We start from the raw sequence: 53,772 nt of genomic DNA, 5'->3' as shown, positions 1-53,772 counted from the left end.
AAGTGCTGTGGGCTGTAACACCTCCTTGCTCCCCGCTTCCAACTATCCTTTCTTGATTGACGGTCAGCTGGAAGCTGAACCCTGTTTCCAAATCTCTAGACACAATTTGTATGCACAGGAGTTGTGGAAGCAGGGTCCAACTTCCAGCGAGGATTCATTACAGCCCTCTGACCAGAGAAGAGTTGCATTTTTGTACATTATATAAGCACTGATGGATATATGAAAGAGACCGTACATTTCATTGCCCCAACAGTTTGGAACCTGTATTGCAGCTGGCAGATTCTCTTTAAAGCGGCACTATCAGCAGTTCTTCCTAGAGAACCTGCTGATTTGCCGCAGTAGCAGAGGACCTCAGTAGTAGGTTGCCAATAATTACATTTCTCAGCTCCCTCGCACTGTTTATTAAATCGTTAATTGATCTTATACAAATTACTTAACCCCTTAAGGACGGGGCCCATTTTCGTTTTTGCGTTTTCGGGTTTTCCTCCTTGTGTTTTAAAAGGCCATAGCACTTGCATTTTTCCACCTAGAAACCCATATGAGCCCTTATTTTTTGCATCACTAATTGTACTTTGCAATGACAGGCTGAATTTTTGCATTAAGTACGCTGCAAAACCAGAAAAAATTCAAAGTGTGGTGAAATTGAAAAAAAAAAAACGCATTTCTTTTATTTGGGGGAACTGTGTTTTTACGCCATTCGCCCTGGGGTAAAACTGGCTTGTTATGCATGTTCCTCAAGTCGTTACGATTAAAACGATATATAACATGTATAACTTTATATTGTATCTGATGGCCTATAAAAAATTCAAACCATTGTTAACCAATATACGTTCCTTAAAATCGCTCCATTCCCAGGCTTATAACGCATTTATCCTTTGGTCTATGGGGCTGTGTCAGGTGTCATTTTTTGCGCCATGATGTGTTCTTTCTATCGGTACCTTGATTGCGCATATACGACTTTTTGATCGCTTTTTATTACATTTTTGTACATTTTTGGATACACATCTGGATTTGATGCGACCAAAAATGCGCAATTTTGCACTTTGGGCTTTTTTTTCGCTGACGCCATTTACCCTGCGAGATCAGGAATGTGATTAATTAATAGTTCGGGTGATTACGCACGCGGCGATACTAAACATGTTTATTTATTTGTTTACTTTTATTTAAAACCTGGGAAAAGGGGGGTGATTCAGACTTTTATTGGGGGAGGGGGCTTTTTACTATAAACAACACTTTTTTTTTTTTTTTTTTTACACTTATACTAGAAGCCCCCCTGGGGGACTTCTAGTATAAGTATACTGATCTCTCATTGAGATCTCTGCAGCATAGATATGGTGCAGAGATCAATGAGATAGGCACTCGTTTACTTCCGGCTGCTGCAGCCGGAAGTAAACGAGTGCCGAGCCGGGAACGGCGCCATCTTGGACGAGTCCCCGGCCGGCATCAGTAACGGAGATCGCGATCTCCCCCACTAGACACCAGGGAAAGGTTGCCTCCGGTAATCGGAGGCAGCTGTAAACTTTGACAGCTGCCTCCGATTAGCTAATTAGCGGGCACGGGCTACACGCGTCACCCGGCACCGCGGCGCTTTAAAGTGCTAATGAGTACATATGACGTACCGGTACGTTACATGTCCTTAAGAGGTTAAAGTGTCACTGTCGTTAAAATTTTTATTGCAGAAATCAATAGTACAGACGATTTTAAGAAACTTTGTAATTGGGTTTATTAACCGGAAAATGCATTTTTATCATGAAAAAGCAGTTTGAAGCTCTCCCCCCTGTCTTCATGGGGAGAAAGTGAAGGCAGCAAAACAGGACAACAACGAGTTAATTTACATTCACATCAGGGCTCTCTCCTGTGACAGTCAGCCCCCACCTCTCCAACCACTAATTAGGGCTCTGAATAGCTCCCCTGCTGAGCAATCCTTTGTTCTCAGTTCTCAGCTGCAGCTAATCTCCCTCCTTCCCCCTCCCCCCTCCCCTCTTCAAAGACCAGACAGGATCCTACTGATGAAAAAACAGTCGAGATTTTCTGATTCTGAGGAGTGGATGACAGAAAGGAGAGGAGGGGGGACCTGGGAAAAGGCTTTTTACATGCAGATAATGGCAGATTTGGCTAATAAACCCAATTACAAAGTTTCTTAAAATCGCCTGGACTATTGATTTCTGCAAAAAATTTTTAACGACAGTGACATTTTAAGAGCATTTGAGGCGTTGCTTGGAGGCGCCGAGCCCGTCCCCTTCCCTTTCGCCCACTATTCATATTCATATATGCTTAGTGGGCTCTATGTACGGCGCAGGGAAGCTGTCCATAGATGGCCTCCCACTAGGGGCGGGCCTTCCCGCCTCTAGTGCTTCAGAACGGGCCGGTGCTTGGTAATAGACTGGAACCAGGCCTTGGTTCAAAAAAAGCACCATTCTATTAATGTGCTACACTTAAAGCTACTACCTGATGCTACATTTGCTTGAAAATAATTTTTTAATCCATATTTTTTTTTTCCAAAACTTTTTGGGAAGTAGGTTTTTTTTTATGGTGTCTGCTAAAATTTATAACTACTTTATATATATAAATAAGCACCCAATTCCTAGAAACATGCAAATTTGGATCAGCATAGGATACATGGTTAGATCATTAGGGATAGGTTGGTGATGATGGCACCTTTACCAGATAGCAGCTAACCAACTTCCAGGACAATGGACTGAACTTGTTCAAAACCAACATGCTTTATCCTCCTCACCACAGCATCTGCCTATGTTAGACATTCAGAAGGTCCCCCATACATAGACATCTGTGATATAAATTAGACGTGGTAAGTGGACGTCTTATTATAGATTTTGAATTGAGCACAGTACTGTCAAGTTACATCTCTGATCCCAACAGTATTATTATGTGTATAGGAAGCTTTACATAAATATTTTATTGTAAGGCCAAGATCAAACAGGAGCACACTACATCAGTACCCTTGGTAATCTATAGGAGTTAAGTTAATATATTGAGTAAGGTTAGAAATTCAGAAGTGGTTGTTATTAGGGAAGCTGCTGTAGTAGAGGGGTCATGTATAATTTCATATGTTTAGTATTCCAGTATTCTGACTGCAGGTTAGAATAAGATCAATAAGATTGTATTGTGTTTCTGTTCTTCCTGGTTGAGCAGTTCCCAGAATGCAATGCTTTCCCTAAGCTGTTCATCACAGTCCACAGTTTTTTCTGCACCCGCTTCTAGCCGGTCAGAGATGGGGAATCACTCAGGGGATTGGGGGATCCAGCCAAGCCTCCTGTGACATCAAGCCCTGCCGCCTGTCTGCATCATCAGCCTGATCTCAGCAAACACACACAATGTGAGACAGGCATGGAAGATTTTTCTCCTAAGGTAGGAGAGCAGTGGGAGCAGGAGACAGTGTGGATTGGCACAGAGGCCATTTTTCTTCACTTCCTGGATTTCTATCAGCTACCAGTGTGGCAGAACCAAACAGGTAAGGTAATACATTGTATAGACACATCTAAATAACTTTTAATGTACTTTTAATAGAAAACAAATTTTTATTATGGGGAGTTCCTCTTTAACTGTCTGGGCATGATGGGAATTGTGATTTTGCAATAGCTGGAGGGCCGCAGTTTGGAGACCCATGCCCTAGGGAGTTCTGGAAAATGTGGATATAGTTATAGGTGAATCAACTACCATTGCAGAATCACTGTGCAGACACAGTAATACATTATGTAGAGCCATCTATATAATTTCAATGTATTTTTGACTATAAAATAATTTTCCTCATTTCCCCTTTAAGCTATCCAGTGTGACTAAAATGTGAAGTTTTACTAAAGTTATTATGCAGTTAGGAAAATTACTGTTCATAAACTCTATGTTTGGAAAAGCCTTGAGTGTTATCAGGTGTTAGGCTTATGCTTGTTAATACTGATGCTTTGGTATGTATGGGAGCTTATTAAACCCTATGGCTATGTTCACACAATGTTTTTCGGCTCAGTTTAAAATTATGTCCGTTATTTTGAATGTAAAATAACAGACGTCATTTAGCAGCCTGGCCCTCCCTTAGTGCAATGACTGGTGTTTGCACATTATTTTAGTTTGGGGTTACTAATTGGACTTTGGGTGTGGCTTGATTAAAAAGTCCATTGAATTTAATAGTAAAAAAAACAGAGAAAGAACGGTGGAAAAAGAAAAACTGTGTGAACAACAAATAAAACGACAAACGGCAAAATGGCCGTTATCCAATGCATTGTGCCCATTGGGCGTCCGACTTCCCATTGACTTCAAAGCATTGCCATTGCAGTCAGTTAAATCGCGGCAAAAACTGACGTTTTTTAAAATATCAAAATCGTCCACCTTTTCCTTATTTTTGACGTTGTGTGAACATAGCCCATCAAAGGAAGAATCAGTTAGGCTTCATATCAGTTTTACACCGATAGTCATAAGATACAGCAATATTAGGAGTATGGCAATGTATTATTACCCACAGTAATAAAATGCTTTAAAAAAAAATGTGTTCAAAAAAGCTAAGAATCAAAATAGTTTTAATTATTATGGAACGAACTTTAAAGAGTAATGAAAAGTGTGTGTAACTGGTATTCCTGAATCCATAATAAAGCCTTTCTAGAACTAATACAATAGCCCAGATTTACTAAGATTGTCAGGTGTTTAAAACTGAGACACAGAATGGTTTCAGTTTCTCGTCCCACTAGATTTATAATGTGTTGGATTGCTCTTTGTGAATTGGACTGGTTATTTGTATGTAACGCCTACCTGCTCCATTTTGCACCATACTACATCAATCACGTCACTAATCTTTAAAGTTGGGCAGCTAATGTAAAGAGGATACACCAAAATTGAAGGAAAACCCTTAGGGTCCATTTACACAGCAAGATTATCTGCCAAAGATTCGAAGTAAAACCCAGAAATGGATTTGAAAAGAGGAGAAGTCTCAGGCTTTCCTTTATGACCTGATTTGTGTTTATAGTCCGTTTCTGGCTTTGGCAGATAATCTTTGGCAGATAATCTGTCCGATAACCTTTCTGTGTAAATGGACCCTTAGCAAATATGTTGGGACATCTGTTTCTCAGCTGCTTTAGGGTGCCTTCACACCTACCGACTCGCAGCGTTAATAACGCTGCAAGTCGGCTAGGTTTTGGCAGATCACTGTCAGTACATACACGCAGCGGTCTGAACGACCGCTGTGTGTATGTAAATCTGCCGGCTGCTTAACCCCTTCTGATGCCGGCCGGCGGCCTCCCGCTCAGCTCTGTATAGATTACCTCCTCGCTCCACGGGGTCCCGGCGTCCTGCTCTCGCGCCCGGCCAATCAGTGTTTTGCCCTGCCGCAGCCACTGATTGGCCGGGCGGGAGAGCAGGACGCCGGGACCCCGTGGAGCGAGGAGGTAATCTATACAGAGCTGAGCGGGAGGCGGCCGTCATCAGAAGGGGTTAAGCAGCCGGCAAATTTACATACACGCAGCGGTCGTTCAGACCGCTGCGTGTATGTACTGACAGTGATCTGCCAGGACCTAGCCGACTTGCAGCGTTATTAACGCTGCGAGTCGGTAGGTGTGAAGGCACCCTTAGTGAATACCATAAGCATGCCAGAATAGCAGTTTTTTTTTCCTTTGCTCATTTCACCACCCAAACAAAGAATAAAAAGCCAATGAAGTGTTAGTGGTCTTGGAGTACACTAACAGAATTTTTAAGCAGTTTCATTTGACAGAAAAACATAAAAAGGTATAGATTTTGTAACAACATACAGAATAACGTTATCACATTATTTAGAGGGCACTGTGCACACCATAAAATAAATCTAAAATACAATAGCAGAGTTTCTGCCCCCAAAAATTAATAAAAGTTACTGAATGCAGTACATGCACCCTAATGTTGCGATTAAAATCATGCCTAATAATTTAGCTGAGCAACATGCAGCTACAGCTTCTAATCTGGCAGCAGCTGGATCACAATACAGCAATGTGGATCCCACTGAAGTCTGGTGAGCAGAGAAAAAGCTGAGTATTCACAGTCAGTATTCATGAAGCGTGTAATAAATAGCCTCTATGGGATTATGCCTGTCACAATTCTCAAGTCTGGAAGGGTAAAGGTGCTTTCACACGTACCGGATCCGCAGCCGATTTCACGCTGCATATTCGAAGCGAAATCCGCTGTGGATCCAGTGCCATTCATCCCTATGACATCCCACTGTATGTGTGTTAACCCCCCGCAGCCCGCGCCGAGAGCATACATTACCTCCTCCGTGCCGCGGCTGCATGTGAGGCTCCCTGTGTCAGACTGAAAATAAAACAACATTTCTTGCATCACATTTAGTAGCTATTAAGTATGGGAAGACTAGAAGAAATTACAAATCTATATAACTTACTGACACCAGTTGATTTTAAAGAAAAAGATTTTCGCTGGACAACCCCCATTTTGTGTGTGCACTTGGTAGTCCTTAATATTCATAAGCTGCTTCTCCTTGCTCACTGACTGTATACAGGCAGACAACTGTCAATCAGTGGAAGGGGGTGGTGCTGTGCTCTGCGTCTTGACCATTATCTAAATTGCTTAATGAAACAATGTAAATAAAACAATGGCCCAGATTTATCAAGCTTGATTTTATTACATTTTGTCCCAAACAAGTTTGAAGTTTGTTGCAGTATGGTGCATCTTTGTTAAAGAAAAAAAAAAAAGTTTTCGACCCCTTAAGAGTGCTTGACCTAAATTGCGATGCCCCAAACACAGTCTGGCATAAAAATGAGACAGCTCTGAAACTGATACTAGACAGTCTAACTAGCCAGCGAGATTGGGGCTCATTTGCAGAGCTTTTACAAGGCTTGATCATCTGTGCTGCCAGGCTGCATGAATGATCGCTGGATATTATTTTTGGCCTATTGTCTTTATCATAGTTGGCCGCACATTCCTGTTTATAAGGAAAGATGTGCAGCCAACTAGTGATGATTTAAATGCCCGCACAAAAGATGCAGTCAGCCACTGAATAAGCATCGGCTGGTCCTTTTCCACAAGCCAATTATCAGCATTGAGTGCTCCTGTCCACCAATAATTCCTTTAAGTGCTGTAAACATCCACTTATTTATCCATTTTTGGGATGTCTCTGGGGTAAATAAATTTTACAGAAAGTTACTTTGTTTCTAGGCTACATTAGTGAACAGCTTTAATTACTTCCACACACATAGGCTATGTTCACACAAAGTAAAAAAAGAGAAAAGGTGTCCGCTTTTTCTTTTTAAAATGACGCCTTTTTAAAATGGCATTTTCATTGACCCTAATGGAATGCATTGAAGTCAATAGAATGATGGCTGCCCAATACACACAGTGTATTAATTAATAGACATTGGGTAGACGTTTTGGTTTTATTTGGTTATATTACTATTATTGGTAGGGGGTGTCCATCTTGCTCCCGCAGTTTTAACAGCATTTAGAGATATGCTTTACAGCCAAGTCCCATAGACATAGTCTGGAGAAGCCCCTTTTCATTTGTATGGGAGAGGTTTCTAGGCATGCACTATGTGCAGAGTTTATTCCATAGTGAAAGGAAGGCTAAGCTGTGAACCACAGCTATTGTGTATAGGTTATTTCCTGATTACACATTGACTTTAGAAACATTGTAAAATAGATGGGAATTGATGCAAGTTTCTAGTATATACCAAATATGCTTCCCTGTACCAGTGCTAGTATAGATGCTTCTGCACAAAGAATAGTACTTATACAGCTCCACTGCTTCCCCTGTAGGTGGGAGGGTAAAAATCAGAGCATGGCGTGTGTTTTAGAATGGCACCCAGTCCCGTTTGCTGCCCATGGTCTAGTTTTTATGGTACATTTTACAATCTTAAGATCAACGCTCACAAAAACAGTATTGTCTATTGTAACATTTAAGTTGTACATCCACATATGAGTGCAAAACAATACCTCACTTTATGCCATTGCTTCAAGAATCCCTTAAAAAATTTTGAACATACCAGATAAAAGTAAAATATGGCATACTGGTGACTACTTAGCAGAAATATATGGATTGTTATTTACCCAGTTCCTTACTGTACAGTTTTCTTTTGTAAGAACAAGATTATACTGTTCCATGAACAGAATATCAGTAGGGACATCTTTTCGTGTAAAATTTGTATTGAGTTTCTTCATAGTAACGCTCCGGTAATGGAGCTCTTCTCCAGTTGGTAACCATTGGCTCTGCTCCTTTTCATCATCCTTGTAGGTGAGGTCGGAAGTCTCCTTTTTCCCTGTGCCATCCAACAATCTCTGCGAGTAGTAATCCTTTAATGTGGGGTCATTGTGCTGCAGAGATTTGACTTTTTCAATAAATGTCTTTACTTTAGTCGAAAACGTTTCCTCTGTTATGTCCTCCATTGTGGTTGAGGAGCCCTGCAGTCTCGTTCGACCATTATTCAACAAGAAACTTGTAGATTTTGGCCTTCTTTTCACTAGACTTTCATTACTTTGTGAAAATTTAATGTCACTTTCTGGTCTTTTAGCTTTAGATCGAAGAAACTCTTTGACATTTGTCTTTTGTTTGCCAAAGCCTATAGACTCACTTTCTTCAAAAAATGTGACTTGTGCCCGTTGGTTCACAGATTTTCGTCTTGTTGGCGCAGAATAAAACCTTTGAGGAGTATTGGGATTTCCCTTCCTAATGGTATGACCATAAGTGGCATCAGTTCCGTAGATGTTACCACTCTCTGACATCCTCGAATTTGGTCTACATGGTGCAGATACTGCTCTTGGTAGCTTCCCATTTTGAAGTATAGCCCTTACAGCTTTGTCCGTGTCATCATTAACTGTGGTATTAAAACTGGAGAATGTTGTATGTGCCAGGTGTTTCATGAGATCTGTGTTTCCTATCAGCCTGGCATATGCCAACTCTGATCTTCTAAGCTTTAATGTAAAGTGATTATATAAAAGTTTCTGGTCAAGTGTCCGTGAATCAGCTGCTTGCTTCTTCATCACATCCAGTGTGAGGATTTTCTTCTTCAGAAGGTTTTCTTCTTTTGAGTTGAAGGATATAGTGAGTGGAGATTTCTCTGCTTCTTTTAATTTCTTCTCTGCCATTTTTTTTATCAAGGGGCTGAAGGAGATGGTCCTTCTTCTCAATGCCAGTACTTGCTGAGAACTTGCGGTGCGGTGTAGTTTTGTTGTTGTAGTTGTTGTTAGGGAAGTTAAGACAGGAGCTGATCCGGCTCCAGGTGATTGTTTTGAACCTGAATTCCCAGGACTTATAGCCACAATACAGCAGAGCTTGCAATTCAGCTGCTATTTTTGTAACACCTTTCGGAACAATGGTCAGGCATGCGGTCAGGCAGGAAGTACACAATGTTGTTGGCAACCACCTGACCACTAATAGGCTTGCCATGTCAAGAAATAAAATATGTTGTCAAGAAATGTTCATTAAACTACCAGCATATTTGTTTAACACACACATTAGCTAGATAGTATGTTTGTATAGTAATAATAAACACAAGGACACTATATGACTATATGTTTGTATAGTCATATAAAACATAAGGACACCTACTGTTCAACAAATGACAAAAGATATCAACAGAGCTGGGGCATCTCATAATAATCCTCTACCAGAGGAGACGTGAGACCATGTCAGAAGATGGACTTTCTGCCTATAGCTGACCTTGCAACATGATAATGACCCTAAATATACCAGTAAATCCAGCAAAACATTTAAAAAAATGGATGTTTCTTCAATGGTCATATGAAAGCCTGGATGTCATTTGTGTGTGTGCAACAATCTTCTATAAAGAAAACTACTACAGAGTCGGAAGACATTTCCTTCAGTAGTTGTCCTTGGCTAGCTAGTCAGTATAGTGTGTTCCAAAATTTGCAGCAATACAAAGTGATCATTCACATACTTCAAAATTCAAGCTCTGCAATCCTTGGTAGGGTTCAAAATTTTTTGACTAATATGAATAAATTTGCCATTTATTTTTCTTCTCGGCTTCACAATTCTGGATGAACCATGGGTAGCATCCCTATTGACGTCAATATTCTGTTTGTGAGCGCTGTAACACTGGCCTTTACAAAAGACGTCACAATTTCCTATCGGGGAGTGTGTATATTAGAACTCAGAACTCTGTATAAAAGCTTTGTCCATATAATAATAATTGTGATCAGCTAATAGATGAATCTAAAATAATTAAGTTGTTGTCCATCATAGATGTAGTAGTCACTGTCTAGATTACTCATAATATAATTATTTTGTCCTCACTCGTTTTTAGGCAGCACCAAATATTATGTTTGTGTGTTATCACTGGATACAATAGACAACCTTTGAAACCATAGCTGCCAACTTGTCCATTCTTCAGCGCGGAGAGAGGAGGCGCTTGAGCCTCCCATAGACTGCCATTATGACAGGGAGGCTGGCGGAATTCCGCGGGGGAATTTTGCTCTATGTGAACGGAGCCTTATACATTCAGGTTAATGTTCTTTTATCTGGTTGTACTCCATTTCTGTTAAAGCAACAGCACCTCCAGCCTACATTTTTTAATCTTTCTGCATATATAATTTTTTTCAGTTCTGTGTCAATAGTTCATAGAGCTGTACAGTTTAGCTTTTCTATCATTTTCTAACATATTAATTCAGTGCCCTATGGATTACAGTGAAGAAGGCAACTCTCTCATATTCCTGCCCACCTACTTATTCACATGTCAATGGAAAGCACCAATAGAAATTGCTGTCTTACCACTTTATATTACTTTGTACTATAGAATAAAACATCTTTCTTCATTCTAGAAGCACAGACAGATATATGAAAAGTACCTTGTGTCTCAAACTGACAGCAATCTAACAGTGTTAGCAGCTGCAGGAATATGAATTATAGCTTACAAATTTACTTTAAAGAAGATGTCCCAGAAAAAATAATACATTCTTGTGTTCCTTATAACTTCATCTGGAATGACAATCACTCCTGATTAACTCATAAGGAATGGCAGAACCAGTGGGGAGGATCTCTCCCTTTTGGACCTCAATGTCTGACCAGAGTTTACAGAAAAGTAGATGGGCACACATGACTACCACTGGTTTCTGCCAGTTCTGAGCTAAAGGCACTGCTTGACATCTTCTGATTTTAAAGAGCAGTAATCACAATGTGTCACTGACCTGCTGTTTCCTTAGACGACCACTCTGTCTATGGTCCTCATTGGCCCTTTTGTTTGTGGTTCTTTAAAACAGCTTGAACAGCACATCTTGAGACATCAGTCTACTCTGAAATCTTTGTGTGGGAAAGGCCTTACAACTACCTTAAAGTGACACTGTCACCCCCTTTTTGCACTCTGACTTCTCTACACAGGTGTAAATTTAGCAGTTTTCATACCTTATTTTATATCAGACGTCATGGTGTTTGTTCAAGTAAAAAATGATCTTTTATCAACTGCAGATTGTGCTAAGTGGGTGGGGCTTCACAGCAACAGCTCCACTTAGCCCCGCCCCTCCGTGATGTCATTGCCGCATAGACCCCACCCCCTTAACGCCCATTGATATGGGCTGACCTAGAGGAGGTGGGGCCTAGACCTTTAGGCCAGCCTGATCCAATGGTTGGCTAGGGGCCTATGTGCCTATGATGTCATTGAGGGGCGTGACCAAGGGGTCCGCTGTGGGTGGAGCTGATTGGCACTGTTGCCGTGAAGCCCCACCCACTTAGCACAATCTGCACTTGATTAAAGATGACTTTTTACTTGAACAAGCACCATGACGTATGATATAAAATAAGGTACGAAAACTGCTAAATTTACCAATTACACCTATGTAGAGAAGTCAGAATGCAAAAAAGGCGGTGACAGTGTCACTTTAAGTCTTGTTGCTGGGCTCAGTCTTGCCCTAATGTATGGCCTGTGACAAAGCTGTCTTCCACAACCTCATCTTTGTAGCAGAGTTTGGCTGTTCCTCACCCAGTTTAAAGCTCCCTACACTGTTTTTTCTCTTTCACTTAATGGCTTTCTTTCAACCTCTGTATAATGACCGTGTAACCCGTTTGGTATAATTGGTTCATCATACAATAATTATTTGCATCTGACTACAATACTGCAATTTCCCTGACTTTTTTTTTTAAAGGGAATGTGTCATCAGAAAATGACTTATTGTTTAAATAATGTTGTTTATGTTTAACATATTTTTAAAGAATTTTTGGTAACTTTTTAAAACTAAGCTGAGACTTCCTCTTGTGTCTGTGATGATCAGAGGAGGCTGCTGTAAAGTCATCTGTACATGTGACACCAGTAGATAGAGAAGACAATAATAGCTTCCTGTGGAAAAACCTCTTCAAAGGTCACAGAGCAGGATCAGTAATGCTTCACATTAATCTTAAAGGGACAGAGATCCCTTTAAGATCCCTCTATGTCCATGAGTCTTGCAGTAAAGCATGTCACTAAATGCTGTTAAGAACAACCCAGGCAAGATAGCAGCCCCCATAACAATGTACTAAAAGTGAAATAAAAGAAATTGACATAGAAAAAGATTAGCTTAAAATAAAAACTTTTAGTATCTGCCTCTAATCAGTAAAATTTAGGTGACATGTGCCCTTTAAAGGGGTTATCCAGCACTTAAAAAACATGGCCACTTTCTTCCAGAGACAGCACTACTCTTGTCTCCAGTTCAGGTGTGGTTTGCAATTAAGCTCCATTCACTTCAATGGAACTGAGTTACAAAACCCCACCCAAAAAAGGGGACAAGTGGTGCTGTCTCTGGAAGAAAGTGGTCATGTTTTTGTAGTGCTGGATAACCCCTTTAAGTGTACCTATACCGGATGCTGTTTTGAAGGCAAAGGATGTTCACGTCAAATACTGATTTCATTTTCTTATCTTCAATCACTTTGCATTTTGTAAATTAATAAAAAAAAACTATTAACACTTCTATGTTTGAAAGCATTCTTGCTTTGTGGCATTTTTTTTGCACACCTGCCTAAATCATTTGCCTAGTACGATATATTGATGGTAGCTAAAGCTTTGGCTGTAGAGGCATGATGGGAATTGTAGTTTTGCAACAGCTGGAGGGCTGAATGTTCCTAATCTCTGCTTTAAGATGTTAATATGACACATTTAGTTATTAACAAAGGAACTCATCCCACACTCATCATTCAGTCACAGTTTATTTCTAAACAGCAGTTACTTAAACCCATTTAGGGGAATCTGAAATGCAACCTGAGAACATATACTTTGTACAAAATACATCTATATTTCTCACCAGAGGCATTTTAATAAGGATGTGGGTATAACTTCATGTAAAGCCCTTTAATATTTAGTAATCTTACAAACACATATACATGAATATACATATCTTTTTATATAGGAAAAAGACATTGGATAAATCAATCCGTATATTATGTCACCTACTTTATTATTACTCATTTACCATCTGAGGCATCTTGTCTCTATAGCAGAAGAGCAGTCAACGAATTGCTTTATATCTATTATATACTAGCAGGGCTTATGTGCGTACGAGTGTTACTGGCTGCAACACCCAAATGTGACATTACCAAGCATAGCCACTACTAAAGTGTTGTACAGTGCACAACACTGGAAACAAGAGGCTGCAGAGCATGACTACACACAGCAAACTCCTCTATGATTGGTTGGCTAGTGAATTAGGACTAAGTGCAGCAAACTCCTCTATGATTGGTTGGCTAGTGAATTAGGACTAAGTGCAGCAAACTCCTTTATGATTGGTTGGCTCCCCACCAAGTGAATTTGGGATGTTCTAGCTCAGCCATGTCAAACTCGGGCCCATGGGCCAATTCTGGCCTGCAATTCCATTCTTTTTGGCCTTCTAAATAATTCCAGTGATTTCCCACAGCTGGCCCACCGAAGCATGAGGGCCGCCTCGGAACTCAAGCGATTTCCTACAGCTTGCAGTATACTGCCGCAGCTCATAGGTCCTATCAGGTGGGAGGAGGTGTCCAAGTTACTGTACATACTCATAGGACGCTGGTAAGTGTGGCAGTAACGTAGATGCTTCCCTCCAAAGAAGAGCCTGGAGCAGGGTTCATATTAGACATGAGGAGGGCAGAGAGGGTTAAAAATAGATGGGGAGGGGGTTTAATTGCAGACATGGGGGGTGCAAGGGGGCTTAATTGCAAGTGGGAGGGGGTAAAGGTGTAAAAACTTTTGATATTGTGCTGCAGTTATAAAGAAAATAATAAAAAGCTTATTCCCACCTCATCATGCCTGGTGTCTTCCTGTGGTGTCTCCATGTTCCCTACTGACGCCGCCACTTCTCAGGTAAACTTGTATAAGCAGTGACAGCCCACTCAGCCAATCACTGAGGGGACAGTGCAGTGGCCAGTGATTGGCTGAGCAGGCTGTCACTGCTGATACAAGTTCATCCTGAAAGTAGCAGCTGCAGCGTTCGTCGGAGGACCTGGGGACACTGCATGAGAACACTGGGTATAGTTAGGTAAGAATAGGCCTTTTATTATTTAACTTATAAGTGCACCAAAATAGCAAATGTTTTTAAGCGCTGGATTACCAGATTGTGGAGAGGGCCTCTACCTTCCTATGCTATGTTTGACATGCCATAGCATTTTATCATATTATTTATCATAGTGTTCAGTGCGTGGACATGCATAGCGCTCTGACAGTACCAGGAACGCTGCAGGCACATTTCAATAAATATCAAGGTTGATCTGTGACATTTTACATTTGCCTCATTGTGTATTTGAGTTTGACCCCTGTTCTAAATGAAAGATGAGTAGAGATGAGCGAACCTGGAGCATACTCAAGTCCATTCGAACCCGAACGTTCGGCATTTGATTAGCGGTGGCTGCTGAAGTTGGATAAAGCTCTAAGGTTGTCTGGAAAACATGGATACAGCCAATGACTATATCCATGATTTCCACATAGCCTTAGGGCTTTATCCAACATTAGCAGCCCCAGCTAATCAAATGCCGAAGGATCGGGTTCGGATGGACTCGAGCATGCTCGGGGTTGGCTCATCTCTAAAGATAAGCCATCAGTTTAAAAAACCTGGATAACCCATTTAAAGAGAACCCGTAGTCAGTATAAAAATATCAATCTTTTAATACCATTTTGTGGCCTACAGTGCATTGATTCCAATGCTGTTTGATTTAATTGCAAATGGATTCTAAGCACCTAACTAAATATATAACTAAACTCTACAAGACAATATATTTTTTTATACTTTCAAAATAACAATATAATACTTTTATAGTTTGCAACCTTTGCTTTTAGCAGTTATATAGCTTCTTTTCACACTTGCATTAGGTTTCTATGTTAGTTTTCTTCTGCATTTTTTTACAATGAGAAAAGTGTAGTATTCTGCTCTATTCTAGCCATTAAAAAAGTCAAGTGAATGAAAAAATAAAAAATATTTTCTAATGTGTCATAATGGTTAATCACATTTGTAATGGATCCTGAAAAAACAGATCTCACAAGGCTGGTGTGAATTGATTTTGGTGATGTGATCCACGCTATGCTATGATAGTGAGGGTCTGAGTGACAATAGTTGGGATTATTGGTATAAAGGGCAATTTTTAATTTGCTAAAAGGTCTTTGGTGGTAATATTAGCATCTATATCTGGTTTTATGAGAGTAAGGATAAAACATGCTTCCACATGGTGTCCTAATGCCCATCTCATCTGAACAGGAGCCTTCTAAATAAATGAACGCATGTAGGTAGGTAACAAAAAATTCCTGTATTATTATCGTCATATGAATGTACCAAGAGCAATTTTAGTTTGGTAGAAAATAGTATAAAAGTAGTACTATCTTTGACTGTGCTATGCTACAACAAATACCAGCTGAACAGTACTCATAAACCTTTGTGCCATGTTATTGTTTAAAGAAGTCTATGAGGTCTTGAGTACAAAAATATCTTATTAAGAGAAAATATGTAAAAAGGATTTACCCCGTATAAGCTCAAAAATGACTAAGGTTGCCAAAATAAGAAATTCTATGCAGTACAAATATAAAGAAGGTATAAAACAATGTTCACTTGACAATAAAAAAAACTCAGTACACAAGTTTATTTGTCATTGTCGTTGTCCTCCGCCTTGCCCGTTTCTGGAGCACTGTCTGCTCCTTCAGACACATTGTCATTACCTAAGTTTCTTTCCTGTATCCTCTTCTCCACTTTAGTGATTCTTTGTTTGAGTTTTAGTTGCGTGGAGTTGTAGTCAGCTAGTAATCTGGCGAACCTTGTCTGTAAGCTGTCAAAAGCCGTTTCCAGCTTCTCCACTTTTTCTTCTATATCCTTGGGCTCGGCTCCAGCCTTTGCAGCTTCCTCATCAATCAGGCCGTCTTTCATTAAGATCTGTTTGCCTTTTTCTTCAAGCACTGTCTTAGCCTCTGGGTACTCGGTCAGAGCCTCCATTAAGTCATCCTTGGATAAACAGAACAAATCAGAGTACCCAATACTTCGAATGTTAGCCGTCCTTCTGTTCCCTGATTTGCTTCCTTTGATATTCAGAATGCTGATTTCTCCAAAATAACTCCCATCGCTAAGGACTACAAACTGTGTCACACCATCATCTGCCACCACAGCCAGCTTACCTTCTTTTATAATATACATTTCCCGCCCGATGTCTCCTTTTCGACAGATATAGTCCCCAGGGCTGAATACTTGGGGCCTTAGCTTCAGGACTAATTCCACTAGTAATCCAGCTTCACAGTCTTGAAAGATTCGAACCTTTTTTAACGTATCCAAATGGACGTTAATTGCAATCTCTGCTTTCAACTTGTCTGGGAGATTCTTTAGGACTTCTTTTTCATCCATCGTTTTCTTGTTTGTCCACAGATAGTCAAACCACTTTATAACTCTGGCTTCTAGATCTTTTGATACGTTACGAAATTGCATATATTGCTTTATAGAGTCAATCTTGGACTGAAAATCTGCTCTTGACGCATTCATATTTGAAATCATGGATCCCACATTACCAACAATGGTGGCAAAAATTAGAACACCAATTAAGAAGTCAAACACCACAAAGAGGAATTCTATATCTTTGACTGGAGGAGGTGTTTCTCCAATAGTGGTAAGAGTTAGGGTTGACCAGTAAAGACTGTAAATATATTTCCTTGCAAGGCGGCCATATTCTGGATGTGAAATATTAGGATAGACCCATGTGTCATTTCCAAACCCAATGGCTTTAGAAATTGCAAAGTAAATACATGCATTCCAGTGTATGATAATCAGAATATAAAGTACTAGGTTTCCAATGCGGAACATATTAGGGTAATTGGTTCTGGTTTCCGTGCGATCAAAAAACTCAAACATCCTTGCAAAACGTAATAGACGGTTGAAGCGTAGTTCAGGGTACTTGAAACCCACTTTGATGTAGGCTAAGTCAGTTGGCAACAGTGATAACATATCAAGTTTAAACTGCAAAGTCTTTGTGTAATATTCCCTTAGCTTCTTAGCTTCTTTCACCAGCAAGCCTTGTTCAAGAAAACCTGAAAAATATAACAATCTTAAATATTTTGTTCCGTATATAAAGTACTTTAAAATCTGTCAGTTATGCAGTACAGGGAACCAATTTGTAAGGTGATGCACTTATCATGCGGAATCCGCCTGTCAATCAGCTATGGACATGTTTTGCTTATGCTTTAAGGCTAGGTTCACACGACATTGCATTCTGTTGAAATGCAAATTTAGCATTAAAACAGGATGCAACAGAACATTAAAGGGGTACTCTAGATGGCCAGGGAGGAGGTGGCTAAAGGCAACAACGCCCACTTCCCCAGTTCCAGTGCTGGTCCTGCATAGTGCTGCGGTACCCGGCAGTTTACTGTTCTCTGATGTGGCTTGAGACGTGATGTTTCCAGCCCGTTCAGCCATTCAGCGACAGAGGCGGGATCCCACTACAGCCGCTAAATGGCTGAGCAGGCTGAAAACATCACGTCTCAAGCCACTTCACAGACCAGTAAGCAGACGGGTACCGCAAAGGGGAGCAGCGTGATGCGAAAACTATAGAGGTAAGTGGATGTAGTTGCCTTTATCCACTCCCTCCCATAGTGAAAAAAGCCTTCCCATCCGGAGTACCCCATTAAGAACATGCGGGTCTTAATGGATCCTTTTTTTTTTTAGTTGATTGTTTGCATAATGTTTAAATGGTAACTAAAATAGCTTTAAGAGAATTAAAAATATAACATTAACTAAGCCTAAATTGGTAATGCTGTAGTGGACTAATAAAAAAAAAAGAAAATTATTTTTTATCCTATTGACCTGCTTCTTATAACCTGTCACCATCCCAGTCTTCTCCTGGACATCTGTTCTTCCCTGTGCAGACTGACAGTGTCCAATCAGAGCTGACAGACCGTCTAGAGACTCCTCTCTGATAAGAGGGATAGTTAGAACATGTCAGGACAGCATTTTTTAAGGGAAAGAGATTAAAGGGAAACAATTATGATGAATTAGGGTTTCTGAGTAAGAATAATGATGGTATAAAGCTTGCTGCAGTGCTTCCTACCATGTAAACATCTTCTTTGCCGCTGTTATTCCTCCCTGCAATGTATGCAAATCAGCACTAACTAGTCATGTGGGCGGCTTCTCTTCCTCAACTAGTCACAGCTCCTAGGGTGTGATCACACCTTTCTAGGCATGATTGACAGGCCACAAGCCTGCTACATCATTCTGAGGTGGGATTACACCTGGGGGGAAGAGAGTTATTACACCCTGGGAGCTGTGACTAGTTGAAGGAGAGATGCCGCCCACATGACTAGTTAGTGCTGATTTGCATACACTGCAGGGAGGAATAAAACTACATTTTCAGGGAAACGGAGACAGCAGCAAACAAGCAGTTTACAAGGTAGGAAGCACTGCAGCATACTTTATAACATCATTATTCTAACTCATAACCCTAAGTCTGGTTCCCTTTAACTAGTGACTACTTACCTTCCTCAGTATATATAATATAAATTTGTAAAGGGGTTGTCCAAGCTTTTTAATATGTCAGATATGTTACACTCCTGGAAATACTTTTATTTGCTCCGTCATCGTGTCTCCTGACCTGTAATGTATACCTATTTTATAGGCTAGGAGGCGATTTCTGCTATGGTATATGTGACATCACTGGAAGAGACAGTGATGTCACGGGTCATGCCACACACTGAAAAATGCATTTTTAGGTGTGTAACTAAATTACTTATTTGATGTAACAAAAAAGAAAGCGCTATTAAAAAAAATGTGCAACCCTTTATAGCAGCAATGGAGTGTAAGGTCCTTGGTTTGGTAAAGGAGAGAAGATTAGGATTAACTGCTTGTATTTTCAGATTTCATTGAGAGGAGTGTAACACAAACCATATACACAGGATTCCATTTATTACTTTGTTACGGGCATGCAGCTGATGTAATTTCAGAGGATAAAAGTGTTATGGTGCATTTACACGCGGAGATTTATCTGACAGATTTTTGAAGCCAAAGCCAGGAACAGCCTATAAACAGGTTACAGGTCATGAAGGAAGGACTGAGATTTCTACTGTTTTCAAATCCATTCCTGGCTTTGGCTTCCAAAATCTGTCAGATAAATCTCTCTGTGTAAATGCACCATAATAGCTAGTGGAAACAGATTAATGAGCTAGATGTCGAAGAAGACTAGGTGAATCAGAAGAGGAGGAATTGGACTGCTGAGTGGAGTGCTGATCTTGGCATAACTCACCTGTTCTGACTCTTACTACTGTGTCCATGATGTACACAACATCTGCGCTATAATCCAGGATCACCCACAGAACAATGTTATTTTTTTGCAGTTCATCAAAACAGGCTCTTTAAAATAGAAAAAGGTAGTTGTCAGGCAGTGGCCCTGGACATTTCTATGTGAGGGATGCCAAGGAGAGAGACGGCATCCGCTGTCCTTACCTGCACACTAGAAAGCACCAGTTATACAGCACAGGTACAGAGACGATCGATAGCCATCTGTAGTAAAAGTTACTAGCTGGATCAACTACATATATTTCTTTTTTCTTTCTAAAAAATAAAGCGTACATGTATTATAATGAGGTCAGAAAAAGAAATATGTCAACAGAATTAAGAATTGAATAAATGCAGCTGTAAAACTATTTTACCTATACCTACCTGTCCATGCAGATATCATGATACACAATAGAAAACTGGCAGAAATCAGAGTCATCAGCTTATAAACCTATTGTTTTTATTTTGTTAAGAGATGTCCCATAACATGGTTTATTTTACAAACATTCCAATTAATATTATGAAGCCTTAAAAGATTTAAACTGCTCGACTGTATGATTAAATTGGCACTGACTTTATTGTCTATTGTTTATTTGGTTCCTAAATGCATAAATAAGCAACTTTTCAAATAGCCTTAAACGGGTATTCCACTTAAACATAACTTTTCATATGTTGCTGCCCATGGTGAGAATAACAATTCATTGCATACTTGTTATTACCTATTCAGTCTCCTTCCCCTAGTTCTCAGTTGCTGCTTTCTGCTGAAGGCACAAAAAACTGTGTGTGAGCTGTTCTTTCCATCTCCCCCTCTTCCCCGACGACAAGTGTAAACAAGTCCATCACTGCAACTTTGTAGCAACTTTGTAATTCCAGGAGGAATAATCACATTTAGTTTATCACCAACTTGACCTCAGATTAACCCTCCCAGCATTACAAAGAGGCTACAATGTTGCAGGTAAAGCCAGCCAGTGACTTGTTTACATCAGCTGTCTTAGCTGAGGGGAGGAGGGGGAGACAGAGAGAAAAGCTCACACAAAGTTTTTTTTGTGTCTTTAGCAGAAAGCAGCAGCTCAGAACTAGAGGATGCAGTGAATACATAATAACAAGTATCAAATAAATTGTTAGTCTCACCATGGGCAGCAATATATGAAAAGTTATGTTTGAGTGAAATACCCCTTTAATTTTTTATTATTTTGCTGTTGCCTGTTTTACACCTTCATATAGCTGGTTGTCTTGCTGCCACTGACGTAGATCAGACAGAACACTCGCTGTATCTGCTCTCCTCTTTTATAGCCTCTGACTCTGCAATACTGGCTGAGTCATCTGGCTATAACAATGAAGCCCTTGTCAAAGTTGCTTGGATACTTATATCTACCCTGTTTCTGCTTCCAACAAGTCTAATTCAAGAACTGTTCCCTTCTCAACCATTGTACTATACTGTAACATGATAATCAATGTTATTCACTTCTCCAGTCACAATCTTTACCCTCTAGTGATGTGAAACATAGAGCATGATGTGCGATATAAAGGAATGGGTAGTTTTTAATCACTACTTGGCGTTGGGACTCTACTGTTGTCAACACCTTTGTGGTTTTCATTAGAATGTTTATTTTATATACAATCTTTACTACATTACTGAATGCAAAAATAATATATTCACCCATTTATTGTGCAATTGCCTGTACAATACTATATTGACTTTCTACATCTTGACTATTACACTAGATCATTAAATACAAATAATGGGGGAGATTTATCAAACATGGTGTAAAGTGAAACTGGCTCAGTTGCCCCTAGCAGCCAATCAGATTCCACCTTTCATTTCACACTGACTCTTTAGAAAATGAAAGGTGGAATCTGATTGGTTGCTAGGGGCAACTGAGCCAGTTTCACTTTACACCATGTTTGATAAATTTCCCATGATATGTTACATAGAATAAGTCTTTCCCATATTGATATACATAAAATCTACTCTGATCTAATACAAAAAGTACGCACATATGCAATACAGTCTATAAAGTGTTTTTAGGAAATACAGCAAAGCAGTCAGGACATGATTCAAAATATCAAGCATTATATTGAACAAAGTGAGTTACAGACATAAGCCATAGGTCATGTTCACATGGTGTATGAGACTGTATGTGTATGTGTATGTGTCTCAGAATTGAATTGGTGCACCCGCAGCCGGGGCCGGAGCCGCACACTCCATTGTGTGAACTGAAATGTCTGTGCGGCCACTATTTAATGAATAGTGGGCGCACAAAACTGAAATGTAAGTTTTTTGTGCGGCCAGTTGGATTCCATTCATTCAGATACAACGTATCTTATGCATAAATCACAGCCGTTGTTGCAAATTGCAACAACGGCTGTGATTTATGCAAAAGATACGTTGTGTGAACATGGCCATAGGCTGTATCCATGATTTCCAGGACTCCCTAGGGCCGCATCCAACTTCTTCATCCATGGTAAACAAATGCAGAGCGTTCAGGTTTGGATGAACCTAAGCATGCTCTAGGTTTGCTCATCTCCCATCTCTAAAAATGTGTCTTGTATGGGATTATTGTTAGCATGTATGGTCTGAATGTGCTTTTTAGCCATTTTAGACCCCCTTATGCCAGGGTGGCCATAATTGGTTTACACTGTAGGTAAATTATACAATGGAAATGCAATCATAGTTTTATCATTTAATTATTAGTTTAATCATTAGTTTTAATCATAGCAAAACAACCCTGATGTAATATTATAAAATTATTTTCTTTGTCCACTTATAAAATCTATTCTTTTTCAGAATAATGTTATGTCAATATCCAGGAAATGTAAAGAATATCCTTGTAAATCAACAACCTAAATCCCATTCCCATCACACATGGCCTGTATATAAAGCTGCAGCAGCACAGCTCTCGGTACTTACTCATTTTCCTTTTTATCATCATTTTTTGCATCCTTTTTGTCTTCTTTTTTTTGCTCTTTATTCTCATTGGCAGCGTTCTGATCATTCTTTTTGCTGTTTAATGCATTCATATGAAGAGCGGAAAGAGGCTTTTCAGAGAAGGAAATAGTAGAGCACAAAAGCGAGCAGCCTAGTTTCTGCTGGATGAATTTGTGACCATTTTCCAGACATCATTCACATTGCACATTCAAATAGCTGGACTATAATCTACTCATGTGATGCAGAAAGATCAATTCAGTAAGCGAGGGGAATAAGATGTTATGTGAACCTAAGCTTAGTCCTGCTAATAAAACATGTTATTTAGAATAGATAACATGTTCTGTTTATTAGGATTTGGATATGTAACAAGTTAATATCCGACTACTCATATACAGCTAAAAGATGTGTCAGCCATTCCTTTATAATGCCAATTACTTTTGACTGCACTCTGTGTTTAGTGTATACTAGAAAAAAAATTCCCTATGTATACATCAAACATTCCCATAAAACCTCATTCTATGTAGGTCAAATGTGTGTCCTTTTGGCCTCTCCCAGGTTGGTATACCCCAGTTACTTTCGACTATATAGGAAAGTATAGCTGACTGCGACCTCCCATAAAATGTAGAGGTCCGGAAATCTTCCTAATGTACTGAATACCTGAATGCAGTCTGTCTGTAAATGAGAAATCCGTGCTTGCACCTAGCAGCGTTCCGGCCTTCTACATGGCACACAGATTATGTTCATATACTGTATGTGGTTGTACCTACGGGCTTTAATATGGTGGTGCTATTGGTAATGTGGATTAAAGTATGACGACATAAACTACATTGTTAGAATGACTATGGTCATAGAATATGTGAGTCGTAGCTTTACTGAATGACTGGATCAAGGGCAAAATTCTTATAGACAACATTAACAACAGAGTACAATAATACAGAGAGGATGATACACAGGAGGTTGGGAACACAACATCTGGTGATTGTGGTGGGGATACTACATTTTCATTGTCCGCACTATTCTACTTTGGGATTCTATATTATCATTGTCCACACTATTATACTAAAGAGTTCTACACTACCACTGTCAGAAAAAAAAATCTACATTTCACCACAACGAATAGAAAAGGATTTCAAGGGATTTTCTACAGAATAACTTACTCATCGGTATTGTTGCTATTGTTGACATTGTATTCGGCAAGAACCCACAGACTGAAAATTATGGAAAAAATATTAAAATTCCTATACACTGACAAAGTAAAACACCAGATTTGATTACAATTGATAAAGTGACTGCAAGGCTATTGGAGCTCTAGAACATTTAACTAGAGATAATCGCAACTCCAGCATGATCCCAGACGTCTCTGCATTTGATTACTGGTAGCTGAGGAAATTGAATGCAGCCCTAGGGAGTCTATGTTTCCATGTTTTCCATAACTCCCTAGGGATAAATCCAACTTCTTCAGCCACTGGTAATCAAATGCTGAGACTTCCTAGCTTCAGTCACCGGTAATCCAATGTCAGACTTGAGCATGCTCGAGTTGCACTCATCTCTACATGTAACCCATTAAAAATGAATAAACGGACTGGATTTCCCTGATTTGTCGACTCTAGTAGTGTAGACTGCTGTGGAAGGGCAAACACAAGTATTGTTAGTGAAATCACCAGCCTACTTAGAGGAGACTGTCCTGACGTCTAGGATCAGAGAGCAGCACATTCTGGAAAATCATTTTAATCTAAAACTTCCCACAATGTCACATTTTTACCACTGTAATTGTAAAACCAAATGTAAGCCAATGGCATGCTTATAAAAGTCATTGTAACCATATGTAATCATGTTTATTATTATTATTATGTTTATTATTATTATTATTATGTTTGTATTGCTACAAAAAAAACATTTCTCTTTGCTTTTATAGTGCAGCATTAAGGCTATGTTCCCACAGCGTATGAGACCAGCTGTTCCATGACCCGGCCGGGACACGGAACTCCTTATCTCTGAAAAGATCATCCCGCCCGTTACTGCATTACCGGCCGGATGATCTTTCGGGCTGCAGAGTTCTGATGCGGGTGCATCCGTGCGCGCCCGCACCAGAACTCCCACAGCACACTATGAAGCGAGCAGCCGGAGCCGCTCACTCCAAAGTGTGCACTGACATGGGTTTCTGTGGCCGCTATTCACTGAATAGCGGCCGCAGAAAACTGACATTCAGTTCTTTGCGGCGCCGCGAGGGATCCTGGCCGAAGCGTGTGTGTGTATACGCTCTGGCCAGGATCCCATAAACTGCTATGTAACATATTTTTCCGTAATAATCACGGCAGTTGTACAACTGCCGTGGTTTTACGAAAGTATACATTGCGTGAACATAGCCTTAGAAACATAGAAGATTGTCTGCAGATAAAGACTACTGGGTCCATCTAGTCTGCTCTTATATTATTTACTTTCCTAATACCTTAGGATAGATATACGTGTATTTCAGAATTGTTTACATTCAGTTACTGTAGATTTATCCACCACATCTGCTGGAAGGTTGTTCCAAGTATCTACTACTCTTTCAGTAAAGTAATATTTTATCATATTGCTTCTGATCCTTGCCCCAACTAAACTCGGTATCCACTTGTGTTCAGTATTTTGTTAAGAACACTTAATCTCATCCTTATTTATTCTTTTAAGATATTTCTTTTCTTTCCGATAGAATATACAGATTTATTTCCTTAAGTCTTTTCCTGATATGTTTTACGCTTTAAAGAATAATTTTCTTGTATATGCCTTACACTAACTTCTATTAACTAATATGGAAAGCATAGGATTTCAGCCATATTGATTGTTATTTACTAATTTCCTAATGCTGACTACATTTCCCATGATGCCTCTGGCTTTTCAGAGAGAAGGGGGGGAGTCTTATCACTGCAGTTCCTAGTGAGATCACCTGGTAATCTAATCAGCTGGCTGGCTGGTGGAGACTACATGGAGACTCATAGTTCCCACCGTCAGAGCCGTATTTACCACTAGGCACCCGTGGTCCGATGCATAGGGCAGCACCTTGCAGGGTGGCAGCACCAGGGAGCAGGGGGGAGGAAAAAACTATTTTTGTTTTTATTTTTTTAGTCTCCCACCTCCTGTTCACACTTGCCAGTAAATCTGGTGTCTTTTCCAGGGGCTGGGGGGTATGGTGGTATTGGTCAGGTCTGGTATGGCCAATCGGAGTGTAAAGATGGGGCGTCTTCAGGTTTAGTGCCTAGGGCAGCAGCAGTTGTTAATATGGCCCTGCCCACCGTGTGCAGTTTTTATGCCTTCTCCTTCTCATAGTGCTTTTGTAGAGAAATATTCCCATAAGGAGGAAGTGATTTTACTTATAATCACACTTTAGGTGTTTTATGAAGATTTTTAGTGTTCACACATAGGTAGAGATTTATCAAGGTTGCACCCATGGCTGTTGCCAGGAAGAAGGTGCAGATTCTTGCCTTCTTCCTGGCGTACGCAAGCCGTAACCCTGATCGCCTGAAGGGTGGGGGCGTGGCAAGATGCCGAGTAGGCGTGGCCTCCTCCTCCTGCTCCTAATTTATCATGGTTTACACCTGGAAACAGGCGTAAACCAGGCAAAAATCTACACCTGCTCCAGAGCAGATGTAAATTTTTGTGCAATGACGGCTCCTGGCACAGGCCCTGGATGTGGAGTGCACCGCTTAGTAAATTCGGCCAGGGACTGTCAACATATCATCTAGAATATTAAAGGGGTACTCCATAAACTAAAAAAAATACATTTTTTTTTTTTACTAATACATTGCTTTATATCACTTTGTAATATAATTTCATTACCCTGCAGTTCCCCTGCTCTAATAAAGTTCTGCCACACAGCTATATACAGAGCAGTGCCCCATTCCCCCATGTCTAATATATTCTTATATACAGTACCGGGGCAAGGCTGTCAGACACAATCGCTGGGTGCAGCAGCCTCTACATAGTGAGTGGCGATTGCTATCACCGTTCCCTTAGTTAGAACACAAAAGACCCTAACAGATTTTAACTTTTGACATGTCAGTGTGGTGTGTCAAAACTTTTTATAAATGAAAGTAACACCTTCCTGTAGTTGTATGTTTTAGGCTATGTTCCCACACAGTATTTTTGCTCAGTACTTTGGTCATTAGTTTGCAACCAAAGCCCGGAGTGGATTGAAAACACAGAAAGGCTATGTTCACTCACTGCTGAAATTAAGTGGATGGCCATCATTTAATGGCAAATAACGTCTGTTGTTTTAAAGTAACGGCAATTATTTGCCATAAAATACACTGTCAATTTAAACAGTGTGTGAACATAGCCTTTTTGTGTTTTCAATCCACTCCTGGTTTTGGTTGCAAAATACTGAGCAAAAATACTGTGTGGGAACATAGGCTCACAGTGTATTTTTATAGTGATATGATATATCTATATAAAACGGCTTCTACTAATTATAGTAGATTATTGATACTTTAACACTGGTGTAATAAAGCCAATGCAGGCAGGAAACAAATGATGAATAGTTTATCAATAAGAACAGTATAAAACCCACAGATGAAGAAAAAAAACACAGAATGCTCTAAATACAAAGTCAAATACTGAACCTCAATAATACAACCCCTGGTAAAAAGAATGGAATCACCAGTCTTGGATGAGCACTCATTCAGACATTTCATGCTGTAAAACAAACTCAGGTCAAAAACATGATACAATATTAAGGTCATTCCAAAGTGCAACTTGTTGGCTTTCAGGAACACTCAAAGAAATGAAGAGAAAACATTGTGGAAGTTAGTGAATGACACTTTTATTGACCAAGCACAGGGAAATAAATATGGAATCACTCAATTCTGAGGAAAAAAGTGTGGAATCATGAAAAACACATAAACAAAAGACCATTCAAAATACATCACTAGTATTTAGTTGCACCACCTTTGGCTTTTATAACAGCTTTCAGTCTTTGAGGCATGGACTTGATGAGTGACAAACAGTATTCTGCATCAATTTGGTGCCAACTCTCTTTGATAGCAGTTGCCAGATCAGCTTTGCAGGTTGGAGCCTTCTTGTGGACCATTTTTTTCAATCTCCACCACAGGTTTTCAATTGGGTTGAGATCTGGACTATTTGCAGGCCATGACATCGACTGAATGTGTCTTTCTTCAAGGAATGCCTTCACTGTTTTTGCCCTATGGCACGATGCATTATCATCTTGGAAAATTATTTCATCATCTCCAAACATCTGTTCAATTGAAGGGATGAGAAAACTGTCCAAAATGTCAATGTAAACTTGTGCATTGATGGAAGAATTAACCACAGTCATCTCCCCAGTGCCTTTGCCTGACATGCAGCCCCATATCATCAAGGACTGTGGAAATTTGGTTGTTTTCTTCAGGCAGACCTCTTCATAAATCTCACTGGAACGGCACCAAACAAAAGTTCCAGCATCATCACCTTGTCCAATGCAGATTCTTGACTCATCACTGAAGACAACTTTCATCCAGTCATCCACAGTCCATGATTGCCTCTCCTTAGCCCATTGGAGTCTTGTTTTGTTATGTTTAGGTGTCAATGCTGGTTTTCGTTTAGCTTTCCTGTATAGAAATCCCATCTCCTTTAGGCGATTTCTTACGGTTCGGTCACATACATTGACTCCAACTTCCTCCCATTTGTGCTTCATCTGTTTAGTTGTACTTTTTCGGTTTTCAAGACAAATGGCTTAAGTTGTTTGTCTTGACGCTTTGATGTCTTTCTTGGTCTACCAGTATGCTTGGCTTTAACAACCATTCCATGCTGTTTGTATTTGGTCCATATCTTGGATACAGCTGACTGTGAACAGCCCACATCTTTAGCAACCATGCGTGAAGGGTTACCTTCTTCAAGAAGTTTCACAATCCTTTCTTTTGTTTCAAGGGACATTTCTTTTGTTGGAGCCATGGTTCTCGCCACTCCACTTCGTCCAGCAGCCCTCCAAGGTGTCATGACTGCAGGTGTTTTTAACTGCAGACTAACGGGCACATCTAATCTGGGGCAGGTGTCCATTTAGGGAAAGGAAATAGACTGGGTGTGTCCTTTTTTTCTACCTCCAATTTGAGTGATTCCACACTTTTTCCCTCAAAAATTGAGTGATTCCATATTTATTTCCCTGTGCTTGGTCAATAAAAGTATCATTCACTAACTTCCACAATGTTTTCTCTTCATTTCTTTGAGTGTTCCTGAAAGCCAACAAGTTGCACTTTGGAATGACCTTAATATTGTATCATGTTTTTGATCTGAGTTTGTTTTACAGCATGAAATGTCTGAATGAGTGCTCATCCAAGACTGGTGATTCCATACTTTTTACCAGGGGTTGTACATTCCAGATGCCTGATCAGCTGAGCACTGGCTCCATTGGTGACCTTCCTTCAGTCGCTTGAAAAAGTAGAGAGGACCAGGGACTGAGCAATGTTGAAGTGGCTGCGGCAAGGGATTGGGGCAAGGTGAGTCTGTTTTTTTTGTCATTACCCATTTGCATTTTGAAAAAAAGTTTGACTCTGGATAACCCTGTTACGAATAATTTTCCTGTATGTTTACCATACTGTTTATGTAGTTAATTAGCAGGGTTCTGTAGAAACATGCTCATAGTTGGTACCCCTACCTCTTATGACAAGCAAATAAAATTTCACATTACTTTCCATTTTCATTGTGAGATATGTCAGAAATGAGGCGTCAGTCATGATTCAGCAAAACCCAACTATTTGCTTTCATGTAATTTACCTTGCCAACAAAGACAGTTTCTTTAATACAACATTATATAAAATATAGGGTAAAAAATGTGTAAATGATACCGGAGATTGATCCTACATTTGAAAGTATGATTTTCAACATTAGCCTATTATATGGACTCCATCTTTCACATTTCTCCTAATTAATAGAGCAATACCATCAGGTATGGAAAACCAACCCCACACTGGCACCAGTGATCTCACCAAAATCCCACACTGGCACCAGTGATCTCACCAAAATCCCACACTGGCACCAGTGATCTCACCAAAATCCCACACTGACACCAGTGATCTCACCAAAATCCCACACTGGCACCAGTGATGTCACCAAAATCCCACACTGGCACCAGTGATCTCATCAAAATCCCACATTGACACCAGTGATCTCACAACAAACCCGAGCAGACAGTACTGATCTCACAACAATCACCCAGTGAAACCAAGGATCTTACAATAACACGCTCACACTAGAAATTTTACAACACTCACGTACGGATGTCACAATATCCCTTTACTGAAACCAGTGATCTCACCTCAATCCCACACTGACACAAAGGATCTCATGAAAATCACTCAATGACACCAATCATACGCTGGCACAACAGTCACATACAGATACTAGGTGACATGTGGGATCTTAGAACAATCACACAATGACAGCAGGGATCTCACAACAGTCACACATTCACCCTATTCTTCTCACAACATTCACTTCCCTATACCCCAGTTTTAAGAATGGTGATCCACTGACATCCAGATACTCTGTCATTAGCTGATATCTGTTACAGCACTATGATAAGAAACTGATATGAAAAGGGGCACGTAACATTATTATCACAGTACCTATTCGCCCTTTCTAGCTTGTCTGGGTTGGGGTTTTCTATTACGGAATGTGTGAAGCTGTTCCTACTCGACACCTCTTTAAGTTCTGGCCCTCGGAATCTCTCCAGAAAAGAGTCTGGACGCTGATCTTCCCGATTTAGGTGTCTTATTGCCCAGTTCCGCATTGCTAGGAGAAATCTTGACAACCTGCAAGGAGTTAATATATATTTTGCTAGATTTTCATAGTAAATTTTCCCTAAAAAAATGGAATTAGTTAATTTACAGGAAAGTACAAGAAAGGAAATGGAAAACTCAAAACATTATTTCTGTGTAGGAAACATGTATTATGCTGGATAAGTATTTGTTTATTCATGATTGCATTAATGTCACATGCCCATTGCAGAGAAATCACCTGTGACGCCATGTTACTGTACGGTTGTCAAGAATGCTCCATCTCGCCATGCTCCAATACTATGACCATCCCCTCTAGGGTCCTGGTGGGAATGTACCAGCATCACCATGTACACCAGCACTAGGCAGCACAGGACCCTTTGCAATGAACTGCCAGACTTTGGACTTCATGTGCTCTCCTAGTGGTGACTCTTGCTTGTTGTGACTACTCTGTTGGATTGTTGTTTTGCACTGTGCTGATATCTAGATTTTGACCCTGGTAACTCTTTTTTGTGTTCTGCATGTTTTTTTCTCTGTTTCTGTCCACATCTGTGTTCTTAAACCCTGCTTCTCCTGCACTTAGTTGAGTGTAGGAACCATTGCCCACTTGGGGGCACATTGTCCCGATCAACGATGTAAACGAGCGCCGATCTGCTAGATCAGCGCTCGTTTACTGGGCCTATTCCACGGCCCGACAATCGTTAGCGATGTCTTTGCAGCCCGTGCAGCATACATTACCTAGCAGGGCTTCTCCTCCACTCCGTCTTCCTCCCTGGGTCCCGCGGCGCAGCATCAACTCCGGAGCGGCCTGACTGAGCGGCCTGACTGAGCGGCCAGTGATTGGCTGAGTGGTCTGACAGTTTAGTCAGGCCGCACCGAAGCTGATGCTGCGCCACGGGACCCGGGGAGGAAGACGGAGCAGAGGAGAAGCCCTGCAGGTAATGTATGCTGCTTCTCAAATCATTGGTCGCCCGCTGCGCACCGCTATTCCACGAAGTGATGCGCAGTGGGTGACCGATGATTTTAGATTTGGGCCTAAATAAACAATCAGCCGATGACACGATCATCGCCTCATCGTTTTCTCTATTCCACCGAGCGATAATCACTCCATGGAATAGGCCCCTAAGATACTCTGTTGGGTGACATATGTTGGAGATATTCAAGTTTAGAAGCAATCCTTAAAGTATAAAGTATTTACCAGAAAATGGCCCTGTCACAGAACCCAAGCCTTGTGAAGTGCAATAGAGCCAAGTGCACTTATATGTAGTTTAATTGACTGCTTTAGGCAACCTTCTAAATTAAGATGTATATAATTTATGCAAAAATTATTTTAAGCTTTTAAGCTGACATTTTTCCAATTTCTTGACTAGTATTGTGTACCGTACATTACATATTAATATGGAAAGTCATAACAGTTCTTTATTCTGTGACTTTTACCTGGCCATTCCTCCTCTCCCTGTGAACGAACTCCTGCGGGACTCAGTAAGGCCTCTAGGATCCAATGCAATAACCCGCTGGAGCTCCGATGAGTTGTCCTCACACAGGGAATGGGTCCTATGGAGTAAAACACAACAAAACGACGTCATATCTTGTGGGGGGAGAGATGATAATATTAATAGAAGAGAAGAACACAAAAGAATAGATAATGATGGAATTCTGAGGTTAGGTTCTCCTATAGCATTTTCATCAGTAACTGAAAATCATCAGTATTTTTTTATCAGAGTTCTCCCCAAAATTCTACCCAAACCAGTTATGTCAGAACAACGTAAAGGGTTTATCTGTTACTATAACAGAGATGACCTGTCATAGGATTGTGGCCAAACGGTAGGCCATCAATGTTATAGTCACAGAGAACACCTTTAAGAGCAGTCACTGTCAGCTTTTTTTTAGGTGTATTAACAGATCACATCCAAAACCCTGGGAAGTCTTAATCTTATGATAGACTATTTGAAGTAACATAATTAATAAGGTTGAAAGAAGACAAGAGTCCATCAAGTTCCACCTATAACCCTACTGTGTTAAGGCAAGAAAGCAAAAAACCCTATGTGGCTGTTGACAACTGTCCCATTGCAGGGAGAAAATTCCTTCCCGATTCCCAATGGCGATCAGAATAAATCCTTGGATCAACGAATCACCGGAAATCTAGTACCCAAAACTTGTAATATTATATTTTTCAAGAAAAGCACCCAGACCTCCTTTGAACTTATTTAATGAATCGGCCATGACAACATCATGTGATAGAGAGTTCCATAGTCTCACTGCTCGTACAGTACGAATCCATGTTTGTGCTGGTGGTAAAACCTTCTTTCCTCTAGACGTAGAGGATGCCCCCTTGTCATGGTTACAGGTCTAGGAGTAAAAAGATCACTACAAAGACCTCTGTACTGTCCATTCATAAATTTGTACATTGGGTCAGATCTCCTCTAAGACGTCTATTTTTCTAGTGTAAATAGCCCCAAGCTTGATAACCTGTCCTGGTACTGTAACCCACCTATTCCTCTAATGACCTTGGTCGCCCTCCTCTGCACCCGATCCAGTTCAGCTGTGTCCTTCTTATATACCGGTGCCCAAAACTGTACACAGTATTCCATATGTGGTCTGACCCAGCATCCTCATTTTATTGACCAACCTTTCACGTGGCACAGTATAAAATGCCTTTGAAAAGTCCAGATACACGATGTCCACAGCCTCCCCCAGGTCCAGTCTATAACTTAGTTTATAATTTCTTTTAATATTCTGCATTACCGTTAGAGTATCTGAATCTGATCATATGATCTGAATCTGTCTCTAAATGGCCTACATACACTCTCTACCAGTCCTGTGTACGCCTGCATCTATACAGTTACTGGCCACCACAATATTCGCCATAAGGGCCACATGGTTTTAAGTTTTGACAGTGTGTTTAATCTGTCACATTTTTAAAAAACGTGATATCTCCTCTAAGTCAGAAGGATTTTATAATGACCAGCCATGCCTGTCTGACTGGAGCATCTGTGTAATAGCTTTGTACTTGCTGCTCCTTACTGCAGTGCTCAGCTATTCCTCAATGAATACGACCTGCAATGACAACATATATCACTTCAGTTCACATGACCCTAAGCTATTTCAGCCAACATGCTCAGTGATATGTGACTGCTCTATCATAAGGTATCTGTTTTTTCCTACTTTGTGCCTTGTAAGAACTCTTAACATGCGGATAAGAAAAGGGCTGTAGATGGCAGTGTTATATAAGAGTCACAGCATGGGGTTGTTTGCAGGTAGCAGCTATGAGGAATAACATGTCCATTCTGAGCAATTGCTGCCTCTTTCTATTTGCCTTTGATTGGAAAATAAATGAGTTTTCACACATTGACACCGGTAATTGAAGCAGTCACACATCTCACTGTGGTTACCAACAAGACAGTACCCTCAATTTCAAGTATCCCAGCATGGAAAATACAAGTAACACATGGAAGTCAATTCACATTACCTACCTGTTATATGGAAAATCCGATGGTATTTTGTAATGATTTAATGAGGATATATATTATATTATACAGTAGTATAATGAATATCAGGTTCATAGGCTTATGTGCGCATGATGTTTTTTGAGCCATATTTTATTTATATTTATTTATATATTTTTAACTGTTAGCAAAAAAAAAAAAGTTTTAAATCCAAGCATACATCTAGTTTTGGGCTCTTTATGTCCACAGAAAAGTCAGAAAACCTGTGTGTGCACTTTATTGGCTCCATGTGGGAGCCCCATTCTCAGGTGCAGTTTAATATACCTACAAAATAGAAATCAAGTATTCGGCTAGGTTATTAAGACGGACGCTAATAATGATCATGTTCTTAATTAGTAGCTGTCTATTTTATTCTATTGATAATGACCACCACAAATAACAATTATTGACATTTTTTGCAGACGTCATCAATAGATGTCCGCTTTTGCAGTTAGATGATGGCCCGTTCCTGTAGTGGGAACATAGCCTAAGGCTGCATACAGACCACCAAAGAAAAAATAGTCTAAGCAGCACCAGACAAGAAATGTGTGTATGTGGGTGCACATCTTACCCTGGGGCCATATGGAAATCCAAGAATGAATGTATAGGGACCGCATGTCCAAAAAAGTCTTAACTTTAATCACACCAGTGCAACTTTTGGGCTATGGAAGCAGCACTGCTTGAGAAAGGCTGCTTCCATAGCCGAAACATTGCACTGGTGTGATTACAGTGAAGACTTTTTTGGCTGTGCAGTCTCCTATACATTCATTCTTGCATACAGACCATATTACGGTTAACCTCCTAGTTGTACAGAGCATATGCCTTTAAATTAACACTGACGCCAACAGAAAAAATTCTGCCGTGTTCCTTCAGATTTATATAAATTATAATGGGGCTGAAGGTCTGATGTTTTTTTTAAGGAGCACCTTAAGGTTTGTGGAGATTTACAATATAGGCCATTTATTCTCCACTGGCAAGTTTGGAAAAAAAGCTATTGCAAAGTAGCGCTCTCCAGGAAGAAAAAGGCCTGTACTGTGGTGTGCTCAATAGCCAAGCCAGAATCTCTCTGAAAAGGGAGAGTTACCCATCTGTAGACAGCTGTTCTAGGGTTGTTGTCCCTCGTCAGAACAGAGCAGGGTGCTGGCAGCTAACAGAGAGGCTCCATGTGGTATAATGAATTATACTGATTCGGGGGTTGTTGTCCCTGATAAGTACAGAGCATGGTGCTGGCAGCTAACAGAGAGGCTCCATGTGGTATAATGAATTATACTGATTCAGGGGTTGTCGTCGCTCATTAGTACAGAGCAGGGTGCTGGCAGCTAACAGAGAGGCTCGATATGGTATAATGAATTATACTGATTCGGGAGTTGTCGCCCCTCGTCAGTACAGAGCAGGGTGCTGGCAGCTAACAGAGAGGCTCCATGTGGTATAATGAATTATACTGATTCGGGGGTTGTTGTCCCTGATAAGTACAGAGCATGGTGCTGGCATCTAACAGAGAGGCTCCATGTGGTATAATGAATTATACTGATTCGGGGGTTGTTGTCCCTGATAAGTACAGAACAGGGTGCTGGCAGCTAACAGAGAGGCTCCATGTGGTATAATGAATTATACTGATTCAGGGGTTGTTGTCCCTGATAAGTACAGAACAGGGTGCTGGCAGCTAACAGAGAGGCTCCATGTGGTATAATGAATTATACTGATTCAGGGGTTGTCGTCCCTCGTTAGTACAGAGCAGGGTGCTGGCAGCTAACAGAGAGGCTCCATGTAGTATAATGAATTATACTGATTCGGGGGTTGTCGTAGCTCATCAGTACAGAGCAGGGTGCTGGCATCTAACAGAGAGGCTCCATGTGGTATAATGAATTATACTGATTCAGGGGTTGTCGTCGCTCATTAGTACAGAGCAGGGTGCTGGCAGCTAACAGAGAGGCTCCATGTGGTATAATGAATTATACTGATTCAGGGGTTGTCATCGCTGATAAGTACAGAACAGGGTGCTGGCATCTAACAGAGAGGCTCCATGTGGTATAATGAATTATACTGATTCAGGGGTTGTCATCGCTGATCAGTACAGAGCAGGGTGCTGGCAGCTAACAGAGAGGCTCCATGTGGTATAATGAATTATACTGATTCGGGGGTTGTTGTCCCTGATAAGTACAGAACAGGGTGCTGGCAGCTAACAGAGAGGCTCCATGTGGTATAATGAATTATACTGATTCGGGGGTTGTCGTCCCTCATCAGTAAAGAGCAGGGTGCTGGCAGCTAACAGAGAGGCTCGATGTGGTATAATGAATTATACTGATTCGGGAGTTGTCGCCCCTCGTCAGTACAGAGCAGGGTGCTGGCAGCTAACAGAGAGGCTCCATGTGGTATAATGAATTATACTGATTCAGGGGTTGTTGTCCCTGATAAGTACAGAGCAGGGTGCTGGCATCTAACAGAGAGACTCCATGTGGTATAATGAATTATACTGATTCGGGGGTTGTTGTCCCTGATAAGTACAGAACAGGGTGCTGGCAGCTAACAGAGAGGCTCCATGTGGTATAATGAATTATACTGATTCAGGGGTTGTCGTCGCTCATCAGTACAGAGCAGGGTGCTGGCAGCTAACAGAGAGGCTCCATGTGGTATAATGAATTATACTGATTCGGGAGTTGTCGCCCCTGATAAGTACAGAACAGGGTGCTGGCAGCTAACAGAGAGGCTCCATGTGGTATAATGAATTATACTGATTCAGGGGTTGTTGTCCCTGATAAGTACAGAACAGGGTGCTGGCAGCTAACAGAGAGGCTCCATGTGGTATAATGAATTATACTGATTCAGGGGTCGTTGTGCCTTGTCGGTACAGAGCAGGGTGCTGGCAGCTAACAGAGAGGCTCCATGTGGTATAATGAATTATACTGATTCAGGGGTTGTTGTCCCTGATAAGTACAGAACAGGGTGCTGGCAGCTAACAGAGAGGCTCCATGTGGTATAATGAATTATACTGATTCAGGGGTTGTCGTCCCTCGTTAGTACAGAGCAGGGTGCTGGCAGCTAACAGAGAGGCTCCATGTAGTATAATGAATTATACTGATTCGGGGGTTGTCGTAGCTCATCAGTACAGAGCAGGGTGCTGGCATCTAACAGAGAGGCTCCATGTGGTATAATGAATTATACTGATTCAGGGGTTGTCGTCGCTCATTAGTACAGAGCAGGGTGCTGGCAGCTAACAGAGAGGCTCGATGTGGTATAATGAATTATACTGATTCGGGAGTTGTCGCCCCTCGTCAGTACAGAGCAGGGTGCTGGCAGCTAACAGAGAGGCTCCATGTGGTATAATGAATTATACTGATTCGGGGGTTGTTGTCCCTGATAAGTACAGAACAGGGTGCTGGCAGCTAACAGAGAGGCTCCATGTGGTATAATGAATTATACTGATTCGGGGGTTGTCGTCCCTCATCAGTAAAGAGCAGGGTGCTGGCAGCTAACAGAGAGGCTCGATGTGGTATAATGAATTATACTGATTCGGGAGTTGTCGCCCCTCGTCAGTACAGAGCAGGGTGCTGGCAGCTAACAGAGAGGCTCCATGTGGTATAATGAATTATACTGATTCAGGGGTTGTTGTCCCTGATAAGTACAGAGCAGGGTGCTGGCATCTAACAGAGAGACTCCATGTGGTATAATGAATTATACTGATTCGGGGGTTGTTGTCCCTGATAAGTACAGAGCAGGGTGCTGGCATCTAACAGAGAGACTCCATGTGGTATAATGAATTATACTGATTCGGGGGTTGTTGTCCCTGATAAGTACAGAACAGGGTGCTGGCAGCTAACAGAGAGGCTCCATGTGGTATAATGAATTATACTGATTCAGGGGTTCTTGTCCCTGATAAGTACAGAGCAGGGTGCTGGCAGCTAACAGAGAGGCTCCATGTGGTATAATGAATTATACTGATTCAGGGGTTGTTGTCCCTGATAAGTACAGAACAGGGTGCTGGCATCTAACAGAAAGGCTCCATGTGGTATAATGAATTATACTGATTCAGGGGTTGTCGTCGCTCATCAGTACAGAGAAGGGTGCTGGCAGCTAACAGAGAGGCTCCATGTGGTATAATGAATTATACTGATTCAGGGGTCGTTGTGCCTCGTCAGTACAGAGCAGGGTGCTGGCAGCTAACAGAGAGGCTCCATGTGGTATAATGAATTATACTGATTCAGGGGTTGTTGTCCCTGATAAGTACAGAGCAGGGTGCTGGCAGCTAACAGAGAGGCTCCATGTGGTATAATGAATTATACTGATTCAGGGGTTGTCGTCCCTCGTTAGTACAGAGCAGGGTGCTGGCAGCTAACAGAGAGGCTCCATGTAGTATAATGAATTATACTGATTCGGGGGTTGTCGTAGCTCATCAGTACAGAGCAGGGTGCTGGCATCTAACAGAGAGGCTCCATGTGGTATAATGAATTATACTGATTCAGGGGTTGTCGTCGCTCATTAGTACAGAGCAGGGTGCTGGCAGCTAACAGAGAGGCTCGATGTGGTATAATGAATTATACTGATTCGGGAGTTGTCGCCCCTCGTCAGTACAGAGCAGGGTGCTGGCAGCTAACAGAGAGGCTCCATGTGGTATAATGAATTATACTGATTCGGGGGTTGTTGTCCCTGATAAGTACAGAACAGGGTGCTGGCAGCTAACAGAGAGGCTCCATGTGGTATAATGAATTATACTGATTCGGGGGTTGTCGTCCCTCATCAGTAAAGAGCAGGGTGCTGGCAGCTAACAGAGAGGCTCGATGTGGTATAATGAATTATACTGATTCGGGAGTTGTCGCCCCTCGTCAGTACAGAGCAGGGTGCTGGCAGCTAACAGAGAGGCTCCATGTGGTATAATGAATTATACTGATTCAGGGGTTGTTGTCCCTGATAAGTACAGAGCAGGGTGCTGGCATCTAACAGAGAGACTCCATGTGGTATAATGAATTATACTGATTCGGGGGTTGTTGTCCCTGATAAGTACAGAGCAGGGTGCTGGCATCTAACAGAGAGACTCCATGTGGTATAATGAATTATACTGATTCAGGGGTCGTTGTGCCTCGTCAGTACAGAGCAGGGTGCTGGCAGCTAACAGAGAGGCTCCATGTGGTATAATGAATTATACTGATTCGGGAGTTGTCGTCGCTCATCAGTACAGAGAAGGGTGCTGGCAGCTAACAGAGAGGCTCCATGTGGTATAATGAATTATACTGATTCAGGGGTCGTTGTGCCTCGTCAGTACAGAGCAGGGTGCTGGCAGCTAACAGAGAGGCTCCATGTGGTATAATGAATTATACTGATTCAGGGGTTGTTGTCCCTGATAAGTACAGAGCAGGGTGCTGGCAGCTAACAGAGAGGCTCCATGTGGTATAATGAATTATACTGATTCAGGGGTTGTTGTCCCTGATAAGTACAGAGCAGGGTGCTGGCAGCTAACAGAGAGGCTCCATGTGGTATAATGAATTATACTGATTCAGGGGTTGTTGTCCCTGATAAGTACAGAACAGGGTGCTGGCAGCTAACAGAGAGGCTCCATGTGGTATAATGAATTATACTGATTCGGGGGTTGTTGTCCCTGATAAGTACAGAACAGGGTGCTGGCATCTAACAGAAAGGCTCCATGTGGTATAATGAATTATACTGATTCAGGGGTTGTCGTCGCTCATCAGTACAGAGCAGGGTGCTGGCAGCTAACAGAGAGGCTCCATGTGGTATAATGAATTATACTGATTCAGGGGTTGTTGTCCCTGATAAGTACAGAGCAGGGTGCTGGCAGCTAACAGAGAGGCTCCATGTGGTATAATGAATTATACTGATTCGGGGGTTATTGTCCCTCATCAGTACAGAGCAGGGTGCTGGCAGCTAACAGAGAGGCTCCATGTGGTATAATGAATTATACTGATTCGGGGGTTATTGTCCCTCATCAGTACAGAGCAGGGTGCTGGCAGCTAACAGAGAGGCTCCATGTGGTATAATGAATTATACTGATTCGGGGGTTGTCATCCCTCATCAGTACAGAGCAGGGTGCTGGCAGCTAACAGAGAGGCTCCATGTGGTATAATGAATTATACTGATTCTGGGATTGTCGTCCCTCATCAGTACAGAGCAGGGTGCTGGCAGCTAACAGAGAGGCTCCATGTGGTATAATGAATTATACTGATTCGGGGGTTGTCGTCCCTCATCAGTAAAGAGCAGGGTGCTGGCAGATAACAGAGAGGCTCCATGTGGTATAATGAAGTATACTGATTCGGGGGTTGTCGTCCCTCATCAGTACAGAGCAGGGTGCTGGCATCTAACAGAGAGGCTCCATGTGGTATAATGAATTACAGTGAAACTGACAGCAAAACATGGCAGCGCCTGAACTGCAAGCACTTCCCTTGGATCTGAGGCTCCTGACACATCAAAGCTAAAGAGAGAACATTAATGTACTTGAGACAAGCTCTGGGCTCTAGGGAATTAAATCTCTTTTATTAATATTTAGAGACATTGAGGATCAGAAGAAATGCCACAACCTCTTCAGGAGAAGCCTAGCTAGTTTCAAGAAATTAAAGCAAGATTGATTCACTGACGTATAGTAAGAGGTGTGCTGTGCTTGTCAGAGTCCATACAAAATTGGGAAAATGGCAGCAAGGCATCTACAAAATGATTGTGTACCATAGACTCTGAATAGAAAGCCAACCATGAGTCTGTTTCCACGATCCCAGTGACTTAAGATCAGAACTGTTCTTGTTATGATTTTGATATGTACCCTTAGGCTATGTTCAGACTGCATATGAAACCGGATGGTCTTAGAAAAGACCATTCTCAGATGATCTTTAGCTCCGCTTAGTTCTGATGCGGGGTCATCTTTGCATGCCCGCATCAGAACTCCCCACTGCACACTATTGAGCATGTGTCCGGAGCCGCTAGCTCCATAGTGTGCACTGACAGGGTTTTCTGCGGCCACTATTCGCTGAATAGCGGCCGCAGAAAACTGACGTCAGTTTTCTACAGCGCCGCTAGGGATCCCGGCTGGAGCGTATACTATGGGGGATGTTTATTAAGGTAAAAAAACTTATTTTTTGGTGGAAAGGGGCCAGATGCGAATAAATTTATTTATGGATGGACTATTTTATATAGTATTTAGAGGGGGCTACATAGAGAAGTAATGGGCAGATTGTGTTTATTTTTAATATTAAAAACACACAAATATGGCCGTATTTTCAATGTATTAATCTGCTCCATTGAAGTCAATGAGAAATTGTCAGGCAGCGCTCACACTGTGTAGAATAACGGTCATAACTGTTTATGACAGGTCACGTAATAAACATGCTCATTATTTATTATCTGCTTTCGTTTTTTCCCACATAGTTCTATTGAATTTATTGTACTTCCTTTTGCATTATATAAACCATACTGTACCTGCTGTTGCCATTTTCAATTCTTTCTATGTCCTCATCGATAGTTCTGACCGATAGTCTGTGCAGCACTGGATATGATGATTGTGAAGTCACTATGGCAGCCATCTTGAATCACAGTCAGTTGGTCCTCACAGTATAACAAATGGCTAGAAAAAAAATTGTATTATTGCAATACATATCGAGATATTAGGAAACTGAGATATGGGTTACTGTATGTTGCATAATCATGTTGGAGCACTGCTTGTGCTGTCTTTATGCCTTCTCCTTTCTCAAGCGCCTTGACAAAGGAGGAGCTCTACCTCTGAAACGTAGTGTGACTACGCCAGCTACCGGCCTCCCCTTTACAACAGAGGTCTCTGCCTCTATGACACTTGGATATCAAGAGCGCCCATGCGAGGCGTGAAGAGGGAATCCCTTTAAAGTGTCCGCACTCGGGGTGTCTATTAGTTGCTGCCACAAGGTTTGAATTGTTTATGGATGTTGCACATTTTTGCTAAGTTTGTGAAATACTGTGAAAATCGTTTAATACAGTGAAAGAAAAGCATTAACTGTTTGCCTGTGTCTATTCATTCATTCATTCACGGACACCACAGGAGGACACAGCGGGAACATGGTGAAATAAGAATAGCTTCTTTATTACTTTCTAAGTGCAGCACTATATCAAAGGTTTTCTCATGTCGGAGTAACCCTTTAATCTTTAATTCCTGGTCTGCTAAGAATGTGGATTTTAGGTCAGGGCTGCACTCTGCCTTTTAGTTGTGCTACTTATTAATTTTAATAACTGAGAGACGACTGCCCAAGCATGATGGGAATTGTAGTTTTGCAACGGCTAGAGAGCCGCCAGCTTAACACTTATGATGAGGATGTCAGTGTGGTTTTAAACTTAACAACAGTTCAGTTATTAATGGTTGCACAGTATACTAATGCTTCATTAAAATCTGCACAACCATTGGCATTTGAAACAACTGCACCTGGTCAGCGTTATTTACAGACCTATGGCAGCCATACCTCAACTGCATTTCCTCAATTAAGCGAAAAGCTAGTCATAAAGTTGTAGTAGCTTTTATTGCGCAATGAATAAGCATTAGGCAGTGTTCACACTGATGGAAAAATGATGCGCCCAATTCCTGACCAAAAACTAGTACACAGAACTTTTTCTGCCAGGTCCAAAGAGGACATGGCCTCAGTAGAAGGGAGTGGCATAAGCTGCAATCAGTGGTGTATTATAATATGGACAGTTTGGGCAGCCACCCCAGGTCTATGACCCTGGTAACCCCCACCCCCGATGACCCCAGAAACAGGAACTCTTGTCTGTTTAAAGTTGTTTAAAGCTGAAGCATATCTTAAATTAACTATTAAGACTCATAACAAACTGAGATGTATAAATCATAATCTATAATCATTACCCTGACAATGGGTGGGTGGGGTGTTCAATCTGCCTATATTTAAAGGGCCCTGTTCCAGGAATCAAGGGACACTTACCCTGCATTTCTGGGCAAGCTTTTATGATGGAGTGAAAACTGATCGGTTCCCCACTCTCCTTTCTAAGTTGCAAACTTCTTCAGGACTGCAGCCTTAAAGGGACCAACAAGAGCCCATATAATTATGCACGCTGGGCGAGCTGGACACATAAAGCAGGAAAAGGAGGAACCACTTCATTGGAGGGTGCAATATAAGAATGGGCTATCTGCATTGTCTACTTTCTATAACATTTGTGTGAGAAACTCGGAAAGTGAAGTGGGATAAAAAAATTTACATAGTGGATAATATAATTGGTGCTTAGAGAAGATAAGAGAATGAAGAAAATGATGACTTTTTCCAAATAATCCCTCTAGAGGCCTAGTAAGACAAGCTGTAAATCCTTAGACCACATGGGAAAAACATGGAAGGTGTCCACTCATTATATGAGCATTACAGGGTAAAAAGTCAGGTTCTCTTTATTAAAAGAATCCAATTATCAAGTGTGTGTTTTAGGACATAGGCGCTTGTCACCAAATACAATATCCTACCAGTTTTTTTCACTTTTGAACAGTCTGTGTATTTTAAAGGGGAATTCCAGAATAAATAAAATATTATGAATGTAAATTTATATTTTGTAAATGTAATGTGAAGTTATATATTTCATATACAAACCATCTGAAAGGCTCCTGACACTATACAAAGCACTGTTTAAAGTCATCAGACTATACAGGCCCGCTCAGCCAGTCAGTGGCTGAGGCGGGACCCCATTACAGCCACTGACTGGCTAAGTGAGCCTGACACATCACGGTCCCCACTGAGACCAGGAGGTGGCTGGGGGACCTGGAACCGGAGTGGGGGAGAACAGACCCCAGTGCTGGACCCAGGAGGTAAGTGAGGGAACTGCGCAAACCCGTACTTACTGTAAGTTCGCTCATGTCTAATATTTGTCCATGCCGCTACTTCCAGTTTCCCAGTACTGGATCCACTAAGCACTAAGCAGCATGGACTTCAAAGGCAGCAGACTGATAAGCCAATTGCCGAGCTAACAAAGTGCTTTACTTTATTATTACTGTAAATTTGCCTGATGATCCTGGCCTTTAGGAATACCTATAATATGTCAGTTTTACTGAACAGTGAATAGTATAAAAACAACTAAGCCCCCCCCCCAAAAAAAAAAGTGCAGTATTTTCTCTCCTTCTACGTATTTTAGTTAGATGGTGTCAGGTTGTATAGGGACACAACCAGATGGAAACACCCAGTTGGCTCTTTAGTAATATTAGTTGGCTATTTAATAATGGTAACATATAGTGCAGGAAATACTGGTACTGGTAAAGGAGATCATAAGGCCTTATTCTTTACTGTCCAAGCAGAGATATTCCTAGGCCTTACAACTGCTCAATCTTCTTATTTCTTATTTGTACCACTTTAAAGCATGGACGTTGTTTCTCAATAAGCTGTGGGTGATTATAGCTTTTGTGGACATGTCACTGGTAAAGTGCTCGAGGGGATGTACATCTCACCCAGGTTGATACACAGTGTGAGATGGTGAGTCCAGGAGGCATCTGTGCTCAGCAGTGTTATGCTGCTGAGCTATTATTTATTATTGCCGGGCCTGGACTTACATGGAATGGCAGGTAGGTTTTGGTAGTGGGACTTGCCATTCCCTCCCCCTCGATCCAGTGTGGGTTTTGGGATCAGGTGAGCTCTGATCCCAATCAGCCTGAGAAGGCAAAAGCTGTGCTCAGTGTACAGGTCTCTCTCTCTCAGCCAGGAGTGAACAGCTTGCATGCTGTTTGGTGAGAGCTGGGAAGACAGCAGCTGCTGGGGCCTGTTCACACCCCGCAAAACTGACCACTGAAGTGCCAGAGAGGTAACCTGCGTTGTTAGTTAGCGCCCAGACGGGCAAGACCTTTTTGTTTTGTTCTTAAAGCACAGTGTTGCTATATTTCTGTTACGGACTGTTTATGCTGAAAATAAACGCCAAGCTGTTGTTTTACAAGTCCAAGTCTGCTGTGAACTGTGTCCAAACACACCATCCCCCGGGAAGATCCCTACAATTGGTGCTGCGGAGCGGGCAAAACGGTTGCTAGGGGCAACGGTGTGCATCAACTTGGCTACAGCTGCGTATGTCCTGGGTGAAGGCTGCTGCTTCACTCCAAAAACAGACAAGCAACATGGAGGAGATGATGAAGCAGTTAATGCAAGTGAGTCTGCAACAGCAACAGGCATTGGCCGCACAACAACAGGCTCAGGCAGCCGCTAAACAGGATCAGGAGGCCGCTAACCTTCGCCATGAGCAGGCTAATATGCAGCAACAACAAGCTCTAACAGACGCTAACCTGCGCCATGAACAGACAATGGCTGCACATCAGCAAGCAATGGCTCAACAACAGAGACTTATTGAGCACCTGATAGCAAAGCAAGAGGCGTCTGCAGGTGCTAATCCCCAGCTGGTGGCAGCAGCCGCGCCAGAGACTTTGTCTGTAAGAAGAGCTGTGCAGCGTGCGCTGCAAAAGATGACTGCTGATGACGATGTTGAGGCCTACTTAACTGTCTTTGAGCGTGTGGCTGAGCGAGAAAAGTTACCCTCCACTGAGTGGGCAGAGGTCATTGCTCCCTATTTAACAGGCGAACCTCAAAAGGCCTATTATGACCTCAGTGAGCAAGAGGTCAAGGACTATCCTCGGCTAAAAGCAGAGATACTCGCCCGACTAGGAGTTACTGCTGCTGTCCGTGCCCGGAGGGTCCGCAACTGGAGCTACAGTCTGGACAAGTCAGCGAGGTCCCAGATGTACGACCTGATTCATCTGGCAAGAAAATGGTTGGAGCCAGACACCTCTACTCCTGCCCAGATCCTAGAGAGGGTCGTGATGGATCGCTACCTCCGTGCCCTTCCTGCTGATCTACAACGCTGGGTGGGACAAGGCGACCCTAGGAGTGCCGACGAACTCGTCAGCCTTGTGGAGAGGTTCCAGGCGACCGAGGACTACCTCCGTGATGTTCCTGCAGCACCGTCACCTCCCCGGAGTGCCAGATCTGTGCCATCATCTGGTAAGAGACTTCCATCTATTGGGGGAGTGTGGAGGGGTGCTGATAGAGGGAAGAGCGCTCAGGAGGTGTCTCAGGGGCAAAAGACTGGTGGGGGACCCCGGTGGCTAAGTGGCCCTAAAAAGGACTCCCTGCCAAGGAGACCAGGCCCTATCCAGTGCTGGAGATGCCACGAGACGGGACATATGTCTGCCCATTGCCCTCTTACCTCTGAGCCCATGGAGTGTGACGCTAGCCGGCGTCAGTCGCTATTTGCGGAGCCGTCTTTTGTTGCAGTCACTGGACTAGAGACTGAACCACAAGTCTGCAACATTACTGTAAATGACTTTCCTGTTAAGGCGTTGCTGGACTCAGGAAGCCTTGTCACCCTGGTGCATGCCAGCCTGGTGACTGGGGACTTTGTGCCAGCAAGACATATGAGTGTGGTATGCATACATGGCGATACAAAGGTTTACCCTATAGTACGGGCTAATGTCGGGACTGAACTAGGTGCTGTACAATATGAAGTGGGTGTGGTTAAAAACCTTATGCATAATGTTATATTGGGGCGTGATTTTCCTTTGTTCTGGGCTCTATGGGGAAAACAACAATCCCCTGAAAGGAGTGAGGAGACCCCTAAGCCTATTGCATTACCCACGGTAAATGATAAAAATGTACAGGAGGAATATGATGCTTTTCCTTTGCAGGTCCTGGCTGGTGAGGAAGAGGCTCCTCCCACTGTGCAAAATGTTCCAGACTTAGAGGTGTCTAGGGATAATTTTGGTACTGCACAATTACAGGACCCCACTCTCAAAAATGCGAGAGAGCAGGTCACTATTATGAATGGGGTACCTCAGGAACCAGAAGCTGAGAAAAAATTTCCACATTTTTCTATGACTAATGATCTCTACTACAGAGTCACTAAAATTAATGATGAGGTGGTGGAACAGCTTCTGGTGCCTAAGTCGTACCGGCGTCAGGTACTCGACATGGCCCATAATCATGTCCTTGGGGGACACTTGGGGACAGATAAAACACAGGAGAGAGTCCTCCAGAGGTTTTATTGGCCTGCGATTTATGCTGACATAAAAAAATACTGTGAGTCGTGCCCCACATGTCAGCTTAGCGCTCCAGTGTCGCATTTTCGCAGTCCTTTGGTCCCACTCCCCATCATAGAGGTACCTTTTGACCGGATCGCAATGGACTTGGTGGGTCCCATTGTAAAGTCGGCTAGGGGACACCAGTACATTCTAGTGGTGTTGGACTACGCGACCCGCTATCCTGAGGCTGTACCCCTAAGAAACACTACCTCTAAAACAATTGCACGGGAATTGTTTTATATGTTTTCCAGGGTGGGGATCCCCAAGGAAATCTTGACTGACCAAGGTACACCATTTGTGTCAAAGGTGATGAAAGAGCTATGCAAACTGTTTAAAATCTCACACCTACGTACCTCTGTATATCACCCACAGACAGACGGGTTAGTGGAGAGGTTTAATAAAACCCTGAAACATATGTTAAAAAAAGTGGTGGAAAAGGATGGTCGTGATTGGGATCACTTACTACCTTATCTGATGTTTTCTATTAGGGAAGTACCCCAAGCGTCCACAGGGTTCTCTCCCTTCGAATTAGTCTATGGTCGTCACCCTAGGGGTTTATTGGATATAGCGAAAGAGACATGGGAAAGTGAGTCCACCCCATACAAGAGTGTTATAGAGCATGTAGCACAAATGCAGGACCGTATAGCCACTGTAATGCCCCTAGTAAGGGAACACCTCCAGAGGGCGCAAGAGGGCCAAAGCAGAATTTACAATCGTTCTGCAAGAATCAGGACATTTAGCCCAGGTGACCGGGTACTCATACTTGTTCCCACGGTAGAAAGCAAATTCTTAGCAAAGTGGCAGGGTCCCTATGAAATTGTAGAGAAGATCAGTGAGGTCAACTACAAGGTACACCAACCAGGTAGAAGGAAGCCTTTTCAAGTTTATCACATAAACTTGATCAAGCCCTGGAAAGACAGGGAATCCTTGGTGGCGACAAAGCCTGTTGGTCATCTGTCACCACCAATCCCTCCGGTCAGGATTGGTGACACCCTATCAGTATCCCAGAAGCAGGAAGCTAAGGAGTTCCTGCAGAAAAATAAAAACAAGTTTTCTGACCTACCAGGGCGTACGCATCTCATTAGTCATCATATTGAAACTGAGCCTAGAAGCAGAGTAAACCTTAAGCCCTATAGGATACCAGAAGCCCGGAGGGAGGCGGTATCATCCGAGGTAAAACGTATGCTTGACCTAGGAGTCATTGAGGTGTCCCAGAGCGAGTGGTCCAGCCCGATTGTGTTAATCCCAAAGCCCAATGGAACTTGGAGGTTCTGTAATGATTTTAGAAAGTTAAATGAGATCTCCAAGTTCGATGCCTACCCCATGCCCAGGGTAGATGAGTTGATAGAAAGGATGGGTAATGCCAGGTACATAACTACCCTCGATCTCACTAAGGGCTACTGGCAGATCCCACTCACTCCTAAGGCTAGAGAGAAGACTGCATTCTCCACCCCTGATGGGCTCTTCCAATATGTAGTGATGCCATTCGGGTTACATGGAGCCCCTGCCACTTTTCAGAGGTTGATGGACTTGATTCTGCGACCACATCGTGATTACTCCGCTGCCTACCTCGATGATGTGGTTATTTTTAGCACGGATTGGGAAAGTCACCTCTGTAAGGTCCAGGCGGTGTTAGATGCCATAAGTGATGCGGGTTTAACCATCAATGCAGAGAAGTGTGCACTAGCCTTAGAGGAGGCCAAATACTTGGGCTACATTATTGGGAGGGGGTTAGTGAAACCACAACTAAATAAAATCGAGGCAATACAGAATTGGCCTCAACCCCTCACAAAGAAACAGGTCAGAGCTTTCCTGGGTATTACGGGCTATTACCGTAGGTTTGTGCCAAATTTTGCCTCAGTTGCAGCCCCACTAACTGACCTGACAAAGGGTGCGAAGTCCGCAATGGTGACATGGACTCCAGAGGCCGAGAAGGCTTTTCAAAGCCTCAAGTCTGCCCTGTGCCAACAGCCTGTGCTAGTTACCCCTGACTTTAGGCGAGAGTTTTTGGTACAGACAGACGCCTCTAACACAGGGTTAGGTGCCGTCCTCTCACAGGTCGTGAATGGCGAGGAGCACCCGGTGATGTACTTAAGCAGGAAACTATCCCCGGCCGAGAAAAACTACGCCATAGTTGAGCGAGAATGTCTGGCAGTGAAGTGGGCCCTAGAATCCCTGAGGTACTACCTACTAGGCAGGAGGTTTAAGTTAGTGACAGACCATGCCCCCCTAACATGGATGAAAATAAACAAGGAGAAGAATGCAAGGGTGACTAGGTGGTTTCTGTCCCTACAAAACTTTAATTTCACTGTGGAACACCGGCCAGGGAAATTACAGGCAAATGCTGACGCCCTATCAAGGGTACACTGTCTGTGGGGACAATACGCTCAGCCCTCCGGTCTGAAGAAGAGGGGGGGGATATGTGGACATGTCACTGGTAAAGTGCTCGAGGGGATGTACATCTCACCCAGGTTGATACACAGTGTGAGATGGTGAGTCCAGGAGGCATCTGTGCTCAGCAGTGTTATGCTGCTGAGCTATTATTTATTATTGCCGGGCCTGGACTTACATGGAATGGCAGGTAGGTTTTGGTAGTGGGACTTGCCATTCCCTCCCCCTCGATCCAGTGTGGGTTTTGGGATCAGGTGAGCTCTGATCCCAATCAGCCTGAGAAGGCAAAAGCTGTGCTCAGTGTACAGGTCTCTCTCTCTCAGCCAGGAGTGAACAGCTTGCATGCTGTTTGGTGAGAGCTGGGAAGACAGCAGCTGCTGGGGCCTGTTCACACCCCGCAAAACTGACCACTGAAGTGCCAGAGAGGTAACCTGCGTTGTTAGTTAGCGCCCAGACGGGCAAGACCTTTTTGTTTTGTTCTTAAAGCACAGTGTTGCTATATTTCTGTTACGGACTGTTTATGCTGAAAATAAACGCCAAGCTGTTGTTTTACAAGTCCAAGTCTGCTGTGAACTGTGTCCAAACACACCATCCCCCGGGAAGATCCCTACACTTTGATTGCAGAATGTAGGATTTTACACTACTAAAACACAAAGGTGAAACCTATATACTGTATATGCATATTATAGTAATTTAGACATTGTAAAAATATACATAGGTACCGGGATAGTACAATGTATTTTAATATTTACAGCATCACGGTTTACATTGAATACTGGGCCTCAGGTAAAAATAAAGTTAAAAGATGACAAGTAATCTGCTCTTTGCACTTCAGTCTGTATGTTAAAAGAGAGATGAGTATATCTACTTTTGTAGGTTAAAAAAAATCCAACCACTGTACCTTTATTAAAGGGATAATTCACCTAAAACCCCTGCTTGTTAGAATGGACCTGTGAAGATAGGCTGCTCACAGGGTACTAATGCTGATACCCCCAGCTGTACACTGTACTCTATAGAGGCAACCATTACCACAATTACTCAGTCGCATTCCTTTAATGAAACCTTACTGGGTGGCCATTGAAATCAATAGGTTGTGTGTATAATACATGGACATTCATGGTCCTCTAAGCATAGGACACTCTTTGTAGCTAATCTGTACTATGACGGAGGCACAACAGGGAATTCCCTTCTAGTCTGTCAAAGTTGTCTAAAATAGTTTTCCCCAACCCCATGAAGACAGGCTTATAGGTCTACAAGTAATGTAGTTAACCCCATGTGATGTAATAAGGTTGATCCTATATGTGTCTGGGATTACAACATTACTACACATGTGAAAGTACATGGGGTCAAGTAGCTCTAGACTGTCAATCTAAATCTGTCAATTCATCTGTATGCTGAATGGATTCTCTCCTAATGTGTATGTGCAGGAAAATGGATGGTTATTGGTTAACATTAGTGTTTTGTTCCTTCTCTCGTGTACTTTCAATCTTTCACCTCTCTTACATATGCCGCCATGAAATACTAGGATGAGATCTGGATGGTTACCCATGACAGCTGCTTGTTTACTGCTAAGTGCTCAGTATGCATGCTTACACCAGACACATATTACATATATTACATATTACACCAGACACATATTACATATATTACATATATTACATATTACACCAGACACATATTACATATATTACATATTACACCAGACACATATTACATATATTACATATATTACATATTACACCAGACACATATTACATATATTACATATTACACATATTACACCAGACACATATTACATATATTACATATTACACCAGACACATATTACATATATTACACATATTACACCAGACACATATTACATATATTACATATTACACATATTACATATTACACCAGACACATATTACATATATTACATATTACACATATTACACCAGACACATATTTCATATATTACATATTACACCAGACACATATTACATATATTACATATTACACATATTACACCAGACACATATTACATATATTACATATTACACATATTACATATTACATATATTACATAATACACATATTACATATTACACCAGACACATATTACATATATTACATACAGTATATTACATATTACACCAGACACATATTACATATATTACATATTACACCAGACACATATCACATATATTACATATTACACATATTACATCAGACACATATTACACATATTACATATTACACCAGACACATATTACATATTACACGTATTACATATTACACCAGACACATATTACACATATTACATATTACACCAGACACATATTACATATATTACATATTACACCAGACACATATTACACGTATTACATATCACAACAGACACATATTACACGTATTACATATTACACCAGACACATTAAACATATTACACCAGACAAAAATTACATATTACACCAGACACATATTACACATATTACATATTACACCAGACACATATTACACATATTACATATTGCACTAGACACATATTACACATATTACATATTGCACTAGACACATATTACACATATTACACCAGGCACATAATACATATATTACATATTACACCAGATACATATATACACAAGACGATATTGAGATATGTCATTTGTCAGAACTGGGAGACCAAACTGACATATTTTGGTTTGGGAAAAAAATAATTAATAAATAAAACGAGACATCATTCAACTCCGAGGCAAATGTTCAGACTTATTAATAATAGAACAATGCCACAAACCAGGATCAGTCATTTCCACAAATCTATTCCTATAACAATAAGTCTTCCATATCTCAAGCCTTTACTTTTTCCATGACAGTTTAGGGTTAAGGACCTTGGTCTTCCCATTCCTCCTCACAACACACACATTGAGCGACCTTCCCTCTTCGTGCTGATGTGATGAGCAATGACGGAGGCGATGGGTATAACACCGAGGACCATATTGTCACACAGGTTTATTTACTGACTACTGAGAATTATAACGCTATTCAGGATTGTACTATTAAAGCGCAGCCATTGTTTTAAGCGCTGTTGTCTTTGATTGTTGAAAATGTCATTCAATTGCAGAACTAAAGGAAAAACCATTTAGTCTAATCCACAGATACATCCTCATGACGGGAATACAAAGGAGACAATTTACAGGAAAATCACAGTGTGGCCAAAACCCCTGTTGTCTGTGCGAGCCTGGTGGATACGATAACGTACTTTCTTCCTAAATGAGGCGTCCTTTACTCTATGCTCATACACCACAAGACTCACAGTGTGTATATGAATTGGTCACTATGTGGAAACAGTATATACATGCCCTCTATACAGCTGTGGGAGCTGAGCTGAATTTGAATGGGATCAGTTTCCAGTAACTATATTTGATCTAATATATATATATGTTCTGAACTCGTACATGACATTGTTCCCCTTTAACAACAATGATCTTAAGTCCCATAGATCATGTCCCATAATAGAGACCTGTAGGATCCAGGGACAATTGTAGAGAAAGCCTAATCCCCTGACCACAGAGAGGATCCAGCTCTGCTATCTTATTAAGTGCTGGTAATTGTGATTGCTATGGCAGCTGACCCTTATACTTAAGCTTCCCTTCCAGTCCTGTAACTTTGGCCCCCAGACTCTCTCCATATTGTGAGTACTTACCTTATATCCAGGTGATCAGCATAGTGAGAAGTTTATTCCTGGAGATGCAGAAGGAGCAGGAACTCTTTTGCATAGTGACTGTCTCCAACACTCAGGATCCTCATAAATAATGGCGCTGGGCTGGCAGTGTAGCATCCTTTATATCCAAGGCTTCCCAGGTCACATACAGGGATCAGTGTCCATCCCACCATCATGTGCAGCTCTTCATGTCTGAGCCCAGGAGACTTCCAGCAGCCATCCCCGGGCACCGTGCCTTGTAGGGATGAGAGCAGTAGCGCCCTCAGCAGGTGTACAGGGGTACTAGCAGCCCCCGGGCTAATGGCTGGCAGGGTCGGGCTGGTTTCAGCACTACGGGTGTGGACAGCTCCTGCTCCAGCAGCTCTGGGACTGTCCGTGCACTGAGCTCCGAGCACACAGAGCCAGCCCTGCTGCCCTCCCCTCCCCCTCCTCCTGCAGCGGCACCGCACGCCTGGACCTGTGCCTGGCACTGCCCACTTACTGCCCGCTCTCTGCCCACACACTGCCCGCTCACTGCCCGCACACTGCCCACTCACTGTCCGCACACTGCCCGCTCAATGCCCGCACACTGCCCGCTTACTGCCCGCACACTGCCCGCACACTGCCCGCTCATTGCCCGCTCATTGCCCGCACACTGCCCGCTCACTGCCACCTAATTGCCCACTCACTGTCCGCACACTGCCCGCTCATTGCCCGCACTGCCTGCTCACTGCCACCTCACTGCCCACACACTGCCTACACACTGCCTGCACACTGCCCACTTACCAGCCTCAGAGATAGCGCCTGTATGTCTCCTCATATATGTGCACCCTAACACTCTCCAGCCTCATAGATAGCACCTGTATGTCTCCTCA

At 42.0% G+C, this 53,772-nt stretch overlaps 1 protein-coding gene across 2 annotated transcripts; it reads right to left on the bottom strand.

Annotated features, from left to right (window-relative positions):
- Positions 1-15,938: 15,938 nt before the first annotated feature.
- Positions 15,939-52,994, bottom strand: CNGA3 (cyclic nucleotide gated channel subunit alpha 3). Of its 2 annotated transcripts, XM_069972393.1 has the most exons (9): positions 52,901-52,994; positions 41,238-41,382; positions 31,774-31,890; positions 30,187-30,372; positions 23,749-23,799; positions 22,574-22,666; positions 19,831-19,938; positions 19,631-19,737; positions 15,939-17,426 (listed from the first exon to the last, which is right to left on the bottom strand). In XM_069972393.1, exons 2-9 carry the CDS (start codon positions 41,339-41,341, stop codon positions 16,000-16,002), a joined length of 2,193 nt encoding a protein of 730 aa, XP_069828494.1. In that variant the 5' UTR covers positions 41,342-41,382; positions 52,901-52,994; the 3' UTR covers positions 15,939-15,999. The 2 variants fall into 2 exon arrangements, with proteins under 2 accessions (XP_069828494.1, XP_069828495.1); XM_069972394.1 differs by lacking the exons at positions 22,574-22,666; positions 23,749-23,799.
- Between the last annotated feature and the right edge of the window lie 778 nt (positions 52,995-53,772).

Source organism: Dendropsophus ebraccatus, chromosome 5 (genome assembly GCF_027789765.1).
Source record: "Dendropsophus ebraccatus isolate aDenEbr1 chromosome 5, aDenEbr1.pat, whole genome shotgun sequence".
Classification (NCBI taxonomy): domain Eukaryota; kingdom Metazoa; phylum Chordata; class Amphibia; order Anura; family Hylidae; genus Dendropsophus; species Dendropsophus ebraccatus.
The sequence above is the reverse complement of the archived record's forward strand: the minus strand, read 5'-3'. Positions and strand labels throughout refer to the sequence as shown.

Coding starts and splice junctions, on each gene's coding strand:
- CNGA3 (XM_069972393.1), bottom strand. CDS start 41,341: ATGGCTGCCATAGTGACTTCACAATCATCATATCCAGTGCTGCACAGA. Junction 30,373..31,773: donor GGGAGAGGAGGAATGGCCAG/GTAAAAGTCACA, acceptor AACTCCTTGCAG/GTTGTCAAGATTTCTCCTAG. Junction 19,939..22,573: donor GATGATAAAAAGGAAAATGA/GTAAGTACCGAG, acceptor TTTATTTTTTAG/AAAGAAAAAAGAAATATATG.